At 37.5% G+C, this 72089-nt stretch overlaps 2 protein-coding genes across 13 annotated transcripts in view; one reads left to right on the plus strand and one right to left on the minus strand.

Moving 5' to 3' along the window:
• The first annotated feature begins 36209 nt into the window (after positions 1–36209).
• slc6a6b (solute carrier family 6 member 6b) lies at positions 36210–58445 on the plus strand. 2 transcript variants are annotated; one of them, XM_057325458.1, is made up of 14 exons: positions 36210–36428; positions 44269–44498; positions 44880–45014; positions 46446–46680; positions 46967–47099; positions 47931–48065; positions 48386–48489; positions 48600–48724; positions 50142–50254; positions 51340–51477; positions 52189–52291; positions 54077–54177; positions 54862–55032; positions 56097–58445. In XM_057325458.1, the coding sequence occupies exons 2-14, from the start codon at positions 44270–44272 to the stop codon at positions 56250–56252; spliced, it is 1878 nt and encodes a 625-aa protein (XP_057181441.1). In that variant the 5' UTR covers positions 36210–36428; position 44269; the 3' UTR covers positions 56253–58445. The 2 variants fall into 2 exon arrangements, with proteins under 2 accessions (XP_057181441.1, XP_057181440.1); XM_057325457.1 differs by lacking the exon at positions 36210–36428 and adding an exon at positions 40614–40724.
• Positions 58446–61765: 3320 nt separating this feature from the next.
• The window catches only part of grip2b (glutamate receptor interacting protein 2b), a 169873-nt gene continuing 159549 nt past the window's right edge, over positions 61766–72089 (minus strand). For all 11 annotated transcript variants that reach the window (XM_057325494.1, XM_057325496.1, XM_057325492.1 and 8 more), the window contains 8 exons: positions 71962–72089; positions 71535–71674; positions 70710–70892; positions 70248–70401; positions 69664–69781; positions 68448–68675; positions 66621–66767; positions 61766–66363 (listed from right to left, as the gene is read on the minus strand). The exon at positions 71962–72089 is cut by the window's right edge and continues 17 nt beyond it. In XM_057325494.1, coding sequence (XP_057181477.1) covers positions 66166–66363; positions 66621–66767; positions 68448–68675; positions 69664–69781; positions 70248–70401; positions 70710–70892; positions 71535–71674; positions 71962–72089 — 1296 coding nt within the window. In that variant the 3' untranslated portion in view covers positions 61766–66165. The remainder of the gene's footprint in view (positions 66364–66620; positions 66768–68447; positions 68676–69663; positions 69782–70247; positions 70402–70709; positions 70893–71534; positions 71675–71961) is intronic.

Raw genomic sequence — 72089 nt, forward strand, 5'->3', positions numbered from 1 at the left:
AAACTTCTTTAAAATCATCTTTTCTGCCAGGCAAGACAAACATTCGTAATGATTACTTCGATGGATGAACTGCAACCCTAAATAAGATGTATTAGTTGTAGAAATAGAATTACTTGACATCAACCGACTTGCTTTGGTTTCCACGTGAATTGTGCTGTTTTCATACTAATTCATACTCGTAAATCGTATTATTTACTTTAACATTGTACAAATTTAGTTTGCATGGAGTACTGTAATTGACACACAATACGTTCTGTCAAGTTAATATAAAACGTCCCCGCTCGGGTCAGTTAATACCTGTAGTAGCGTCCAGGATTTCTGTGGTTAAAAAGTTCACCAGAAGCTTTTTTTCCGACCCTCAAATGGGCGAATTTGCGCTAAAGTAAAGAATTTACAATAAGTCTTTGAAAACAGCTTCTTTCCACAACTTCATTACACAAGCTGCCAGAAGAGTCTGGACAGACTCGATATTCCACTTTTGATGACTTTCCTAGACATGCTACAGACAGTTTCTGGTTCACCAGTGTCATTTGGAGGCTACGCTCTGGGTAATTTACATCGCTCTGAGAATTTTTTTTGGTTTCCGTTGACTTTGAATGAGTGATTTTGTAAGTGTACTGCTTACATGCGAAACCATAAAGCCACAACAAGTAAAACGGTTTGTTTTTCTGCTGTACGTTTGTTTTTTACTTGCTGGTTTTATTCTGGAGAATTAGGACCATGAATAACGTTGAAGTCAAACATAATTTCCTGTGTTTGTCGCAGGTGGCATCTTACTTCAAAGCCCATTACAAATACATGTGACGTACTGTCACGCTGTCCTGATCTGTCAGAAAGGTTTATAGAGCGATTGTCTGTATAGTAATGAAATGATATCACATATGAGACCGGGTCCACGGAGTTTGATATATAGGTGCCTGTGAATTCTCACTTGACTCTGGACAGCTGCGTTACCCTTTAAGCGTCACAATGACGGGTTGGAGAAGCTATGCCAGGGAAAAAATAAATGCCTCTGGTAACCTTGAGCAGAGGCGTGCGTCAGAGATTCAACCCGACATATCACTTGGCCACAGTGCGGCATGACCAGTGTTGGGTGTACCTAGTTACTAAGTAATTAGTTACTGTAATTTAATTACTTTCCCCTTGAAAAAGTAAAGTAAGGGATTACTCTTGTTTTTACTGTAATTTAATTACAGTTACTTCTGATGTAATTAAACTAAATACTGTGTAATATATTCAATAGTGGAAATGACATCAAAATTATAAGTCTAACTTTAAAATGTATGCTGTAATGTATCCTACTCACTTTTGTATACTTTGGTCGGGTAATAAGAATAATTTATGTAGTTACTTATAATTTATTTGAATGATTTAAATAAGCCGTTTCACGTCTATCCTTGAACCAATTCTAATCAAGGTTGATGTAGGATGTAGAAAGTAATTAGTAATAAGTAATTAAATACTTTTGGAGAGAGTAATTTGTACAGTAATCTAATTACACTATTGAACATGGAATTAGTAACTAGTAATTAATTCCTTTTTCAGAGTAACTTACCCAACACTGGGCATGACTGTTTGTATTTCGTGTTAGAATATGAATCATAATGATTTTAATAAACCTGCTTTCAATTGTGATTCCACTTAACAATTCTAAACTTTTAGGCCCGGTTTCACAGACACGGTTTAGTTTAAGCCAGGATTATGCCTTAGTTTAATTAAGATATTTATGTCGCTTTTATAAAAATACCTTAGAAGAATACATTACCGGTGTGCATCTTGAGACAAAACAATGGCACTTATATATTTTTAGATATTTCTGGCCAAGTTATATTCAGTTAAGACAGGTCACACATTCATTTTAGTCTGGGACTAGCCTTAAGCCTTGTCTGTGAAACCGGGCCTTAGTGTTTAATAAATTCATGGGATCCAATCTTTCTCATCACAGTCAATTCATACTGAAAACACATATTTTACTTTACAGAAATAACTTCTACTGTGAGATGTTAGCGGACATTGGAGTTGTGAAAATCTGAACTGAAAATAATAAAAAAAACAAAAATTCTTTGTTTTCAATTCTCAACCCAACCAACATTGTAAAAAGCGGTTATTTTAGAGATTTCTACTGTTTTATTTGACAACATTTTCACGTTTCTTGAGAGTGCATGTCAAATTACAGAAATGTACTACAATGTATATGTTTAGAGTAAAATAACTTGAAAAACGTGATTTTACTTTACAAAAATGTTATTTTAAGTTTTTTTCTTTCTGCCGGAATATTACCGTTTTTTTACGGTATTTTTTGTGGCACAGACAAAAAGTGTATAGCCGTGCCAAACAGAATGTTGTTTACTCATTTAACGCTATTCACTCATGTGCATTTGCGATACTAAGTATATACTGTACATTATTGATGTAGAAATGAAAAGGTCATGGGTTTGAGGAACCGATTCCAATACAAAAAGTACACGTTGAATGCGACAGAAAAAAGCACCTGCTGAATGCATCAGTGCTGGCCGTAGTCCACGCTGTCTCACATACCCTCAGCGCACCTGACGCTTGTATCCGCATGTTTGTTAACGAGTCTATTGTGCCACCGATGCAGGTCATGTCTCCTTTCACAGAACAACGCTGGACTGATTCCCTGAATGTATTTCTGGTGCTTTTGTCTGAATCATTAGAATCTGAATAGCAACATTTGTGCTGTTGTTTGTATATTAATTGTTCCCTGTGGGATATTTTTGGCATTTGACAGTGGACCCATATTGTTTTTCTTAACAATGGGTAAATATTCATGGTACCGTATTAGTGTTGTGCAGGGTGGACTTTTGAACCTGTGTCACTGTGGGGCAGAGGGAGTAGATTTCAGGCCTAGGACAACAAATTGCTTTCTGTTAAACAAACTTCACAATAATTTGTTATTTTTAATTCATTTAATCTGATTTATATGGCTAATTAAATGAAAAGTTGTCACAAAAATGCAATAGACGTATATATGTTGTCACTTTGCCGCTTCAATTAAACATATTTAGGCGGTTGGTTTGTTATTGCCGTCATTGATGGTTAAATTCCGATTATAATCCTTGTAAATAAATACTTTGGATAACCTTTGGGGTGAAGAAATGCAGTGTTTCTAGTTGACAACAACTCTATTAAACACAGCTCAATTGCTCATGCGACAGTAAAGAGAGTTCGACCACAGAACTTGTGTGTTACTGGCAACAAAAACCAATAAAATTGTAATCTGGGTTGTGTTTTTGTACAGACTTTTATAATGCTATTTAGCGTTGTTAATTTCGTCCAAGGTCAACCTCATTCCTTTAATATTATTGTGCTTATTAAACCACATTACACCCATTAGCCGCTTGGTAATATTGTCTAATAAAACAAAATGTTTAATATATTTTGACATGTCCAGGAAATGTTACAAGCAACTTTAAATAGCTTTCAGTCATGTTTGTGTTGGACAAGGTAATTGGACGCTAGCTGTTATGTGTTATGCCCGAGAACCGAGTACTTTATTTTAACTTAAACCTTCAGTTTTTGTCACTTACACAATCATAGTGATTTGTCACGTAATGTTTATGGTTTAGGTAACTTGCTAAAAATGTTAAAATGAGTTTGTGAGGAAAAATAGCAGCTAGCATGTGTCGCTAATGATTCAAGTGCATAAAATACAAATACAAAAGTGTACAAATAAATACAATTAAGTAGTATATTTATTTATTTAATAGTAATAATTTTTTTTATTTTAAAGTGACATTTATTGGATGCATTGAGATTGCTGCAAAGTATTCAGGGTTTGCTTTCTCCAAAAGGACGTTATACTCTCTTAGGATTCAACCAAAGAGGGTTTTGCCACCTTCATTGAGTGCGCACGTCTGTTATAATATGTAGATAATATGTACCCTGCATAAAATACTCCCACTATCTGACAACTTGGAGGTGGCTCTCAACCATTGATTTGAGTAGGGGGTGGACATGTCTGTCCAAATCATGTCAGACAAGGGTTGAGTTCAGAGCTGCTCATTCAATGGTTGGAGGTTCAGGTCAATATGAGTTTGCCATGGACTACTGTCATCATTGTGTTTTTGAGAACTGAGCCTCAGGGGACTGTCTCTATGATTTGGATGAAGTGCATCTGTTAAATGCCAAATAGCCAACACAAACTTCATGAGAATGAGAAAGTTTCCAAATTTAGATCAGATTTAGGATCCTGAGGGGATACATTAATTTACATTCTTATGAACCCAGGGACTCAAGCGCATGACTCATGTTCAAGTTTAATGGATACAGTATAAATAATAAAAAATGATAAAATAAAATAAAATGGTAACACTTAACAATAAGGTGCTATTTGTTAACAGTTAGTTTATGCATTAGCTAACATGAACTGACAGTGAACAATACTTCTACAGCATTTAATAATCTTTGTTCATGTTAATTTCAGCATTTACTTACACATTTTTCAAATCAAACGTGTCTGTTAAAATGAGTTAATGCACCATATAACATCAGTAGCTGTACTGACATGAAGTAACTTTAACAAAGAATAATAAACGTTTGTTCATTGTTAGTTCATGTTAGTCATTGCATTAACTACTGTTAACAAATAGCACCTTATGGTAAAGTGTCACCAATAATATAAATAATAAACAATAAAATAAAAATAACAGAATAAAAAAAGAGGAATAATACAATCATTGAAATATGATTTAGTTTACCAAAAAACAAGTTTTAATATTTCATGGTATTTTGAAAATCACTGAGCCTTTTCTCAGTTGCCCTGACTGTCAAAATTTGCACATTTCAGCAAATATAACACATTGACATGAAAACTGCCAAGTGCAAAAAATGAAATCATGCATTCATGAATCCTCACACAAAGCTATGGCAAACTTTCAAAGGAATTGGAATACATACAGTAATACATCGATAGCGTTTCATTGTTGGACTCATTGTTGCTCAACTAGAGAATAGTGGTATCAACAGAAAGGTTATGGGTTTAATTCCCAGAGAATTCACGTATGGATACTGTATAAAAAGTGTCTGAATGGGAATTGAATTCACTGTGGATAAAAATATAATTCCAGCTGGTATTATTATCATTATTTTATTATTATCAGTATCGGTACCCTTGGAAACACTGATGAAATATCCCTCATGGAAATGTTTGACATCATCAGGGTGTGGATATTGTTCTGACGTCTTATGCAACACCCACATGTTACTTCTATCGTTATTCCTTAAAACAATCCTGTTAAGAATAAGGTGAATCCAAACATAGTGTTGAGACAGAAATAATGGAAAAACTAAGTCAATCTGTTCCTACATGTGTTTTTAGTAAGACATTAATCAAACTTGAATGGGACGAAAAACACAACAGTACACAAAAAAGCAGTGGGACAGTCTGCTGTAAGGTTCCCAAGCATATCAAATTGAATCTTTTCCAAAAGGACATCAGAGGTTTGTCAGGCTGGGTTCATGGATTATGGACCTTTCATGCTGTGAGTTAGTGTGCACCTGCATGTGTGCTAAAAAATTGATTTTTTTCTACTTGGTACCAAAACACGAAACTGATCACTACAATAGGAGTGGAAATATTGAGCAAAATAAAATGTAATTTTATTGAATTAAATAATAATAATATAGAGTTTTTTTTTTTCAAAATAAAGGCTTTAAAGCCAGAAAACCATACAGCACAGTGTCATATTGTGTCATGAACTGGGGATTTTTTTCCACCTCAGTAATGTTTTCCCACCTCAAGCTGGTACCAGGGTGTAGCCAATGTAAAAATGTATACATATTACTGATAAAGACTAAGAGACCTACATCTGTTTCAACAACATGATGATATATTATAGGTACAAATCCTGAACATATAAGTCTAGAATATTTCTAAGTCTGAGCATCTTGAGACGTTTAAGACTGTTTTCAAATATATGCAAGTGTTAACACATTGAAGGAGCAATCTAATAATCGTAACCAGAATGTGGACTTGAGGTCAGTTAAAGCAGAAATTCAGATTCAAAGATCCTCGACAAAAGCGATAACAACTGACAAAACAAAGTGAACTGAAAATCTCCCTTGAATTTGTAAATTCAGCACAATGAACAAGAATGCACCTGTCACACAATACTGCAGGTGTCCTAATAGACCCATGTGCTTTCTCGAGATACAGCAACTCTCTAAAGATGTCTCACAATAAGCTGGGAACAAGATGACTGGGGCGATTTCAGTAAGCAAGGTGGGAAATGCAAACAATGATGGCTATGCTGTCTCACATATGGGACAAAGGAGCATTGAGTGGTTTTGCTGGATTAAAAGCCTCACTTGACTCAGAGTGTTGAAAGCGGAGTACGACTCTGAAGCATGAGCCATTCATAACAGTGTTAAGTAGGGAATTATTATTAATCACCCAGGTCATGACCCTCACAGATGATTATACTGCAGAGAGATAATTAGATAGACACACTCATAAAAATAAAAGTGCTTTAAAGGTTCTTCGCAGCAAAGCTATAGGAGAACCATTTTTGGTTCCACAAAGAACCGTTCAGGCAAAGGTTTTTTAAAAGAACCATCTCTTTCTTACTTTATTATAATCTAAAGAACATTTTTTCACCACAAAGAACCTTTTGTGAAACAGAAATGTTCTTCGGATGTGAAAGGTTCTTTATGGAACCAAAAGGTTCCTCCATGGCATCGAAGAACCCCCTGAAGCACCTTTTTTTAAGAGTGTAGATAGACCACTTGTAATGTAGTTTTAAACTTGTGTTCTTAAAGGTCCAATATGTAATTTTTTTGGAGGATCTATTGACAGAAATGCAATATAATATACCTAACTATGTCTTCAGAGGTGTAAAAAGACCTAATGAAGTGTTATGTTTTTATTATCTTAGAAGGAGTTATTTCTATCTCGGTCCCCTTGCATGGAATTCGCAATGTTGTTTCTATAGTAGCCCTAAATGGACCAACTGTTCTATAGAGCGTGTTTTGTAAATACGTTATCTCCTTTGGCAGAGAAGCAAAAACGTGACGACATATTTGTCCTGTGTCAGCCACTGTAGTGCTTCGAAATGAAGGGGGGGTTGAGCCGTTGGTTGCAATTCGAAACCTCATAGCTAGATGCTGCTAAATTTCATACACTGGACCTTTAAAAACATTTATGGGAAGTTGATAAAAACTAGACTGAAGGAATACTTATTTAATTTAAAAGAAGTATACTAATAGCACGCTTGAATAAACTTCTTAGCCAAATGTTTTCCTCAGATACGTTGTTTCAGAAAATGTGAATAAAGTCTGTCAAATTCCTTTGGGGAAGTTCATGAGATCGTCACTGGGCACCTTACCCTGAGAAAGGTAATGTAATATTCATCTATGTGAAGTATAGGTCGTACTTCAGGACACTGTGTGAGCCCGGTGTGTGACGCTAGACTGGTCACTGGTGAATTCCTCAAATGTGGCCTTGAAACCACGGACCATAATCATTTAACGTGCAAATCCCTAGTTCAAAACAACCCAAGGCAGAAGTTAAATGCTAAGCTTTCGTAAATCACGAAAACTCAGGGCCACGCTAACCGTCTGCGGTCTCTTGTGTTTTACATGCAAACTGTCCCACTTGTAAACAAACGCATGCATCGGCCGACACCCAGTGATATCCCTGGACGAAGCTGTTTTCAGTACACTGGGATAAATTCCAGTCAAGATAAAGGCTTACCAGTAGGTGAGAGATTTATTCAAATATTAACTCACTATTTGGCAAACTGTCCCTGTGAGCGAGTTTGCACAGTGTCTGTTTAGGGACAAAGGCAAATAAAGGACTTTCATGCTGGTGATTTGTCACAGACTTGGTAAATATCTAAAACTGTGGCCTATATGTGCCTTTGTTCTATTAAATGTAACTTATAAAAGACATTCACCACCATACAATCAAAATAATAGTCTAAAATAAACTATTGGAATTTGGTCTGTACTCAACGCTACATTCGGCATCAGAGCATTTCAGCCAGGTATAAGACACACGTGTGACATGGCCATGCTGTGCGAAACAAACATTGAGTGCTCATGCTGACAACAAGCAGTTCAGATTTTCAACATTGCATCACAGGCGATATTAAAAGAGGCTCATTGTTGCTTTCAGTCATGTGCAGCAAAGCAAACATGAGTCATTCAATTGAGTTTCTTTATTTAAGCTCCAGTGAGATATTGACTGTTTTCAGCCTGATCTCTTGGGAATTCGTAAATATTTTTGGAATATTTTACGAGTTGTACAGAGACATATGATTATTAAAAAAAACAATAATGAAGCCCCATTTCTAACCCTGCGCTTAAACCTAAATGAAACTGGCTTTAAAGCAGATAGTAATGAAATTGTACAAATTACTATGAATTTGACAGTCTGGTCAATGATGAAGAAATGAATCAGATGCTTAAACACAGTTAAAGGTGCTGTGTGTAATATTTAAGAGATTCTATTGACAGAAATGCAATATAATATATGTCTTCAGAGGTTTATAAAGACCTTTCATAACGAAGCGTTATGTTTTTATTATCGTAGAATGAGCTATTTCTATCTGTCCCCTTGCATGGAATTCGTCATGTTGTTTCTACAGTACCCCGAAACGGACAAACTGCTCTACAGAGCGTGTTTCGTAAATATGTTATCTCCTTCGGCATAGAGCGAAAGCATGACGACATCTTTGTCCTGAGAGAGCCGCCATAGTGCTTCGAAATGAAGGGGTAAGGGGTGGAGTGAGCCGCTGGTTGCAATTCGCCACTTCTCCCCTAGATGCCGCTAAATCCCGCATTGCTCCTTTAAATGTTTTATGAATAATGCCAAAAATTCTGAACATGGATGAAAATCCATCAAAATATGTCCCTGTTATATTTTACCTGACAAGCTAGAAGAAAAACATTGATATTGCTTAAGTAAAAGAGTGTGTTCTTTATCGTGAATAAACCACGGCTGATTTATGCAACCCTTTAAGCTGTGGTTTATTTACAATAAAGCACTAGTCTTGAGTACCTTTTTTAAAATGGTTACCGAACAATATAAGTATTAGGCAGCGGTCATAGATGTGCTTTATGGTAAATAAAACACAGCTATTAACCAGTCAGAATCAAGTATTGGAAGGAATTTTATAAAGGAATTGAAGCCTGTTTTGGCGACCATGAAGCTAAGGTAGGAAGTTTTGAAGTGACTAGCATTAGCAAGCTATCCCTCCCTTCACTTCCCTTCCAAAGCCACATCTTTTCTGAAACGTCACAGTCTGCAAACGCAACACTTTTAAATGACCTCATATCTCATTCACCCATGAGACAACATTACAGAACAAAGCACATAACATTACAACAATAATGAACGTGAACATTGAACACGCTGATGACTTATACTGCCTTTTGTGTTTTTGTATGGATTTGTATTGAATTTTAGTCTGTAAACTTTATTACAGTAATGACAGTCGCCATCGACAACAATGGAAATGACAAAAACATTCACCAATATTGTATAATTGATTTACATAATGTAATATAACATCAAATTAAACGTCTGGCGTGGGAACACATTTCAGACTCAGTGGATTTTAACGAATATAAAATATTAATCTAGCCTGATTGTATCAAAACATTGAAAACAATGCAAGGAGATTACCAAGCATGTTGGTGCCAATTTTCCTTTGGAAAGGCTTTGAGCTGGACATTTTGAGCTAAACACCATTCTCATTCCTCACAGCTCTTAAAAACGTTTAAGCTTTTCTGGAGCTTAAGCTATTTGAAATTCAGCTTCTATGTGTGTTATGTTCTTAGCTGTGGTTCTCACAATAACCCGAAACAGGTTACTAAGGATGCAAACTGAGCCACCCAAATTTCCCTCCCTTAGAAACTCATCTGGCCCGTACCCAAAACCAATAAATCTGAGCTTAGTAAAAGAGAGCCAACAGAGAACAATATAGCTGCTTTAACCAGCTATGGATAAGGAGGACGTCAACAAGCTCTCTTGTATTGAATTAGGGCCCTGAGGAAGAAAATTAAGTCCGTCCAGGAGTCCCACATGCAGGGACAGGAAGTACTTTCAATTCAGGTCAACAACAACCGGACGAGACCTCCACATGGATTCAGGACTTGCTCGTCTGGCCTGCTGGCGTGCCTGTGGAAAAACACGTCTCGGAAGAGCACGGTATGCGATAGGCCATTGCTTTAAGCCAGTAAGGGCAATCCCATAAATATGTTAGCAAGTACGGGAAGCGACAGTTGCGAGAACACAGACCTCTCTGAAGGCCTTCACGAGATGAGTTCCAGATCGCTGTGGCGGTTTTATGCCGACCAAATTGCAGTTTGCGTTCGGGGCATTGTGTCGTCCCATCATCTGGGCTGAAGAGTTAGCATGCCGCGGCAGTGGGCGTGTTACGCGTTTGTTGATGGCGGTTTGTGGTTTAACTTAAACAGCTGCTCGTGAACAGGCCTTGTTATTGTTTTTATGGTTACTGTAAAAGGCCCAGGCACTTACAGCAGAAAAACAGGATGAGAATGAACAATGATTGAATAGTTATTACAAGTGTCTGCATAATAGCACGAAAATGCCAAAACAAATGATTATAAACAGTTTCAAACTGGCATTCTGCAGAAATCACATAAATGCCATTTACTGAACCCTGAGTCTGAGTTTATTGTAGATCTGATTATGCTATGTGGCTTTTACCAGAGCTGTACCATATAAAGTGCATTTTTGCAGATAAAACCCCAAATGCAAATAATAAATCCAAAACATTGCTAGACCTAAAGCTCTACTGGGGCACAGGCCCCCATTTCTTTTTCGATCACTTGCGACACAATGTACTATACAAACTTCCCTTGGTTAAGCCACTATTCCTACACTTTACAATAGCCAACTAGGGAAGGTAAACATTTATGTATTTAAAGATATTTAAGTGTCTTCAACATCCTTAACAAACTTTATTAACATGTTTGCATGCACTGTATGGAAAACAATGCACATCTGCATTCATTATACAATGATAACAATGAATAATTACATCTTTTCAAGAATTTACAATTACAATATTTCAAGAAACCAGTCGTTTTATGGCTCCAACTAATATAAAGAACATACAGTATATTATCGTTAAAAAATACATGTTTTCTGGTTTCACAGCCAAGTCCAAACAAAGCTGGTTCTTTTTTCTAACCAACTGTACTGCATTAAACTTTACTGCCTATTACAGCACATAGTTATCTCAGCCATAGTTACTGCCAACTTTGATGTAATGTCCTAAACTAGAGCTAGTAAATTAAATATTAATTTCATTTCTGAAAGTACATAACACAAATGTTATGACAAAGGATTTCATGAGACATTTTCCTCTAATGTCAGAGACCTGACTGGCTGGGGGTGTACAGTAGTTTGTTAACCTCCATCAAATTCATCATCTTCTTTCTGCTTTCATTTCCCTGCTTTGCGCAAACAAATTCTGATGTCCATCTACAGGACCTATTAATTAACGAGTCAAAATAAGATTATAGATATTATTTAGAAACTAACTTTAGTTTCGTCATGTTTTCATAGTCTACTTCAGTCGCGTGTCGTCACCCTTGCGCATCTGCGTGCGCACTGCGCAGCTGCATGAATTAGGTTACTACGTTGCATATATAAATGATTACACTGACAAATAAAGTAAATTGTTAAGACTTAAACTTGAAATTTATACTGGGGCACACCAGATTTATAATGGGGCACGTGCCCCTGTAAAAGGGATCTGGCTACGCCCCTGCCATTATCATACTATGGAATACCATAGTTTAATATACAACCCATCTGTTTCAAAACCTTTACTTAAAGTCATATCAGTCCTTTCCTAATACTATTAGTGTGGCTACTGTAAAAGAGGAGGCTGGATTGTCTTTGTGAGGTGATTTCGACATTTCAACACATAATTACATGAACTGCAAAGTGAGATAGGATTGCGACATGCTTGCCAAAAGAAGCTATCAAATGTGCTGTTGTGTTGTTGACTTATTAACACACTTCAAGTCCAGGTTTGGTTTAGGGTTGCAGTATATCAGTGGCCTCTGGAATGCACACAGACAGATCTTTATTACTGTCCTCCGGTAATAAATTCATCATGTCATTTAAATTCATGTCCTGAGACATGCTGATACACCTGTCTCACGTTTATCACTTTCACTGTCCTCATTTCAACCAAGCTTTTTTTTTTACATTGGAAGTCTGAAGGAAAGGACCAGGATGTAATGCTTGTATTTTTGTCAAACCTCTTTTATTTTTACACAAATATGCCATCTGGGCTACGAAGTTAGGGTTACTTTTGAAAGCAAATGAACCTGCTGGACTATTATGTATTCTGGTTAAGCAACAATTTCTCCATAATATACTTAGTTCATTTTTCTGTGATCAATTTGACAGATCGTTATTTAATAGACAATACATAAAATATATTTTTAATGTTTAACATTTTTTTAACTGTTGGCTAGGCATTTTTGCAAGGGCCCAAGGAAAATATAATATGGGGGGCATTGCTCAGCCCCCCCTCCAGTTTTTCCTGTGGGCTGTTTTTGCTGTGGAAAACGTTTTTGTCAAATGTGTAACATTTATCAATTCCTCTGCATGTAATTTCTTAAATTGCATTTAATTTTCTAATAATTGATCTCATCAAAGTAACTTTAATATGACACTCACAAACAAAAACATATTTAGAAACTGTTAACATTTCTTGCAGTTTCTTGTGTAAATGTGTTACTGTGCTTTTTTTGCATGTCATTGCTAGCTTATAGGTTTGCTGAGGTAGGCCTTGGGCTTCCAAGTGACGCTAACCAGCTGCACCTATCAGCTTTCCATGAAATGTTTAGTACAGGGTGAACCAACAGTACCTTCTGAACATCAGAGAACAGCAGTGCGTCAGAAACACGTTAGTATTTTTTGAACGTAGAATTAAATTGCAACATCAAATTTAAGTCTCTCTTGACTTGTTTAACAGCTGAGCTTGCTTTTAGATGTGAATAAATAAATCAGGAAATATTGTCAACTTAATTCCAGAGCCATTGAGAGAGAGAGAGAGAGAGAGTTGAGAGAACTCCGTTGACTCCAATGGAACAGATTTTCACAATGGCGGATCATGGAGGCTCTCAATAGTTCCCGGAAGTTACTAGTAACGCATGGAGCTGGGGCTAAACAGACCAACTGAGGTAAACTTTTAACCCATTTTAAGACGTAAGTCATGTAATGGAAAAAATGAAGGAAATAAAGCATTTAAAGAGAAAACACAACTTCCTGCAACTATATTTGTGTGATTACATGACACGCAAAATTTGTGAACTTCCGTTTGCGCAACTCTGACTCTCAATGGCTCTGCTTCATTCATACTCCTACTGCCCGAATAAGCACCAAGCAAATGGGTGCAGTACTTAGTATGTAAGACTTTAAAAGCGATTTTCCGATGAAACTTCTCATAAGGACGAGCTTTTATTTGACTCTTAAAATCTATTTTCAAACAGTTTCCAAGTGGGAAACTTTGTCGTGCACCTATTTATGTGTCTGAAGTGAACCTATAATATTTCTTTAAGCAGGCTTTGCACAACCCTGTGACTTTCCAAATGCTTTGAGATGAACGTTTAATCCTGCAGTTCAGATCGGAGCAGAAACCTCTAAATAGCATTAACTACAGCTACAGTTGTGACCCTTGACCACAAAACCAGCCATCAGGGTCAATTTTTTAAAAAGCTGACTAAATAGGTTTTCCATTGATGTATGGTTTGTTAGGTTAGGACAATATTTGGACGAGATGAAACTAGTTGCAAATTTGGAATCTGAGGACAGAAAAAATCTTTTTTGATACAAAAAATCTAAATATTGAGAAAATTGTCTTTAAAGTTGTCCATCAGAACGCAGTAGCAAGCCGTTGCTAAGAAGAAACAGGTTTGTTTTAACGCTCTCTATTGGCTTACCACTGTAATGACGTTGTGGAGAGTAGATGAAGCCGAAAGCTGAAATTCTAAGCTTTAAATAGATACTAAACTTGAGTGGGTAATTTCCAAAGAGCGGGCAGCAGCGAGTGAAGCTTGGAGGCGTGTTTCCCGCCATTTTTGTTAGCGATTTTGCTGCATCTACTCACAAAAATTCAAGTTTTAATATATTTACACATTAGGAAATTGACAAAATATCTTTCATGGAACATGATCTTTACTTAATATCCCAATGATTTTTGGCATAGAATAAAAATGATAATTTTGACCCATACAATGTATTGTTGGCTATTTCTACAAATAAACCCATGCTACTTATGACTGGTTTTGTGGTCCAGGGTCACAATTTAACAACCCGTGTGTACATAATAATGAGGATAAATTCTGTGTCACACACATTTTCCAGCTGTGAATTACTACAATCAGCAAATATGAGGTGCTGTTCTGAAGCATGTGTGATATTACACCTGATTACATATTGTAAACACATCAAACTACAAAGCCTAAAGGAGAAGAGACAGAAAATGTATATATCAAATATGTTGGAGGTGATGTTGGAGGTGATGTTTCCTCAACGTTTGCTATCACCCATAAAAGGTTAAATCTTTCACGGGGCCGTATAAGATCATTGGTCTATTGTATAGTGTACGTGTGTAAGTTTGTGATGCTGAGGCAAGATAACACTTTTTGTCAACAACATCAAGCAATATACCCGTGTTAAAACAAGTTTACATGGAAACATGTATTCGTTCCTAGAATTTTATTGAGCTTGAGGCTGTTTGCGGGTAGCTGATCATAACGTGCTATTGAGTGAAAGGTGTGTCATTTTTAGGAGGCTCTAGAAATGCAATAAAATATACATAACTATGTGTTCAGAGGTGTATAAAGACCTTACATTATGAAGTGTTATGTTTTTATTACATTAGAATGAGCTATTTCTATCTACACACACCGCAGGTCCCCTTACGTGGAATTCTCCATGTTGTTTCTACAGTAGCCCTAAACGGACAAACTGCTCTACAGAGCGCATTTCAAAAATATGTTATCTCCTTCGGCATAGCACCTTTAGCAACCTTAAGACTAAACATTAATGTTTGAGTTTGGTTCTTTAGCTGAGGACTCTTCTGGTCCTGTGGAATTTACAACTTGACACACCTTCACTAGTTTCAACTGTCCACTGGTAATGTCCAACGGTGGCACAGTGACAATAAGTATTTGGACACTTTCTGGTTGTCAAATGTTAATGAAACATGTCCATAGGTAATGTGATTGACTGCTCCTGTCACTAGTTTGCAAATTGATCTCCAAGCTGCTACATAAGGCATGCGTGAAGATAATTCTGTTTCCTTATGCATCTCAATAAGCAATTTCTCACTTTCAAGCTTCTTTTGTTTCTGTAGCTCAACTGGTGGAGCATTATGGTGCTAATTCCCAGGGAATGTAGGCCTATGTGACAAAATGTAAACTTAAATGTTTTTGAAGTTGGAAATCGTGTTTGCCAAATGCATACACATGCAGACATAGAGTCATCAAACAACATTTGTCGCCATTTGTAGGTTACATTACACCAGTGCATCTCAACGTTTTTACTTCCGAGGACCCCCCCAATGTCCACAACAATAGTCCCAAACCAAGGTTATTTTACTCTAATCAACAAAGACAGAGACAAATAGGGTTTATTATTAGTGAAGCCATACTCAACATAGAGCATGAAGTCATGTTTCAAAGGTCATAGATGTTTTTCAAAGAACTTGTTCATCTCTATTAGACACATGAAAAAGAGTGCCGTGGGTGTGTGTGTGTACACACATGTGTCTCCACGCGTGTGTCTCAGTTAGAGTGAGAGATTGACCCTACGTTCCACTCCGAAATGATCATCCCTATGCTCTATTCCCTTCGAAGAGTAAAGCTCTTGATGTGTAAACTCTAGAGGGAAAAACGCAATTGTATCTCTTAATGTGTCCGTTTCAAAATCACTTAGCAAAATAAGCAATAAAATGAATGTCATTTTCTCTTTATTTGGAGCGACGTTTTGGTGGTTGTGATGCCGCCTTCCCAAAGGGCCCTTCGGAGGGTGATATATCCCATTTGGAACGCACCGTGAAAGTGAGTTACGCGCACGTGACACAAGTAGACCATTGTCCTCCATTAACCGGCCTACATGCTGTAGCCACCCATTATCTATAGCTGTGGGTGAGTCTATTACTTGCGGAGTTGTCCATCTGTCTCCGCTGCAAACTATCTGGTGTTGTCTGCCTTTGGCGAGGGGGCGGAGAGCTTTCTGCATCAATTGTAGGCTGTATGCTTCGCCATCAGTAATCACGTGTTAATAAAAAAGTGCCATTTAAAGGAATTTGCGTTATTAACGCGTTAATTTTGACAGCCCTATAGTTTCTGTTTTTTTTATTAAAATAAAATATTGGCCTAAAAATTATTTGAAAAACTTAAAGTAAACAAAAAATAGAAATGTTGCCTCAGAAATAAACTGAAATGAGTTAAAGGCACTAAAAATATTATAAACTCAGCATTACTAAATATACATATTTTTATCAAAATTAACCAGACTCTATGGACTATCTTGAATATTGTTGTAGTTTAGCCAATTTGAATGCTTGTTTTGTCTTATTTTCAATTATTTTAAGTCATTTTGGAAGTTTGTTAAAGCCTTGTAGCGTCCCCAGCCACCTAGCTGAGAAACAATGAATTACATAACACATGCCAACACTAATTTATCATGGCAATTCATAAATTTAACATTTTATCAAATTGGTGGCTATTTTTTATGAACTCATTTCATGGGAACTTGATTTGTTTTCTCACAATCTGCTTTCGCAAGGGCAGGGTCGTGTTCAGGTGGTGTATCTTCATGCTTGCTTTTATTCTTATAATCCTACATTTTTGTATGATTCAAATCCACATTCTTATGAAATTTCAACCTTTTAAAAAAGTTACATTTTCCCTTGAGGTCAAGCTGCGAACATAAACGGCCCTCTCTGCGTTCACTCCAAACAGACAAAACTGGTATTACAGAAACATACGTAAACCACACACTCCCTTATTGTCATGAAAGAATAAATCATCATTTTCTCCTGGAAAGACATCCGTCATTTACCCATCATGCTCCAGTTTGTTTTGACACGCATCAGAAATGAAGCTAGCTACTTGCCGATGTTTGTTTTCAAACATGCACGCTGAGGGTAAATTTCCAGAGCTGATAAGACTTGTAGCACGTGTTGACTTCGTTCCTGCCGGGTGTCGTGTCGCTGAAGCGACCTTGTTTTACCTAATGAGGAAATCCTCTCAGGGAGATTATAGGACGCTAGACGTGATTCACCAGTCCTGTCACCACCAATATCAACATTCACCTGTTAAAACAGGCTTACTTAGAGCCAAACGGCATTGCGTGACTATGCAATGTGAAGCAAACTCCAGAAAGCGTCGAGTGGGGTCTGGTTGCCTTTCAGTGCAATGAAATTATGAAGTCAGATTTATTTTTTTTTTTTAAGCTCGGATATTTTTTGTTTTTGAAAAGTTTTGTCTTCTTATCGTTATCCTTCACTAGCTATTCTTGACCTGTTTGTGAATTGGTGCATGCTATAGACTTTGACCATTTATCCTGATATTGGCCTACTGACACACAAGTGTCATCTTAGCAGATATGATGATAATCCATTAGGAGTCTTTAAACCTTATGAATGACAGGTCTTCAGACAGATATAGGGTGGAGGTTGGGTAATGATTAAGGCTCTGTTAACACAAAGGTTACAGGTTCAATCCCGTGTAAATAAGACCCAGGAACTGTTAATCCTGCTCCAGTACCCATGTAGCCGTAAGATTTCTTCAAACCCCAAAATCCTTCACTATATTTAATGTGTACTGTATGTGATAAAAAATCTGCTTAAATGGCAACTGCAAAAAATGTTTCGGTGTAACTTATTACTTACTAAAAAGTGTGTGATGCTTTTGCTTAAAACAATGCTTTTGCTGGTGGGGCATGAACTAGTACTCTAAAATTATTACAATCCAATTCAAAAGAATGTTTTTATATTTGTTCTCAATATAATACAAAACCATTTGAAAGCATACATGACAGTAATTGGGACTAATAAAATGAGAATATTTTGTCCTCTGGATTCAAGGGCAGACAGTGTTTGTGTCCAACACCCAATCCTGGAATCCAAGACAGACATTCTTTCCTGTTTTGGCCATGCCAACTGGCTCAACTGTTTTTATTCTATTAGGGAGTTTGACTTTAGGCCCAGAGCTTGCTTGGTTGCTCTTGCCCAATACAAAACCAAAACTCTGGCTGCCAAAACCAATAGCTCACATCCCACTGATAAGACAATTAGTGCTTCTCTCCCTGAAGACTCCCTGTAGTTTTTCTAGGAAACCTGAAGGAGGTATTGAAAATCTCTCATGCTTAAATGCTTTGGCCTGGGCATGGCCCCTTGCACATTTATTGCTCATGGCTTAAATTCACTCAATTTGAATTACGGGGACCATGTCTTGGATGTTTGGTGCCTCCGATTATTATTGTGATTATTTTCATTTGCTTTAATTATAGCCTTGTTTATCAAGCGAAGGTGGCGGGTCCATGGAAACCTCAGGGATTTAATGACTGTTTTCACGATTTTAAGGGATTCAGAGATGACTGGCCCTAACATTTCATATGGCTGGTGTTTTCAAACACAAAAATGAAAACTTACAAATATTTGCCATATTGTGTATGTGTATGATGATATACATACAGAAACGGAAGTCAAACACAAAGCTTCCATTAAACGCATGGGCAGAATATACAGTGCCATGAGCCTGGCAACTTGCAGAACTATTCAATGAGAAACAAAGTTTCTAAAGTTTTGCAAACTTTAGCCAAAGGTATGTTTTACTTTTTACACGTATGTGAGACTCATCAGAATTACGTCATTACATCATCAGAGTAGTATATATATTGCACATATTGTACACGTATGTTGCGCAAGCACATTCATGTTTTTTTGCAGTACTTAGTGCATCCAAAGAGTGCCAACATGTGTCTGTGTCATTTATCACACCTTATGACCTGCTTAACTGTTTCTTACAGACCCCTGTAGGCCAGGAGAGGTACAGGTTATAAATGAAGTATAATTTGCAAGGCTGTGTGATCGACTGTGTGTGTGTACGCTCATGTACATGTAAAAAAAGGAACTATACTTGCCACCTGCTGAGAGTTTGTTGTAAACTTTGGGCATCTCTGGGGCCGGGACACTTACTGTAGTAGGACCTTTTAAGTTTTATCTCTACACTGTTAGAAAAAAAATGTCAAAATATACCCTTTTGTCACTGGGGCAGTGCACTTTGAAAAAGGACCTAATATATACCTTTGAGGTACTAATACGCACTTTTTAGGTGCAAAGGTGTACGTTTTGAAAGTGTACTGACCCAGTGACAAAAAAAGTTGTAGTAGTTCAAAGATTTAGTGACACCTTGCTGAATTTTTAAATTTAGTTTATTTTTGAGAATATAAAAGGCTAAAGGGACGGCCTTATGTGCATCACACAAGACTGGACCCTGAATGTCCATTGACCCTAGTATTGTCCCGCTCATTTGACCCACTGTCATTATACTTTTATGGTGCTGTTATGGTGAACGCCTTTGTTGCTTTTGTAACCGGACAGACGTGGTCACTTTTTATTCTTTAGAGGTTTCTACTTTTGTGCTCCACAGAAACAAAATAACAACACGCAGGTTTAAAACGACACGAGAGTGAGTAAACAATGACTGAATTTTCATTTTTTGCATAAACTGTGCCTTTAATTTGTCCTAGGAGAAGCTATAGGGGCAAATGTGTCCTATTTACCATAATCATGTACATAATACAATAGTTTAGTGTTGTTTCATGTAAAACATTAAAAAAACAAAGCCAGGAAAAAAATTACATTAAATACCAATAAAAAATGTTTAATGTAGAAATAATTGTTATTGTATTTATTCATGTTGAAGTCATAAGGCAGCTGTCATATAAATATATCAAATTTATTTATCTACAAAAATAACTGCTGACCTTCCAACAAATTATGAAAAAGTCAATTTTTAAAACCAGCTGATGAGTGCGGGACTGTTTTCATGGTATCCATCTAAACTGACCACAAATAATAAAAACCAGGAGCAGCAGCACAAAGCCACAGGCAAATGATTTTGTTTTTAAATGTTTTGGTTACATCTTGTGTAACAACACTGTAAAGTTGCGGGCAAAATGTCTTGTTTTGACAAGCTCTGGTCTACATTGTGATCATTTTTCCTGTCTCTGGTGTTGTCCATTTTTTGATAGCTCATCATCCTTTCTTTTGAATCTTCAGAATTTGGGGTGAAAATGTAGATGCTACAGAAGCTATTTACATGTGGTGGATGGAGGACTGTGTTATTAAATCAGAATGGAAAGTTCATCTGGGAACCAAAAACGAAATGGTGACTCCCAACATCTGATAATCCAAAAAATATTATTTCATGCCAAATCTCCTCAAGCTTTTAAATCTGCTCTTAGTCTTTCTTTAAAGTATTTTTAAATCCCACTGCCGTTTTGTGGAGTATTTCTGTTCTTCACAATATGACCAGTATTTTTTTCTGGTAAACTGGTCATGTGACAACCTTTGTTCTTCCACTTCCACTCGAGGACAAAAAGATGCGTATGTTGTGTGATTCAATATGGTTGAGATTTTCAACATGTGCGTTTGCTTACAATAACTCTCCTGAGAAATCAGAAGCCAATGTGGTCGAGGAGTGTCCATGTGCACAAGACATTATGTAAGAGGGCTTGATACAAAAACTGTGTGCTGTTATTGTGCCATTGTGATGAATTAAAAGTCATGACCATTTTTTTAAAAGGGAGAGAAAGAACATTGTTTTTATCAAGCTTTTTATTTTTTCCTACCTCATTCCCTCAGAGTTTTGCTGAGATGAATATTAATCAGCATTGTGTGAGAATGATGACTAAAATGTTATCATGACACAGAGGTGGGGAAGGAAAGGGAGTGTGAAACAAATATCATAAAAATTGCTGATAAAAGGATTTTACTTGAGAAAGAGAAATTATATCAAAAAGAGAAGTGATATATCAGCACAAACAATAATAATGTGGCTGAATCTCTCTGAGATTTCAGCTAATGTGCAAGAAAACCACCAAAGGGATTTTCCACAACATGCTTATGTTTGGAGAGTGTTTTTAAAGTCCCTAAATGCTTCAAAATCCCCCTTGAAATTATTGCATGGGAATTCATACCTGTTTTTTTACGGGGTGACTAATTCGTATGAATTTGTACATCTTGAATCGGACAAAAACATATGATTACTAGAAGAAAAGCAATACTGATCCCCTGACCCAACCCCTAAATCTATAACGTCACTGGCACAAAAGCAAATCGTACGAACGAGATCGAACGTATTCATACAAATTAGCCAAAATTAGCCAACTCGAAACACAGTTACGTTTTTGCCGTGAGAGATTGTGTTGGTATTTCAGTAAATGATCTTATGGATAACTTCAGGCAGTGACCTGATTGGACAAGAATCTGTGCAGTGCAGGATGAGTCATTAATACTTTTGATAGATTTTTTCAGCAAAACAAAGATGATATTGAAAATACACAAGTTCAAAGTACATTTGGTCAGTGCTTACAGCATAGTATAAGTATAGTACACTAGCACACATGGATAAGAAACTCTCAAAAAAATCTGCAGAAACTCTAAATATTATTCATTTCATTTCCCTTCTCATCTGCCATGGAACGCTTACTATCCACCAGAACAGCTCGGTAACAGCAAGCCATCACGCGATGTCACCTTAAAAGGGACCTACGGCATGGCACACACAAAAACTCTTCAACCAGAGATCTATGTCCACCGTGTGAAGAGGTCACACAATGACGGCCACCAACTTTACAGATGAACACTGTAAAAGGCAATGGAACACACGAGCAGATACGAACGCTTAACTCTACAAGGGCACTTATCTGAAGGAAGTGTGAAGAAAATAGGCCACAAAGATAATGGCTAAATAAATGTGGAAAAGCATGTGCAGAATCTATAAACAAAGTGATCCACGTTTGTGCAGAGGGGGATTTCAGTTTTGTGAAAAACCTAATGCTTTTTTTTTTTTAAATTAAATATCAAGCAAAAGGTCTCCAGTCAAACAATGATTACAGTACAAGACAGCAGGTCAGATTGTGCCTATACATGTAGATCAATAGTACATACTAGAACACACGATCAAGTATCTAGTGCACTCAATAATCCACAAGTAAAATAGAGGTAGGTTAATAATGGCTGTCCCAATTCTCAAATTTCATCTTTGGTAACCCGCAGTCTTGAATATTTGGTATATGGATATGATTATGTCATTTTTGACTGACCAAGCTTGGTTGTGTGCATGGTTGACATGCTGAGCTTTGTAGAAAACCTTACGTCAGGTCTAGGAGATGCTTTGCATTATGAGGTACACAGACTTTCAGTACCTGCCTTTGAGCTTTCTTGCATCGCTTGGTTGAATACTGTTTGAATATTATCCTCGCTCCTATTTGTTCATGCAAACTATGAATGTGGAGAATCTTGTTGACAAGGACGCAAGTGAAACTACATGTACTGTTGGACCCCGGGTCTGAGGGACCCCTGGTGATAGTTCTTCTGTCTTCATTCATGTTTTCAATGTTTTATTACATTCATTATATTTTAAGCATTTAATATCTGCATTTCGTGACTTCATGCATTGCCTTGGAATCGAATAAATGATTCGATGCTAGCACATTGCTAGCACATCTTCTATAATGAGAGCATATATGCCAACTAGCATAAACAATTTGATTAAAAAAACCTGATGATCCGTGCTATCCCTGCATTGTCTGAAAATCATCCAAAGATAATGTGTGTGCTTCAATGGAAGCAAGAAATCTGACCCTGTGCACAAATAAGTTAATATGATCAATACCACAAATTTGCGTAGATTTAATTCGTGACCTAGCACCAATGCAGTTGGTTGCAAATTTTATTTTATTTATTTATTTTTTAATTTTGATATTATTTTCAAAATTCTCAACCTTTCTGTTTCTATATAGATTTGAATAAAAAAGAAAGACTCTGGACTTCAGGGTACATTCAGAGAAGATAGTTAAGCCGAACAAAGAATCATTCACTCCACAGAAATGTATGAAGGCCAACGATTGTCCTTACAAAAACAGGCCTGCAAAACCTCTGTTGTGTAGAACAAGAGTGTGTTTTATATTTCAAATATCCCTCCCACAGGGAACAAGAATCAGGGCCAAGTAATAATTTCAGTTTATGGTAGGCATCCATGCAAAGTTTAATTTCACGCTGTGGAGAAATAAAAGGAGCAGGCTATTTTCGGCCCTCAATATATTCCGCCCTAAAATATGACCCGTCTGCGAGGTAGTTTTACCGGGAAGAACTTGTAAATTTAGCATCAAAGGAAAATCTAGAATCTGAAAATTCCATTCGGCTATCAACAGGTTCTGAATGCGAGGCAGTCTGCCAGCGGAGCTGGACTATGGTAGGAGGCTATGGAGCCAGCGTCTGTCAACAGAAGTATTAGCCTGCTCCAGTTTGTCCACAATAACGTGTGGAATGTAGTGTGCGAAAACCGTCGTAGCTGCCATACCCAAAAACAAGCGTTTGATTGTATGAATGTTGACTCAAGGCAACAGTCCATCCGGAATAATAGAGATTTCAGTGGGAATTCATTTAAATTCTTGGGATTTTTGTATGGAATAATAGGCCCTTAGGTCCTGTTTAGTTTTCTATTATGCCAAAAACCAGAGTATGACAGAACACAGAGCAGGCTGTCAGAATTGTATTCCTCAAAGATCCCTACAATGTTATTGCACAAGCTATTCACACTTACTAAAAATAGTGAGCTGTATTTTATATGTAGTGTCAAATGAACCCGTGGAACTGTTACACGAGAACAACTGCGAGCATGGGAATGCAGAGATTTGTGGAACAACCATTTACATTTACATGTTGAGCATGATGTTAGTGTGTTTGTAGGTAAGAGAAAACTTTAAGAGAGAACTTTATCGATATGTCAAGGGTACAATATATTGAACAAAAATGTCAGTATCTGCCATGCTCAAAGGCACCTCAGTCGTTACACGCCGGCCCTGAGAATCCAACCGGCAACCTTCTGGTCACGAGTCCGACTCTCTAACCATTTGGCCATGACCTTAACCTTGATGAAAACTCCTTTATAAAAAATAATAATAGATAACAAGGCTATATTGACAATTACTGTAATACTATTATGGCGTTTTTGCTTATTTGTGATTATTATTATTAACACTATAGCAATCATTATTAGTATTAATAATAATAAGAAGAGTAATCATAATAATAATTTGTATTGTTATTATTATTATTATTATTTTGATAATAATTATATTTTGTTATTATTATTATTATATTGATAATAATATATTTTATTATTATTATTCATTAAGAAATGTAATATAAAAATGTAAATGTAAAATAATAATAATAATAATAATATCATTGTAATAATAATAATACTTGTTGTTTTTTATTATTATTACTGATTTTTTACTCATTTATTATTATTATTATTATTTGCTGCTGCTGCTGTTGTTGTTGAAATGAAAAATTCCTAAAAACTGCTCACATTTTAGATGACGTTTTAGATGTTACCCAACATCTTACCTATAAACATGTCCATGCTAATAAATTGTACAGGAAAAACATCATTTTAATGAGCAGTCGGGACACTTAAGCTTTCCAATGACCTGTTTAGGACTAATTTGAGCAGATCTAGCATAATTGCCACATTGGACAGACAGCTAGGAACAATGCCCGGTACCTAATTTGATGGGCCCAGAATGTTCCGGAAGAAGAGGTTGTTTAAAGTCCTGTGAGAACACAGCGAGAGGAATTTTGGTTCATTAAAGTGATTAGGTTATGTACTTGTACCTTGTAAAAGACATTTGTAACATTTTTCATATTGGATTTGCTCTTTGTTTGCATTACAGGTCCCTTCAATTGAAAATTCAGTGATATTATGCATTGCAAAATTAATAGTTATTTTTAAGAGACAGTTCACCAAAAATAAAAATGTTTTCATTATTTATACACACCCTCATGTCATTTCAAACCTGTATGACTTTCTTTCTTCTGCAGAACACAAAATAAGATATTTTGAAGAATGTTGGTAAACAACACTGGCCACCATTGACTTCCATTGTACGGACACAAAACCACTTCCGTCTACTTTTTTGTGTTGCACAGACGTAAGAGTCATACTCAGGTTTTAAACAGAAGTACAAATGGCATCATTATAGTTGTTGCTGCATATTAAGTTAGAATAGGAAAACAACCTTCTCATCATTTCTCTTGTATTTTTAGTGCAATAATTCAGTACGATCAAACTGATAAACCAAGAGCTCACACTACAGCACATTTTGCATACATTTGCATGAAGAGCTGCAGATTCACAAACTGATTTGCAAACCCAGAGACATCGAGGACAAAGATACACACAGCAAAGATGCTCATGCAGTATTTGCCTCCTAATGGAAAAATTTACAGTATTAGTACCTGCCCACGTTTGACCTGTGAAGTGAATCTTTTCATACAGATTGTGCTGCACAGAAATCCCATGATATTTCATGATACAAAGGCAGAGCTTGAGAATCTGTTCATGCATGTTCAGAAGTGAATCATCTGCTGCAGGGTGTCCTGTGAGCTGTGGGTCGCTGAATTACATAAGTGGTTATCCAAGGGCACATGGGATGCTGTCAAACGGCTCTCTACCCCCTCTGTTAAACCATTTTCTCCCTAAACAAAAATCCCAGCTTTTCTATCAGTCTGCTGAATCATAATCTAGTTTTAAGCCAGAGAGTCTGAAAATAAATAAAATATTACACTAAAGTGAATTTGATAGCAGGGAGGATTATCGTTTGACGATGGCCTGGCACATTGGCGCTGCTGTTAAATAGGAGATATATGCAAACGAAAGAAAGAATAAAACACAGATTGGTTGGTAATACATTTAATATAGTAAATATACAGTATGCGACTGTGTAAATTCATGTTAAAATGGACGTGGCATGCACACACATTCCAAACGTTATTTACAGCTCGCATGTAACAAGTATGTCAGTTATGTCACCCTAAATGACGTCTGGATATCCCATCGTCTGTCAAACTCTCCCCCAGCAAATATTTGTGCGTACGTCAAGTTATGCCAACAGGCATACGTGACTGACAGTCTGCACGGTTACCATTTTTTAATGGCCACAATTAGAGCTTGGTCACTAATTTCAGGTTAAAGACAACCTCTTTAAATTAATCTTGACTGAATACTATTGCTTTAGTATTTTAGTATGATGATACATCCACACCACTAGGTGTCAGTGTGAGTCTGAAATGACCGCTAAACCATTCAGCACAATGTAAACAAAATTAATACATTTTGTTCACTTTTAATAAACTCTTTTATGAAATCTTGCTCAATTTAAGTACATTTATAAATATACTTTGCTCTGCTGAAAAACATTCAATTGACCAGATATCACTTTTTGTAAGTGCCGCTATAGACCGTTTCATCGGACGCGCGCGCGCCTGACCCCAGTTAACTTCTGAGTTGTTCAGCTAGTGTCTAATATATAACTATTTATATTTTATTTCATTTTTGTTTATATTAATTTCTATTATTTTACTGTATAATAATTGTATTAAATAAACGATTTGTTGAATTGGTCCTGTAGTTCTGTCGTGTTTTAACAAGCCATATGGTATATTTGAAATCTAGAGGTTGAACTTGGTATTGCAGTCTAAATTCAAAATATTGGAGAGACAAGTTTAGCCAAGTAACGGTTCTTCTCGGTTTCTTTTGATCGTCATCAGAAATAATCTACAGGCACTCTATTGTTTGTGAATGTGTACCGGAAGTTCAGTTGGGGTCACAAAAGTGTGCATGCGCAGTAACGTTTGTTTATGTTGTTAAGATGAAACCGTCTATAGAACAGGACTTTACTGCTTATGAAGATATTTGGGAACTAATTGAAAGTTTTTTGCATATTGACCTGGAAATAAATTTAAAGTTTAGTCTAATGATTTTTTCTAAAAAAATATATACAGAATATTAAGAAGAAAATGTGATTAGTGACCTATAGAATAACTGCAGAATGTTCTATAGTTCACTCATCAAATGTAAACAAATTAGTTACACGTTAACTCCTTTTTTACAAGATCACATTTCCTTGTGTCTTTTTCAATAAACATAAGGTGTTCTTTGGCACATTCTCAAATCTGGCTTGTTAAAAACGGATCAGGTTTTACAATTGCAATTGCTGTGCATTACAAATGCTAAAAAAATCATGGTTTCAGATGTTGCATCCCATTTTCTAAACATTTAACTATAGGCTGAATAATTCCAGAGATTACATCCTAATTTACAAATTAAAATCCACCCTATGAATTTATATGAAAGGATTTTTAATTTATCGCAGTCAAAATATTAATCAAATACTAAAAACATTTTATTACTGTCAGAAATTGCAATTCATACTGTATTATGTGTAATTTGCTTAATTTGGAAGTATATCAGCGAGTGCCAATACAGTGAGCTATAGAGTCACATCTAGACAACTTCATAGTTCATAGTTTATCTTTGTTTTCATATACACATTCTTTTGTTTTCAAGTTAACAAAGTAATTGAACACTGTGTTTTTATCTAGATTAGACGATTGCTTTCTATTTACACATCAGAATATTGCATAGACCTGGATTACAGATGACATTATGCATGCAGCACTGCTAAATAGGCCAAAACAAAGACCAGGTTCTCAGCAAACTATCTGTCCGTGATACAAATTCATTTAGCAGCAATCCATACAAAGACAACCTGTGGTATAACATTTTCATATTGGTTGCAATTCAATCGTGAATGCAAATGACATTGTCCCTGTACAGACTGCTTTATATTGGATTAAATCTGTGCCATAATAACATAAAGTAACATATTAGGAGACAGACCATGACATTTACTGTAGTTTCATTTAAAAATCTTAACATCGCTATGACTCAAGTTCACTTAATATTGCATTTATTGCATTTGTAACTTTTTTAAGGGATTTACATAGGCTCATAGTTTTGCGCAGGTAAACACCACAAATATTTTTATTTTTATTGATTATTATTACGCTGCTGCCTGGCAGATTATTACTGAAATAGTAAATAATAATAATAACAATTATTATTATTAATGTTACTATTATTAACAATAATAAATGATGTAGGCCTTTGAAGTAAAACCTTTGTAAGTAGCACTTATGTAGGCATTATTGGTTAGTAACAGTGGTAATAGGATACTGAGGGGTAATAGCTTATCTCTTGGAATTTTAAGCAGTTCAAAGCTAAATTGTTTGGATCCGTGTCAAAAATGCCAGTCATTTCCTGAATGCTGGGTGACGGACATCAACATGCGGTAATGACAAAACCATTTTCCTTTCCGTAAATAGAAATTACTTTAATAGGGGTCCTGAGACGTACCTAGTTAGTGTACGTGTAATTAATCAGATCATAACAGTACAGTACACTCATTATAAAGACTTATGGGTTCTCAAAGTGACATGCTTTGATCAAAGGTATGATGGGATTGGAGCAAGACTGCAAGTTCAATGACTTGCTCATTAGGGTTTGAATGGTGATCAAGCATATGATTGGCTTTGCTGACACATTGGGCCAAACTTTACAACCCTGTTGTCTTCCAAGGAAATGGGAACACAGCCTTGTGTATTTGTAATTTTGCACATCCAATCTACCATGAAACACATCTGAAAATCTATACATCACTTTGGTGTTGGAATGGTTGAGGAATGTGAAGTTGTTGAAAGGTGTTGGTTTCCTTTAAGAACGACTAAATTTTGCTCGCTGTGAGATCACTGCAGTGATACAGTAACGTGATTGTCTGTGTACAGTAGCGGAAAGCGAGAAATCCTTAAGTGGATTTATCAGCCAAATATAGCACTCTCCCAGACAACGACTCAGTCTGTGAACTTTGAACTTTTAGTTATTTTCAAAGCACTAGCAGGGAGATAAAAATCAGCTGGTTTCCGGTACAATGTCAAACATCACAGTGCCACGTGAATGGAAGATTTTAAATGCCAGTTTAACGTTAAGTTGGAGTCAATAATTAATAGAGTATACTATCATGTGAATTGTGTATTATGTATGTGATTTGATTTCTTGTGTCGAACCCATCAAACCAAAACAATAGATTATTAACGGTTATTATATTTTAAGAAATCTTTCTAATAATTCATTGCAGAAACACTTTGTTGATTAAATTAAACAAAACGGTCATATTAAACATGGTGCATTCAAGTCATGTTGAATAGATTGTATTTGCAAGTCGAACGCACATGAATGTCACATAGTTGTAATGACAAATCTTTAAACCCAGAGTTTACGAGTTGGAGGCGCGTCAGCAATTCAAAAAAGTCCAAATTCACTGTTTTTCCGGAAATGGAGAAATTTTACTTTTTAAATGATTAAATACTGTGTTGTCAAAGTTGACAAGCACTTTTAAATACTTTTTATTGGTTAGATATTTGCAAAACCCAGTGACAAACATAAAGGGTGACTAATAATAATGATTCATGGCAAAGAATAAAAATCACGAAATATGGTTTTAGAAGGTTTTAGAGATACAAGGTTTTAGAAGGAGAGCTGTGATATGTAATCAGTTTACGTTGGCTTCATAAATGAATTAAAAACATTAAAAGGCAAAACACACATGATGCACATTCTTTATTGTTCATTTTTTATACGCAGTAGACAAACTTTGCTGTATTTTTGCATAATTCATTAAAATAAGCTAAACTGCTGTTTTGCATTGTCTAAAATTACCTAAACGCACCTGATGCCGTAAACATGACTTACCACCTGGTAATTACAACCTTATTTTCTGATCTACAGTGTTAGCAGTGCAATGTTAGCAGCTAGCAACACATTTTTGGGTGGACTTTATTTGGTGGACTTTTGCTGGAAGTTGGTGGACCTTGTTGGAGACCTCTGGCCCATAGAAAGAGCCAAAATCCTTACGAACATCTTTCAAAGACTTTGGTTTAGCATTGATAGTGTTGTTTTTCGGTTAAACAAATGGCTTGGCTTGGGCTGATAATGACGCGACCATCATGATCCACAACAGAATGCGACAACATGAGTAATGTCTCCAGTAGCCTGAGGCAATCCTTCAAAAACAACTGCGTGCAAAATACATGGAAAGAAATGGTGGCTAAACAACTCCTTCAAGATATTCCCTTACTCCAAGGTCAGCTAATACCACCATAAAGACACAAGACAGGGAAATGACTTTGGTGCTACACATTCTAAAATATAAACAAAGATACAGCCCTAGATGCACCACAAAAACACCTTGACAGAGGAAGCTAGCATGCGTGCTAAGTCACATGCCTTATTTGACTGCTAAATAATGTTCTCTGACCTGAGTAAGACACTTGTTTATTATTTGCTTGATCTTTTTTGACCCTAGTTTGGTGTGCTCGATTTAATCATACTGGAAAAATACTGTCATATGAGAAAATTATTCCTAAAGCAACAATAACAATGGTCACACAAATTGTATAACCTGCCATAAAACATGGTTACCACATTTCGTACTATAAAAACTGTATTCTTATGATATTTATTCATATTTTAAGAGTTAATGTTTGGATCGAGGACAAGGTTTTATAAGTACCAAAATCTGATGATTAAGATGATTAATTCACAGCATGTTCTGATGATTCAGACGTGCCCTAATTGAACTACCTTCCACTGAGACCAACCAGAGCAGAGAACAGATAGTCTGATACTGTTTGCATGTGAGCAGCAAAGAGGATTACATCCAAAAGCTTCAGAGCCCGGGCTTGCTGTACACTACGGCCCAGGGTCAACGACTCTGTCAACTTATTCATTTGCATGTGGACTGGAAACACTGTATGTTGCACTGCTCTGTATTATCTAGAAACCAGGTGTATGTGACTACTGTATATCAAAGCACTCCTCTATGATCATGTATAAACAGTTATCTGTTTTACCCATGACAGTAGCTACAGGGACAATTCAACCTAAAATAACTCCTCTTGTTAGTCTGAACCTTTCGACTTTCTTTCCTTCGTAGAAAAAGAAAACAGCATGTTAAAGTTGAGCTCCAAAAATGACAAAAAGATGATGTAAATGTATTATCATATGTCTTCTAAAGCCATACAATACAGATTTTGCCCTCTGCCAAGTTCGTATAATCAGTATATTTAAATATGACACATTAAAACACATTGTGATCATTTGGTTCTTCTATGTATCGCAACTGACTGTGACATCCCAATTTCAAATATGTTGAAATGCTTGCTAAGCTAGCACGGGGAAAATTAATCAAATGAATTTCAGTCAATAACAAGCTAAGTTTCTATCGCTTCCTTGCTATCAGGTTTACAATCTAGCACAATGAGGACAGGATGACAAATTATTCTTGAGTGAACTATTACAGGTGTACAGACCAAGGGTCAGCAAACTGCACTCTTAAAAATGAAGGTGCTTAAAGGTTCTTCACAGTGATGCCATTTCGGGCTTTCAAACCACAGGAACATTTTCATGGTTCTGGAATGACTTGACAGAAGTACCCACTTTTTGTTGTGTCCCAACAGAATTTTAGTTCGGGAGAACCTCTTTGGAGGAACAATTTAGCTCCTTCTCTGAGGCAGGGTCTAAACCAGCAGGATAGGAACGACCCGTGACGTAAGCAAACTGATTGGCCGAACTTCTGTTGTTTGGTGGTTTGTCGTTGTTCGATGGACGCACTTAAATGATGTTGCTGTCAGACAGGACAAAATAATAACCGGATTGGGATGGGACAATAAAAATAACAAACATGGGAGGGGGGGAGGGGCCAAACAAGGGCTCATGGGGGCAGTCCATGAGGGTAGGGGAAAGGGGGAACAGTCTTGGTCCGGGGTGGCGCTTGAAAGCGCGAAGCCCCAGGGGGCTTGACGGGTGAAGTCCTGGGGGGCATGTTAAATTATTTACCAAAACATTATTTACCATGTTTTGCCTGGAGGTGCTCATTAAAGGGGGGGGGGGGCTTCTGTCATGGCTCTGCCTCACTTAGTCATGTTTTTCTTGGTCCTGCGGCAGAGCCATGACAAAGCCTTAGGTTTTATGTGAGAAAGCCATGATATGTTTATGTGTTTTACTTCTCATGTGTTTTCTCGTGTCTCGTCATTGGCCCCGCCCCTCTCTTTTCGTTTATTGCCTCCCTGTCGTGTCTAATGTTTCCCACCTGCCCTGTGTCATTATCCCTCGTTTGAGTTCCCTTTAAAATGCCTCATGTTTCATTGTCCTGTGCGCTTCATTGTGTTTGGTGTGTTTGTGTGACCCCGTGTTTATGCGTCTAAGTCTTGCCATGTCCATGCATTTGTTTTCTAAAAGTAAGTCTATTTAGTTTTGCCTTGGTTTCTGTTTTGCCCCATTGTGGGAAGTTTTTCTTTGTCTTTTTAAGAAGCATTTTGTTTTGGTTATTGTGTTTGTCCCCCATCGTGGGTTTTCATTTTGTTAGTAAAGTCTGTTTTGTTTACCCCCTCCTTCTGTCTGCGCCTGGGTTCTGTCCGCCACCGATCGTGACATTATCGCTAGAATAGTGATTCAATTTACATAATACAAGGATGTCATAAGCCTGCATTGTGGACATTCACTCAAGTCAAGCATTTCTCTGGTAAATAAAGGATTTGTCAGATGGACGCCGGGTCAAGGATGTGGCAGTGATATGAGTCACATACACTAAATGGCACACAGTCTTTAAAAAACAGAACGCTCTGTCATGTGCCTTAAACAAAACGCAGTTATAATATAGATCTGAGCCAACATCCGTATTTCTAGTGTGATTTCAGGTCACGTAGACTTCCTCTTTTGGGTTTCGCTTTTAACCGATGACATCCATCTGTCAGTAAAGCCATTTAAAAATGGGCCCGGCTATCCTGTTTCTATGCTGACGGTATGTTTATTTAAGAGTCCACCTAATCATTCTTTGCCTTTGAAACTGCGTTGATTTACTAAATAATTAAGTAATTCTTCAAATCGATCTTATGCAAATCGTTGCATTGAACCATTTGTAAAACTGCAGTATTCTTACGTAAATATTCATTTTCACGTAAAAAATTTGACTAAAACATGTTGCACAGAAATCCGTTCTGCTCAAGATTTGTGATCTTTCAACATTACCATCTAAGGCCAAGTAAGACACCCCGAGACTTGCACAGACGGTGTAAAGGACTCTTCGTTGTCACAATGTTTGTTGCTGTATGCAAAATTATAGTTTTCTGTTGCTACTGTATATAGATAGCATAACTATTATCAGTCACAATAATGTGGTTAGACTTTAAACAATACAACACTGAGTTGGAGACATATTAGTATCTCAAAGTCAAGTCTAGTAGCGTTTGAAACAGAGAAATGACTTGTGTTGCAGACAGCAGCTGTTGAGAACGTACAAGGGAACAAGTGGGTGCAACTGTTTTTCTTCTATCACATGATGATTCAATCTTAATACAACGCAACTGGAAAGGAAATGAAACTTTTTTTGGAAAAGGAAATGTTCACTTTGTTTTTGCTGCTTTTCTTTTCTTTCTGTTCAAATAAATAGGAGACATCTTGTTAATTTGGCTTGAAAGAATATAAACGTTCAAAAGATTCCTGATATCAAAAATGTCCGAAAGCCCCTCAGAAAAACTGCAAAATGACTTGTAAACAAGTCTGATGGCAGGCTTTGACTTCCCCTTTTTAACTTCCTCTCTAGCTGCAAGTGGAAAAGTACTGACGGTTTAGTCATATTGACAAGCGTCGAACTGTTTGAGACACCTTCACGCTCTCTGTGGAGATCCTCCTTCCGCATTTCGACTTGTTTGCTGTTTTATTGTTCTTGAATGAGATTCTTGAATTAGGATTTATTCACACACGAAATGTAATTTTATAAGCTGTATCTGACTCAGATATGTTTAGTTTGTCTCAGATCACATGCAATCTGATGTTTGCAAACTTTATGCAAACCACATTTCGATTTTTTGTCCTCAGAGCGGATATTTAAATAGTTTCTTCACCATTGTGGATGCGGTCGCTTGTGTAACATTATACAACGCTGGTAATATTTCATTGGCGGTGTCCAATATTATACAATCAGATTTAAAAACTGGATTTGTGTGCAATGTATCAACCATGATTTGTCTGGTTTCAATATAATTGCCTGACTAATATACTCATAGAAATCTGTTTATCTACTGCACTGTGGTAAAAATCATAAGAATACATCATTGCAACATGAATGAATGTGATTGACAGCCGATGTACAATATGCTTTTGGTCAACAGTCAGAACAATAATGCAGTTGTGGCAGGGTTGTAAAAAAGTGATCTTGTGATCAGATGGGAGAAGTAACAAACAGCTCACAACAAGTGGAAAATTACAGAATCTTTACACAGGCCAAAAGCTGTTTTGATATGCGGCCAATACAATACAATGCGTTGCTGCTGCGTGCATAGCGGATTTAAATAGAAACTGCAGAGGACATTGACACACTTGTTGACTTCATCGGGTTCTAATGAATGAATGGGGCGGGGGGCATCTTAATTCAGTCAAGCTGATGTAAATAAGGGCCATAACCACAAAACCACAGCTGAAATTGTACACGTTTTAGATGCACTGAATATAATGCGCCTTGATGTGACAAAGCACACAGTTGTTTACAGTCAACATGGGTTTCTTGAATGGCATTTCCCCCTGAAAATCTGTTTTGAGAACAGTATTAAAATCTGCCCACGACTGAGCATTTTAGTGCTCGCCTTGTGCATTTATGCCTTTTTAATGATTTGTAATATATAACACAATATATACAATTCCAAAGTTTAAGCGTTTGTTAAGTTATACCTTGATTTGTTCTTCAGCTTGATAAAAAAGAATATGCACAAATTGGTATTTCAGGTAAGTATGGTTTGGTATGGTGATGTATGGTGATGCATTTGCATGCATAATTTACATGAAACATAATGCATGCTTATGTGCTGTTTGCTCATAATATCAACATTACTCAATGGACCTCAGTGTTTTTGTTTGTGCTGTGTGTTTTGGGTAAAGTAAATTGTGTGTACTAAATGTCTCCAGTGATATGAACCCCATGAATATGCTGCATGGAAAATGATATTTTGAATAACAGTTATTGTTTCATCACTCAAATAAGGGGCAGTTTCCCGGACAGGGATTATATTTCAATTGCACTGATATATTTTATAACAGCCCCTAAAAGTTTTACTTTCACTTTCATTACTGAAATGTTGCATATAAGGTACCGCATCAAACCTATTAGTATTGCCTCTAACTACACAAATGAGCATATCTATCATGTCTGTGTAGTGGGAGAATGAAACTACTTTTTACATTTGAACATGTACCGGTAAATATGTCTGCGTGTGAATATTTCATTGATAACTATGGGGCATCTTGCCACACCTATCATATAGTATTCTACTATAGACATTGCTACATTTTTAACAGTTACACAATCATGAAAACAAGTCACAACACATTAAAAGTAATGAAATATGGGCATAATTATCATTTCAGTGTTGGGAAGATTTAGGTCATGTAGGTTAATTTCTGTAAAAAAACATATCTTGCAGTCTTGAATATAAAAATCTGTTGAATGTTCATACTGTATTTGCCTAGTGTATTTAGACTTTGACAAGGGGCATTTTGTCACACCTATTATAAAATAGATTACATTAAAACAGAAAAAATCTGAAAACATAATTCACAACGAACTAAAAAAACACAATGTGATAACCTACACAGACTGAAATGTATGAACAACTTCGTCCTGAGAACAGTTAAACCACTGCATAGTTTACTCTTGCCCAAATATATGCCAGCATGTTTAATGGTGTTTATTTACCTAAGAGCTAGACTATATTTGAAATTCTCTTTTTAAAGAACTGAAGTTTAAAAGCCCCTGTAATGACTTTTGTTGACACATCAAACTTTCTCGTGTGACAACTAGCCTCGTCCTCCTTTATACTGTGCGCTCGCTGTCTGCTGGTGTCCATGCATTTGTTGTCCTGTGGCGGCGCTGTTGTGCACGGACGCACGGCACCATTGATGCGATCTACAGGCGCGCTTTCTGAATGCAGGAAGCTGGCGCTTTAAGAAGACGCACTGCTGCCGCGGACGGGATGGGCAGGCCGGTGTTTTTCCACTAGTGATGTCTAATGGTCACCCATGCTGAGAGACAAAGGTCAGAAAAAAAGCTCATAAACTAAATTTACCGCCGCCTCTGTTATTCAGCACTCGGGCGCCGCACAATACAGAAGGGAAAAGAGCTTTTCAAAGGAATTAAAGGAAGTAACCCGTAAAAGGTAACAAATGTTTTCTTCTATTTACCCTTTAATATTCAATTTAATGCAATGATGCCAGAGCACTGAAAACATTATAGCCTACTTCATTTTCTAAACATTTTAAGAATTTTCCTCGATTTTTACTAATCACGCATTATTTGAATCAGCTGTCTTGGTTACCTTAGGTGTTTGACAAGAAAACCAGGAAATAGTTTAAAAGTTTGTTTTAGAGATTTTATCTCATGTTATGAAAATATCATATGTAGAAGTCTACATTAATATATAGTATAACAACAGTAGACGCATTTGTTACTGTCAGTCTTACATATGCGCGTGTTTTCCGTTTTTTCTATTTTAAGATTCATGATCTGACACAGCCTTTTTTATTCATCATCACACCATCAGAACTTGTGATTTATATAAACAGCTTCTTCTTCATAGTCTGGATAAATGCATTTCTCTCGATGCTGCCGTTGAGTTTCCATTCACTCTCAAGGCATATATAACTGACAGATGCTGACTGCAAAGAGTTAAGAATAGACATGCGCTTCGATGCAAACAGCTTTTAGAATCGACGGGTTACATTTTTTTAAGTATTCAGCCTTAAACGTCGCACCTATTGCAACATTTTTGCCATCACGATATAACCGGTGACTTATATACCACTAACATTTACCGCATGCAAAGCATTATGAGTCTATGCAACTTTGTCATAGTATTGGTATAGCCTAACCATAACGATGCAACATCAACCTGTTGGATGCAGGACGCATTTGCGTTGCATTGACACAGCTCGAACGCACTAGGTTGAGTATCGGAAAATAACAGCAAAACATCGCAAGCGTGAGATGAACGCGCATTTTGTTGAAACGGATGTTGGTACGCGTGCTTCAAGCGCACATCACGAGGACGCGCTGGTTAAAAACAGCAAAAGTGAAACTAAACAAGAACTTGCGAAGAAGTTGACGCGCTGCTGAAAAGCACTGAAACGCCTGAACCATGTGTATATGGAAACACAAAGAACGGATTAAAAGCGCATGCAGACGCGTCTTCTGTCAACAGACGCGCCATGTCCATCTTAAACGTTCGCAATTTTACTTCATCCCGTTACTTTAAATCAGCCTGAGAATCTATACGTCCGCGTTCGTGCCAGCTATGCGCTTTATGCAGTATATACTGTACATCCAGTTGTGCCTTATTGCAGTAAAATCCCAATGCCTTACAATCCAGAAACGCACGAAAATGATCTAATAACCCCATTGCTGCATGTTCGTCCCGTGCGTACAGATGTGTCTTTATATTGGTGTCAATTCAGGCAAAGCAAGTGCAATTCATCTAGTGATAAAGGTTGCGCGGAAGTCAGTCAGCTCGCTGGCAATTCATCTGTAGTGTAGAGCCCTACTCAAACAAACCCAATCCAGGATACAGAGTTTAGGTTTCTGCGCACTTGCCATAGCACACTGACGATAAGGGTAACAACCAATATGCTTTTGGGACCGATGCCATTTTCTTAGTGAAGAGGAAAAATAAGGAAACAGTAACTCAGTGTGGTATCTATATGTTGGCCATAAAAGGGTGAGCTTATCAGCTTTCAGTGTTTGAACTTTCTTTAATTGATGTAATTAAAATAAGTCAGACATGATTTAACAAAGGCAGTACTGTTTAGTGTTTACCGCTGCCAAGACTGCCCAGAATTTAGGTTCACACCATAGACTTTGAACTTTGAGCATTCTAGCAAGTTTATTTTATAGCCCCGTTCAATAAAAAATGTTGAATTGTGCATCAATATAAAGAAAGCAAGTATGTAAACAAGTTTAGCCCTCATTTACCACCACCACCACCACCACACAATATACAATAAATCTACATTCTCCAGCTTCCTTTTCTGAGCATATATTTGGAAAAAGAACAGGCAAGTGAATTTAAGAAGTGTTTTGATTTGGTTATTCTACTTGAACAAACATGACATTTGTAAGGTTTTAAGTACGCAAGGGTAAAAGTTCTTGGTGGACACTTCCACAGAGAGTTACAGTATGTGAGAAATCTGATCTCTGATGTTTGAGACGCTGTTAGAATACACCTACAGTAGAACTTGTGCTGATTGATGTCATTTATAGCATTAACCTCTCAAGCCTCGTTTCCAGGATGAACAAAATGAACAGTTACAAGAGTTTTTTGATAACGTCAATCTGTAATTTTGTTTGTCTATGGCGATTTTGCTGTGTGAGAGTGCTGAGAATGAGGAGCAAAGAGGCTTTAATTATTAAACACAATCTTATGTTGTTCACATAGAATGGTGCTCAACTAAATGATCCAGAAGTTGACACCATTACCTACGTTGTCCATTTTTAAAATATTTTACAACTATGCAACCTCCAAGTATGTAACCCTAAATCCACTGCACTGGATTTCAAGCCAAAAATTTGCAGCAGGGTGTATTATTAACCAGCGTTCAAGCCTAGTTTTCTTTAGGACCTGTGGCTTTTGTAACATCATTTAGATGCGTTCCGCTTTGGGAAATTATTTGTGGATAAAGGTTGGCTTTCGAGAGACCATGCTATTCATCTGATCCTCAAGCCCAGACCCAACAGGTTCGATACAATAAGACTACTACTATGCATGGCACAAAGTTCCTGGTTGCACCTAAGATAAATGCAAGTGTCTTGATATCCAATGATATCAAGAAGTAGGTTTGGTCATTTGCATTATTTACAATTCCATTATCGCACAGATAAGTGCTGCAAACTTTACACAGGTATTGCAAAGACAAGGCAGAGCATTAATGCTATATAAAAGCATTAATGCTCTAAAGTTTACCCTTACCCTTAATGCACCATGCCATACATCATGCACATTGCTGTCAACAACTGACATTAACGTTCATGACTTCATTTCCGTGCATCATTGCAAAGTTTTGCTATTCCCTCATCGTACTATATGTAGCCCTGATGCTAATGCTAATTCTGATAGCTGGTTATGTAGTGCAATGAGTATGGAAATTCAAGGAAATCGACATGGTTTTAAAATAAGGACATTACGTAATGGGCTGAGTACCACGTGCAGACTCGATGCCTAAAATCTCACTGGATAATCAGGACTTGGCATTCCTGAGATGACACAGTTGACAGTTCATGTGGGTGTGGAGGTCGCAAGAACAAATCACTTCTTATTAGGAAATTTTTGGAGGCTTCTTGGAATATAGGATGCTCTGCGGGTCCACTACACATTTCGGCCTGAAGGGGGAGCTAGTACTTCTGAACAAAACTTCAAGTCTATTGTTGCCACTTGGGTATAAAACAGACATAGTCAATGACATGATGATGTCACTATTTTTGCTAAAAGTCCTCAAAATGCCAAACAGATTCTTTGTTCCGGATTCTGAACCAAAAGCCTGCTCCAAAATGCATAGAAATGGTCCTGCAGGCACAAGTCGGCATTGTTCCTTATCAAGCCTCTGCTGCCTATTTCAAAAGGCTGAGGAAAACAAGTTGGTCCCTGACTTACAATGCGCTTTTGTCACTTGTCACATTTAGTCCTATGCAAATTCATTTGGCCTTGCCTTCGCTACGCTGCTCACCATTTGTCAGTCAGTCAGTCAAATATCGTACTCTGTGTACAAACAAGCATAGAAAAAGTACACATCTGCGGGCTGCTTCCTGCAACCCCAACACACATCAACATTTCAAACATTCTGATGTTTGTTGTTGGATGTAAAGTTAAAACTTTGTAAGCTGAGATCTTTACACACTACCAACTACCCAAACCCATCCAACCAAACCCAAACATTGGAATTCGCTGGTTGTTGGCACTGGCTTTAGAAAGTTAAATACTAAGCAGATATTCACTGAACATTCCATGTTCGTGGTGAATAAAATTATATTTCCAAAAGTCCTATGACTGAGCATTCCATGTCAATGTGTGAAATCAAAAGCTATTAATGGCAGAAAGCATGACAACAGCCGGCAAGCCATCAGCTGTTCAAGAGAAACGCAACAGAGGTTTGGACTGCCGTCTGCATGTTCTCGTTTGTCGCGTCCGGGGCTCGGGTTGCCAAAAGAGGACGCCGTGCATGCAAAGAAAAATAGTTTCAGATAGATCTCAGACGCTTCTGAAGAGTGGAAATTTACCATCGCTGGGGTTATCCTTTGCTTCAGAGCCGTGACCAATCTGATGATTGCATTTAATTGTCTTAGCCTGGGGGCGGGTCTTGGTGTCACCTCGGCTTACACTGAGCCTCGGAGAGATTAGGGCAGTGCAGAGGTATGGTGTCCGCTGAGGGAGCAACACAGACCAATCGGATTCAGCCATGAAGGAAATGTAAGTGAAAGTCAGGGCATGAATGAACTTTGTTGCTATGTAATAGAGCCTGTATCCCTTATATCGATTTTGTAAATTTGTTCTCGTATAAGGTGTTTGTGTGTATTTAAAAAAGTGTGCAAACGGGGTTTTAACGTTGTAAAGACGTAACTTTGTCAGTGTATTTAGTTATCACTTAATGATTCTTTGTGTCTACTTGACGAAGCTGTCAAAAAACGTTATTGATATTGCATTTGTGTTGCACTATAAATTCTGTTGGCAAATTACTTCACCCGTGGTCAAAAACATTGTGTGCAATTTGAATCAGTTAAACAGGTTCGTTGCGAGATGGGTCGAGTTTTAAATAGCTCACTTGCTTGCTTTGACTTCGTGCCAGGACAGTTTGTGTCACCGCTGTGTTTTGAATGGATAGGAAAGTGAAGGTCTGGATGTTGCTCTAGTTATGTAACATTGTGTTTGAATTGTGGCAGCTTCCTAAGCTCCTAAAATATACAGATTTAACCTATCTCAAGGGGATGAGTGAAATTTGTCGACCTCTTTAGACCTTTAAGTTGGGCTCTTTAAACTATTGTGTAACAGTCTGGGGTGAATCACCAGTTAATATTTTTCTGGGGGTTGAGCTCATGTTTTGATTCACATTGCCAGGTTGGATGCTAAAGAAGCTTTTTACTGTTATATTAGCTGTCAACACATCTCACTTTAAATGTTTCTGATAAAAAATTGCCATACAAAACATTACAATTATTAACTAAAGACAAACAAAGAAAGCGTTCCAATGTCGTACAACTGTTATCTGGAGAACAGCTATAAATTATAGTTTCAGCCCGGGCATGCATCCACACTCATAAATTAATGTTTTAAAGTCGTGTTTGGTATTAATGAATTACCCTTAAAGTGACGGAAAAGGGAAAATACGCATATTTATAAAGTGTCAAATGCACTAGGAATTTTTTTCCCTCTTCTTCCGTCTCCTTGAGAGCAGGGAAAAAAGCAGACTTGTTTTTAAGAAAGCAGCCTCACAGTGTGGCTATAGTTTGTTCAAACGTTGCCAAGCAGTTTAAGAGTCGGGAGCGCGGAGGGATGTTGGAACCGACTTTGGTATCTTACTCTCTGGGATTTCATCTCGGGGGCTCCATGGCGAGTTTGGCTCGTGCTTTGAAACAGAAGACGCCAGGCCTGACATAATTACTCCATCCTTGAACAGATCCCTGACAGCGTAAACACTGTTAGTTAAAGGGACATGGGCTGGGGTGTTTATACATGGACGATTCAGGATGCTCAAAGCTCCAGATGAATTAATCAAGGTGTCGTTTTTTATCAAATGCCTTGTAATTCATGTACTTTGATTAAATTTGAATTTGCTTACGATTTAAAATCAGCATGTAATAGTCATCTCTATGGCAGGTGGTTGGAGGGGAGGGGTTGAAATGAAATAAGATTAATGACTTCCAGAGCCGATTCTTCCTATAGGCAAACTACGCAAGTTGCGTAGGGCCCCTGCACCACCAGGGGGCCTCCTCGAGTACCGAATCAAAAACACTATAATGTAAACAAGACGCGGATTCAACTTTCTGCCTTCGGAGTGTTCTGTTACAAACTTTACAGGAATCATTTGGAAATTTCCTTTTTAATACTTAATTTATTTCATTACTGTGACATACTCGGACATCATGCAGTGCGCGCAGGTGATGACATTGTAACGGCCACTTAGAGCAGTTACGGCAGAGAGGAAACTGCGCATGCGCGTGACGGCATGTACTGGATGGAACAGTTTGGGAAGAGAACCGCTCTGCCGACTTCTGTCCTTTCTCTTTACTTTTTTTGCTTTTGTTTACCAATGTGGGGATGTCTTATGTTTTGTCGCTCAGCCCATATGTATGCTGACGAGTTGACGACGTGAGAACTTATTAAACCCGTGGAAAGTAAATCAACCTTGTTTCTCGTTCATTATTTTCCCTGGCAACGTTAACTTTTCTTCTCTCGTTGCACAAGGCACCCTTATGTTGCGTTACAACATGCGCATAATGTGATGATGCGTCTTACATATGGCTTCAAAACGTCTTGACCACTGACGAATAGAATTAAACATATCGTAAAATATCCCCATCTCTCTACAATGTGCATTGTAACAGTTTTGCATCGCGAGATATCGTAATACAAAGTATCGTTACACCCCTACATTCATATTCTAACTTCAATAGCATTTACAGGGAATGACTTCATCACAAAACCAGCTGTATAATGTTCATATGAGTCTCAGCTATAATGCACACCACTGTATTTCATTTGCCCATGATAATATGTAATTTTTGCATCATCACATTTAGAGAATAATTGATATGTTTTGTTGTCGAATGCTTAGCTTTCTTGAGTAAACTATATTTTATGTTTTATTTTTGTTAATCACTCGTTTGATTAGTAAAAAACTAGATGGTTCCAGAGCCATGTGTTAATTTAGGTAAAGGATTATTTACATGTGAATCAAAATGTGAATTTAATTTATACTTAATTGTTCTTACTGTCAGTTTAAGGTTTTTTTGTCTTTCAATTTTAATTTGTTTAAGTGTGTTAATTGATTTATCATTTTTATATCTTATAGTTTACAGTTATGCTCATCTAATTTGAACTATTACGACAAGGGCCCCTCACAAAGGTTTGCATAGGGCCCCCAGACATCTAGGATCGGCACTGATGACTTCAGTCAGAAACCATAGTTGTTTCAGAAGCGGAGGAAGTTCTCACATGATCATTAATGAAAGTTAAACTTTTTTCTTTGAAATAACTTTGTATTAATCGTTCAGAATAAGGCCAGCAACATGTCCTTAGAAAACCCCTTTTATTTTAAGTAAACTTTGAAGTTGAAATGAAATCAAAATTGGCCCAATTTACTCCTTTACACACTTTGTTAGTGCAACTTACTAGTTTTGTCTTCCAAAATAAAACGACACTAAACAAGTCTTAATCTTAAATCAATTTTAGTCCCTCCAACTCTGTCTGTTGCCAGTTCCATTTCTTAATAAAACGCTAGATCGGCTTGATCCAATCAATATGGAATGGAAAAACAAGCCACACCCTCTTTTTCTCATTCGATATTACGTTTCATCTTGGAAATACTTCACAATACGCAATTCACAATTTTGTGACTTCCAGTTCACAGAGACTTTAAGCTAGCTGATGTCTAATGCTGCTTATATATGTATATGTATATGTATATACTGTATATATTATGCTGTTAACGGTATGAAGTATCACAATACGATCTTAAAGTCTCTTGCAGTAGAGTCACCGTGTGCATGTTGTTGCTCATGCTTTCCTGTTTTAAAACCACACACAGTAACTTTAACTGCCGTAGACATTAGGTTAACTTCCGGTTTGAACATTTCTCATGTCTGGAAAGCTGCCGTTCCAAATTAACGACTTATTTTTGTTATTAATGTTTTAGATGTTTAAAACGTAATACAATCTTTTTGTCCTCTGCACTTTCAAGGCCTTTGGGCTTCAATGAAAATTTCAGTTTTGCCTGTTTTGTCCCCTTCTACTTTAGCATGGCCCAAAAAGAGAAACTCCAGTGTCTGAAGGATTTCCACAAAGACATTCTGAAACCATCCCCCGGAAAGAGCCCAGGCACAAGGCCGGAGGACGAAGCGGAGGGAAAACACCCCCAAAGGGAAAAATGGGCGAGCAAGCTTGACTTTCTTTTGTCAGTCGCCGGGGGCTTCGTAGGTTTAGGCAACGTTTGGCGTTTCCCATACCTCTGCTACAAGAATGGCGGAGGCAAGTATATTTCTTGATAAGATTAAACCTTTAGTTAAATGCTGTTAGTTTCAGGGCCATGGGGTCTCTTTTTGGGGAGTGGGCGTGAGTTGGTTATTAAAATAAATGGCTATACATGGTCAACCATTTCAGAAAGGCCAGATATCCACCATAGTTGGTATGGCCTTAAAAGGAACCGTTAGATTTTGGCTTACATTTTCACCTATGCATAACTGTCATCCCACTTACTCGCCCACTTCACAATGTCAGGAAGTATAAAAAAAGTATGCAAGCAAGTATAAGTTAACTCCCACGAGGTTTAAGAGTCAAACACTAATCCAGCAGTTAGTAAAATCTAATTATTGATGGAATTAAGAGAATCTTCTCTGTATCTTCAACTAGGTGCATTTCTCATCCCGTACTTCATCTTTCTGTTCGGTGGAGGTTTGCCTGTGTTTTTCCTGGAGGTGGCGCTGGGCCAGTACACTTCTCAGGGAGGAATCACCTGCTGGGAGAAACTGTGTCCCATCTTCACAGGTAAGTTTCATGCAGATAGAACAGAACTGTAAGCAGTTTAATCCTTGAACTGACAGATCGAGAGTAAATATATAACAGATGAATATTAATATGTGGTAAGGACGTAGATTTAGAGGCGTGTCATATGCTACCAGCTGGATCTGAAGATAGGCTGTTAGAAAGTTTTGAAATATGGGGCATTAGATAAGCGATGCGTATATCCATTAATGTCTGTTTTGTTTATAAAAGTCTGTTTTGTTTATCAGTTTATAAAATTAGCAGTCAGGGTTATGTTAGGTGAGAGGTTAAGACATTTTTATATGGTGTTTCAGAGGTTGGGACGCATACACATCACCTATCAAAGGCAAAACATTTATTTTTTAATGTTGCTCTAAGCTTAATCGCAGGCTACTGCTAGCATAGATATGCATATGTAGATACAGTCGACGGCTTCAGACACATCAACCCGTCCACCATCTTGGAACGGTCAACATCTCAGTTGCTGTCATTACTTTAATTACTTACATTAATGCTGTCATTACTTTAAATGAGTAAACAATATCTGCAGTTGCAGACACACAGTCAACTAGCTCTCGAGTCATCAAAGACTGTTCCGGTATGGCGGATGATGTACATATGGTGACCCATAGAAACAGCTGCTAATGAGGCATCTCAGCACATATATAATACTTATTGGCACCAGACCTTTGGCAGCTGTGAATTAGTTTGTTGGCTATAAAAAGGAGTTCCTTACAAAGTAGCTTGCACAATTGGACATGTCTTCTTTGACAAATGGTACGGTGTAGTCTCTAAATTTGAAGGCTAGTAAATGAAAGGTTACTGTCTCAGGGACTGCCAAGAGCAAGTCATGAGCTATTATCATTGTGTGGTGCACAATCTCTAGCTCGCTCTGAAAAACAAATGTTAAATAACTCCTGACGTGCTTTAAAAGGTTTAGATTCCCCCCAAAGTATCTCTTTAATTCCCTTCCACAATAAAAACAAAATCAAACCTCACAAAAATATATCATGACCACATATGTATTACTTATTTGAACAAGAATCTAGCAGAGTGCAAACTGCTGAATTACGCTTATCCTTGTGCTAGCGAATTAGATGACAACATAATCTGTTTTGCTTTCCAGTTAACGTGGCCAGCATTGATTTACACAGTTTAGACACTAATGCCAATTTCTTACATCATTTTCCTTCAGCTTCAGACAAGTTTTTTCCATGATTAAGCTGCAAGGATGAGAAGATTATGAAGTGTCTCTGAGAAGTTTATCATTTGTTTAGCTGCTGTCACGGGACACTGGAGTCCACTGAATCATTGAGCGGAGATGTCATTGCAATACTTAGTAAAATCACAATACAACCATGTCGGGACTCAAGTATTGTGATAATATCGTATTGTGGGGCCTCTGGTGATTCTCAATCCCTTCCCTTTGTGCAGGTATCGGCTACGCATCCATAGTGATCGTTTCTCTGCTGAACGTCTACTACATTGTGATCCTGGCCTGGGGCTTGTACTACCTGTTCCAGTGCTTTCAACCAGAGCTCCCCTGGGCAAGCTGCAACAACAAATGGAACACGGACAACTGCGTGGAGGACACCCTCCGCAAGAACAAGACACTCTGGGCGACTGCAAATGCCACTAACTTCACCTCTCCCGTCACTGAGTTCTGGGAGTAAGTACATCATGGATATTTGTTGGGTACGCAGTTGGCTTGTAAAGGGCTTGAAAAGGCCAGCATGCTCCTGGAGTACCACTGTCCTGCAAAGATGCAACCCTAATAAAACAAAAATTTGGCATTAGCTGCTTGAAGCTGGTCTTGGACAGTGGGTATAGATAAAAGATGCCCTCCATTTAAATTCATAGCAGAATCTGTTTAATATCTAAAGTCTATGTTTATGGTAGCTTGTACCACCTCAAAGTGTTAAGTTCCTCACCAAAAAACATTACCTCCACCACAGGCGAAATGTTCTCAGCATCTCTGATGGTATCGAGGAGATAGGTCACGTAAAATGGGACCTGGCTCTTTGTCTTCTCGCTATGTGGGTCATCTGCTTCTTCTGTATTTGGAAAGGTGTGAAGTCCACTGGGAAGGTGAGCTTACAGTACATTCACATGAGTCAATTAACTGAAGAACTATTAATATTGTTCTGTAAGTCTTTACTGGGTCATCTGAGTCACTGTGTAACTAGCTAGGGGGATTTGAAGACAACCTTACCTAGCGTTTTATCTTAGCGATAGATGGCTAAACTTCTTTCACGATAAAGACGGAAAAGTCAATCAGTAAACGCACTCTCTTGACCCAATTACACATTTCCCTTGAGCATGCACTTGTAAATCTTATCACTGCTCCTGCCAAGACACTGTCACATCGGATTTAATTATAGTAATTTGAGCATTGCTTATTTTAAGCCTTTCCCCTTGGCTTGCAGCCATTTTAATTTGTGTGAAATATTGTCTTTAACCTGCCTATTTTGGGTTATGTCAATTGAAGATCTTTGAGATCGCAATTCGTTAATCTGGCATTAGCCTTGGGACTCTGCATATTTGTCGTGCCACAATGCAGTTAGAAAGCTATTTACAGATAATAGATGTTTTGACGTACTTTTCCACATCATGGTCAATATAGAATTTATGACTAAACTAAAAGTTAAAAGATGGAAGGAAAATAGAAAAAAATCAATTACTGACCACATAGCATGCCCACTAAATCCAATATCAAACCATAAGTGCAGTTAAACTTTAAATGGCCTGTTAGCCTTGGAAACTGTTTTGACGGAATGTTGTTAAGGAATGTTTGTGTCAACTAAGTCTATTAAAGACCAAGTGAAACACCCCTGCGTAAATTGTCATATCACTTACATTGCTTACAGTATGTATTTTCACACAACTTTTGAATTTGAGCATTCCCTCCTTTCTTTATAGGTTGTGTATGTCACTGCAACATTCCCATTTGTAATGTTAATCGTCTTACTGGTACGGGGTGTAACTCTTCCTGGGGCAGCCGAGGGCATCAAATTTTATCTGTACCCGAATGTCACTCGCCTTGCAGATCCAGAGGTAAGATCTTGTGGATACGGGCATATCTCTAACTTGAACTTTAGATGTACACGATGTAAAACCCGAGATGTATACAACAGTTGACATAAATAACACTCTTGATGGTCTCTTGATGGAATGCTACACAAATCTAAACATGACATCCAGTAGTCGTAACAATTTATATTAGTTCTTGATGGTATATACAGCTCTGGAGGACCTGCAAGAGGTGGAACGCACATAAATATTTGAGTTTGTCTCGGCAGATAATCAACAAAACAACTAGCTAGCATTTCCGATCATGCTGTCAGTCAACAAACGGTTTGGCGTCTTGTCTCTAGGTTTGGATTGATGCGGGGACGCAGATTTTCTTCTCCTATGCCATCTGTCTTGGGGCCATGACGTCGCTGGGAAGCTACAACAAGTACAAATACAACTGCTACAGGTGGGTTTCGACGTCCCGGGGTGGGAGGGGGTTTTAGTCCAGTGCAGGCAATGGGACCATAGGGTTCCTTTTTGTTAATTAACAAACTCCATGACATATGTGTGACATAGGGACTGTTTGCTGCTTGGAGGCCTGAACAGCGCTACCAGCTTTGTGTCTGGCTTCGCAATATTTTCCGTCCTGGGCTTCATGGCACAAGAGCAAGGGGTGGACATAGCCGATGTGGCAGAGTCAGGTACGAGGGTCAAGCAGCAGTGATGGTGGGCACTGCTGCTGCAAATAACATCAAAATCCTGTAGGTGAAAACAACCGCAAGCATCGGCAATAGTAAACAATTGGAAACCAACTAAAACGATTTACGTCCAGGACTTAAATTTGTTTTAGAAACCTTTTGGAGCGGTCAGTAGATTGGTATGGATTCGTCAGACAAACTGACGTTTTTGGAGCCACTGGGGAAATTCTACTTAATCTACTAATGCAAGAAGTCAACTGTGGATTGCGACAATTTAGCGTTTAGAATTGAGGGCTGTTGAAGCTGGATTCTACAGGTGACATGAGTGAGCCAAATCAAGAAGCCTCTTGTGCCAACATCATGATAAAGGCCTTTTGCAGATTTTGGGTTTAATTCCTCAACAGCTCTTAACACAATTTGGCTGAGGTTGCTAAATCGGTTCCCACTGGTTCCTTCTTCTACCCTGTAAACTACGTCGGACAGTTCTCAAGATGTCTCTTCAGACTTTAATCCTTAGAATTGTTTCATTTTCTCCTGTGGTACACTCTAGCTTTTTATGAAGAGTGTGCTGACATTATGGCTGACTTGATTTTCAGATGTGTGGTCTTTAATACTGCTCATGCTTTGGCCCTCCTCAATGGAGACTCTGGTCTAAGTTTGTCTTGGTGCTCAGGTGCACAAATCACATCTTCACACAAACCCAAACTGTACTTGAACTGCCTTGCATTGATTCCTTAACAGGGATTATTTCTGTATGATTTGGTTGGATTCATTTTTTAATGAAAGCAATGCCAAGACGCATTAAGTAGCTTGTTGGAAAGTAGCTGGAGTTGAACAATGTGGTTGTGGATGCAGCAAACGGACTCTGTAGAAAATGTGTTTCATTGTCATCGAACATTGATGCTGTTACCTCAGGCAACGGTTTGGATTGTTTGAATTGGTTTTATTATAAATGTGCAGTTTTCGTCCATTGTGTTTTTAACATCTGGTACAGGTTATCTCCACAATGTCAAAATGTCGCAGTTATGGTAGCAAGGCAAGGTGTTTGTATGTTGCCTCCGAATATCTAAAGTTGTTATCTGTAGTGTTGCATTTGTAACCTGTTGTGTAATTCAAGGGAATTAGCATTCACTCTCATGACACTTGCAGTGTCATTTTCTAGATTCGGAAGTAGCCAAAGCTACAGTAACATCATGAGGGTAATTTCCCAAGAAATGTGATGAAACAGTCTTTGGATGAACCATTGGCAGACATTTTGCCTGGCTTGTTCGCTTTGTCGTGTAGACACTCGCTCCATTTTTCTTTCATGTCTCCTTTTGGTCTGTGCCAACGACGGAAGCACACCACAGCGGCATAGATCAAAGTGTGTAAATGGCTATCATTGCTAATTGTGCGCTCTCCACTGTTCTCTATCCAACAGGTCCTGGCTTAGCCTTCATTGCCTACCCTAAAGCTGTGACTATGATGCCACTGCCTACGTTTTGGGCCGTTCTTTTCTTCATTATGCTTCTGCTGTTGGGCCTCGACAGTCAGGTGAGTATCCATTGAAAAACTGGTATGCTAAACCCTCAGAGTACCGATAAATTGGTTGCTCACACCTCCAAAACATTACTTGATAGATTTAACTACTTATTAATTGAAACATGCAATTTATAACATTTAGGGCATTTTCACACCTGACTTGTTTGGACTGTCCTTTGTCTGGTTTGTTTAGGCATCAATGAACAATGTCATCCCTGTTTTTGAACAAAGCAAACGATCTACAAGTCTGAGAAACAAGTTAACAAGTAGCAAGTTCAAGCTGTAGTCCACATAGTAACAGTAACACAGAAACGGAAAGAAAAAAACTTTGGCATCTGAAGTCCTGTACTATCACATTTCTCGGCTCCAGTGAAATGAAACACTCTGTTGAATCAGTTACCACCCACATCAAGAGAGTTCACTGTACCAGGGCATGGTGTTTTGTGGTAAAATAAGTTAAGCTACATTGAGATTCGCTCTGCTGTGCTGAATCACAAGGGGCTCCTATGTACAGTTCTGCTTACTGTACTCGGATAATGAACTTATTTCACCACAGCATGTCACTCTTTGGAGCTCTCTCACACTGAGGATGAATTGTTTTTTTCGGGGTTGACAATAGTTTTTTAGTTAAAGGAACAGTACACCTGTCTTCATGAATGTTGGTAACCAAACAACCAAGTCAATTGAACCACATTGACTTCCATTGTATGGACAAAAACCTCTGAGAAGTCAATGGGTGCCAACGTTTTTTGGTTACCAACATTCTTACAGCTCAACAATTTTTATGACATCATACTGCACCTTTTCGCTATTTGCTGTCTTTCTGAAACCTTGGATATCCAAATTTGATAAGCACTTTTAATATATATTTGCAAAACCCAGTGACAAACATCAAGGGTGACCAATAATAATGATTTATGGAAAAAATAAAATCCCCAAAAATGGAGGTACAAGGTTTATGCTGGACAGCAGCCATGTGCTCCATCCTAAATTCCAGTCTCTGTGGAATTTACATAAACGGATGACATTCATATTTTTTCTTTTTCTTTCCTGACTCTTTTTTTTAATCAAACTGACAATGTTTTTTCTTTCCCCAGTTTGTCGAAGTGGAAGGGCAGATCACATCCTTAGTGGATCTGTATCCATCCTTCCTACGGAAGGGTTATCGGCGTGAAATCTTCATAGCTATAGTCTGTTTTGTGAGCTTCCTGTTGGGACTAACCATGGTCACCCAGGTAAGTACGATAGTCAAACACTTTAACCAAGATGAAAATTTTTACATTTTATTAAAAACCACACTAATTCAAGACTTTACCACATATGACCCACCTACTGGACTAGTTTCTGTCTAAATGAGGAGAGTATCAAATACAGCTTAGTTAAATGCTGGCACCATATGTTTTCCTTTTAGGATTTTGGCAACATTGTCATTTGATATTGTGTGGCGCTCAACCAAACTCTCAGTTCCTGTAATGAAGCAGTGTGCCACACTCATGCCAAATCTAGGGCCTGAGCGCTCCCCCATAAGCAAAAGCTTTCCACTCTCTGTGCCTTATCTTTTCAACTTCCATGTCTTTTTATGGGCGTCCTGACCTGCTTAGAACAGTGACAAATCCACAGAGGAATCCCATAGCTATACTAGGAGATCCGTCCCGGTATGACAATGCAAGATTTCTCTGGCCCCGTCCATTGCTAAGCCCCGGAACAGCGATAAACCGGGAATGCTATTTTGTGGCACAGCGTGCCATTTTTTCTGTGACCTAATGTCTTATGATGCCCCTGAATGCATTGTGCAACAAATAATTTTGGCACCAAAGTAAAAGCAGTTAACTGTTTAGGCAGGCTCTGATCATATCCGTCCCATTGTCCCCTTAGTGTTTTTTCAGTAGTTATGTCTATTGAAAATACAGAACTGACTTTTTTACTTGTGTGTGTTTTCTTTTCAGGGTGGCATGTATGTGTTTCAACTCTTTGACTACTATGCAGCCAGTGGCGTGTGCCTTTTATGGGTTGCATTCTTTGAATGTATTGCTGTAGCCTGGGTTTACGGTAAGTCCATTGACAAGTGCACAGAAAATGTAACGTCTCTATATATCATTGCATACTTTCCATAACCAGGGTACAAATTGGGGTCCTGTTGTATGATTTACAGCAAAAAAATATAAATTGTTATGTTCTTTAGAGGAAAAGTATATGAAGTATATTAGTAACTTCAAAATTAGCATAGAATGAAAAGTAGCTTATTTTAATGTTCGCAAAGGCCGAAACATGCACAACAATGGTTACTGGTCATGGTCCTCCCAACAGCTTCCGACAATTAAAACTATGTAAAAATATCAATAAAAAATGTAATTGTTGTGACCTGAACTCATGAACTCATCCCTGTTATAGTAAAAAAAGTTAAAAAACGATTTATTATTTACTGTATATGAACATAATATTCCTCTTATTTATGATAAATGTACGATTATAGACAACTATAATACAAAGTTAAATTTACTTTAATTTAAGCTAGATCTGTAACACTGTAACTTTCAAACTCATTTTTATTTGAATTAGAATTTCATTAAAGTTTGTTTAATTGTGATGGTTAAAGATCCAGTGTATGACATTTAGCGACATCCAGTGGTGAGTTTGCGAATTGCAACCAACGGCTCACTCCCCCTCCCTTTTGAAGCACTACGGTGGCTGACACAGAACTAAGATGTCGTCACATTTTTGCTTCTTTGCTGAAGGAGATAACGTATTTACGAAACGCGCTCTGTAGAGCAGTTTGTCCTTTTAAGGCTACTGTTGAAAAAACATGGAGAATTCCATGCAGGGGGACCCGCGGTGTATGTAGATAGAAATAGCTCATTCTAAGGTCATAGAAACATCATTATGTAAGGTCTTTATACACCTCTGAAGACATAGTTATGTATATTGCATTGCATTTCTGTCAATAGAGTCTCCTAAAAATTACACAGTGTACCTTTAAGCACTTCCCTTCACTGATCTGTTTAAAAAACATTACATTTAATTTATGCTTTGAGCTACAACCTAGTTTAGAGAAAACATACAGAAGCTCATTGTTCCCTACTGTCATGACCTTGATTCAAAAATTGAAATGAGTCATGAATAGGTGTGTATAACCTGCATGCGGGTAGATTCAGTTTAAACAACATTCATCGTGATGGGGGATTATCCACACGATATAGAATTTCTAGTAGCGAAAACACATCATGAGAGAACAGATTTAGTCATTTTATCTCACCTTAACGTGCACACCCATTGATCATCCGATATTGCCCCAAAATCTTGTGAGCTTTCCCAAATCACAAGATCCTGTCCACAGAGTCATTTTTTAAGGCATCAGACTGTTACGATTTTCAATACTTTCAATACAATAGTCTTCAATACTTGAATTAAATGTATTATAATTTATTTGAATAAAAAAAATCAAATCTATCTTCATTTGAATTATTTAAGCAATAGCTAAATATTGTGATAATCCATTTAAGATTGATCCACTACTAAATGTTACAACAACAAAAACTGTGATTGGTCGTTTTAAATGTTCAAGCCTTTCCAAGTTGGGTGTTGTTGGCACAGTAAGCTACAATGTGAACCTTATTAGTAACCATAGGTCTGAATTGCCAACATTTACAATTACAAACAAAAAATACAAGTCAATATTCCATCCATCTCCAAACAAACACACTGTACTGACTTGTGAATTGAAACCAATGCACCAACAGTATATGAGTCCATGTGCAATGCATGGTGATGTAATATTGCCTTTACATTTCAGGCTTAATTTTTATTGTATATGTAACGTATGTGCTCTCTGTACAGGTGCGGATAATTTCTATGATGCGATTGAAGAGATGATTGGTTACAGACCAAATCCCTGGATGAAATGGAGTTGGACTGTGGTCACACCTTTTCTGTGTGTGGTAAGTCTTCTTATCAGAAGAGTCTTTGAAAAGAGGCTTAAAAGTTATAATTCCATTATTATTGGAGTTGCACTGTTTCCGTCCCAAGGCTATAGAACCTTGAAATTAAGAAATATCTGAATAAGTGTACACTACAATTACACATGCAGATCCTATACAGTAAAAGACTACAGTTCATTTTGAAAATCTGTAAATTACATCCCTTCCCTCAAAAGCTGCTTTTCCGCTTTGGATTTGCTGTAAAAATCCGAGTCACAGGTCGTCGTAACAGAGCCCCAGATGGGGCGACCATCTGCCCGGCTGACAGAATGAATGGAAGGAGCTGAGGATTAGGTCCCATTAGAATTTTTCTCCGAACACCATAGGACTATTCGAAAATAAGGAAATCATTTCCATGTTATGGTCATATAGCCTTTCTCGAGCTAGAAGAGTTTTTATCTTCCTCCAAGTTAAACAGCTTTTTTGTAACAGGTTATCCTATTATGTTGAAAACTTGGTGGACTCTTTGCAATCCATAGGTTTCCTTTTTTAAGAATCTAGATACATTAAGTTGTTAGGTACAATGACCACACAATTTCAATAAATGTGGATTGATGGTACTTTTGGGATTGCTTAAATGTTCTGTTGTTGAAGCACTTGGATTGAGTTTCACTCTGGTGACCTCTGGTCTGTCTTTTACCCCAGGGATGCTTTGTCTTCTCATTGGTCAAGTATGCACCTCTGAGGTACAACAAAGTCTATGAGTACCCGGAATGGTCCATTGCAGTGGGGTGGACCCTGGCGCTTGCGTCCATGATCTGCATACCAATGGTGGTTGTAATCAAAATCATTCAATCAGATGGGCCCCTTATTGAGGTAAGGGATTATTTGGAAATGGAGAAATGTCCATTTGTGAGTTGTTTGTGGTCTACATGGGTAGCTGCCTTCTAAGGTTGCGTCTTAGTGCATATTTACTTTTACATTTACGCATTTGGCAGACGCTTTTATCCAAAGCGACTTGCATTGCATTATACTGTACAGTACATTTGTATCAGCGTATGTGTAATCCCTGGGATCGAACCCATAACATTGGCGTTGCTAGCGCTATGATCTAACCACTGAGCTAAAGGAATATTGAACCTCATAATGATGATAAGGAATGCTTTGCATAGATATCAACACACTCTAAATAACTAAAAAACCTGATCTTAATAAGTGCTTTTAGATTTAAAGGTGCAATCCATAACTTTTTTGGGTTAAAAATAAACAAATCGGTTATTGAGCAAGTAGATACAAATCTGTGTTCAGATTGTGCATTTACCACGAATCACAATGATAAACTTATAATAATGATTCATAATCTGAGTTGTCGGTACGATTTTGTGGGAAATATAAGTTTGAAATTATTTAACTTCAACTGATGTAAAGACACTGTAAGTATGTACATTTACTTACAAATTTATGTTTTAAACAGAGATGAGGATAGAGAGGCAAAAGCTATGAATTGCAGCTTTAACTACAGTAATTTAGCGCTGCACAATTCATCGAAATGGTGTAAATGTGCATATCGGTGTCGGTAACATTTTCAGTTTTTAAATATATATTAGATTTAATTTATTCTTTCAGTTTTAGTTTCGTTTTAATTTATTTTCAGTTAATAATTTTAGTGCCTCGAGTTATTTCAGGTTATTGCTAACGCAACTTCTAATTTTTGTTTAGTTTATTTTTCAAACAATATTTCGGCAGATTTTTTTACTAAACAAATAAAACTATTACAACATTTAAGTATAAACCTTGGTTCAAATTGATTGATATGGTTTGTCACATTATTTTGTCATGCAGCCCTACAGTAATTTAAAGTTCTGCTAAACCATTTCACAGTCAACATTCTCCAGTCGTCAATGATCAAGCTAATACTTAAAATTTACGTTTCCCTCCAGAGGATCAAAGCTGTGGCGGCTCCCGTGAGGGGAGGGGCTAGTTCCTGCCCCAAAGAATACCAGCCCAAAAGCAACGAGCTGGCGCAGCCCCTGGACCCCAACTGGAACGGAGGGTCGACGAAGCCCACCCACACCATCGTAGAAACTATGATGTGAACGCTCTCTGTGAGAGGATTCAAATGATCTGCTTTTCCAGTATATATATATATATGTGTGTGTATATATATATATATATATATATAATCTGTAACTTTTGACATAGTCGTAGGACCAGGTTTACATTGCTACGCATCTGCACTAGGAGTCCTTTTTTTCTACAGAGGAAGTTACATTTTTTCTGTCTGTATTTTTTAATATTTTTACCGTAATACTATTATATTAAGATTATTGTCGCTGTTATTAGAGGGAGAACAGATCACGTACAGCAGTATCGTAAAAGTAGAACCATAACTGTTCTATTTTTGTCACTTTTATCTTGTACATATCGAAATTGAAGTGAGCAGTGCTTGTTTTTAGAGTTGAATTATGGGAAGAAAACAAAGGGCTCCGGAACAGAAGAAAAAAACGCAAGTAAACGTGACTAATAACATTGGTCTACCCAGGTAAAATATCTTTTTAGGGAGGTGTCTTTAAATGGTAGTGTTAGACCTTACACGTTACTATAGATCTTTAATGTTATAAAGCTAAGTGTGTCCCAACAAACTGTTTAGACTGGAGATGGTGACTGGTGCTGGCCAAAAGAATCAGGACTTTTAGCCCTGCTGATGCACTAATACAAAGGACACTACTTTCTCCACTTTGATGCACTTTTTAAGTACATTAAGTCTAACTAGTTTGGATGCGTTTGTTTCTGACGTCATAGGATTTGGATATCGCGAATGACCTCACAAGTGCATATCGCACTAATTCTAGGCAACGTCTCAGTCCCCATTTGACATGAGATGTTTAGAATAGCATTAGTAGATACCAGTAACAGAGACGCTAGCTTGCCTGCTATTATGACGTACCGTTCGGAAGATGCAAGACGGAGGGTTTGGCCCTGATTTACGTACATAAAAATGTTGTACTATAAACTGTAAAAAAATATGTCTCCACTTCAGTCCACTGCAGAAAAACAAAGCCAAAGTGTCCCACAACTGGCCACTGACATATTGCGCCATTTATTTTGTTTGAGTCTGTGCAGATTATCGGTGTGATAAAATCAATAATTCTGGAGAATTCCAGAATTCAATGCGTTAGATTGCACCAGAAAATGTGTACGCTATATTTGGGATCTTCGTTAATCAGGGCCTTAGCGTAGCAATTTTAAAATACATTTTCAATGGTCTCTTGGTCAGCACTCACTATTAGTCGACCTTGTTCAATAAAAATACAAAAGTACCAAATCATGAAATTTGCCGGCACCGAACGCGTTCTTATTTTGAGGATGTTGGAATGTAAAGCTGCCTGATTTTAAAGCCACATAGATTCAGGGCTAGTTTGTTTTGTTTTTATCAACTCTAAGCTGTTTGTATTTCCAATCACATTTGCCTTTTGTATTAGAAAGTCACTGTATTTGACTGCTATGTTTAACAATTACCAATAGATCTCATGTATAACTGTTAATCATCAAAAAAGCTTGCTATGAACTGTAATGTGCAATACTTTGTAGAACAACATGCATTGTTACTTTCTTCACCTGTCTTGCAAAAAGTTGGTACTCGGAAGTGTGGAATTCTGTATACATTTAAGGTTCATGGCAGAAACAGTGAACAGGGGCCAATATAAGCTACCATGTGTGGTATGCTAAACTAACACCAAAAAAAACCTCAATGCAGTTCTACTCACTGTGATTTATATAATTTTAACTTTAAATGACATAGTAAATGTTAAACATATGGTTTAGCATTGCTGCCAATATATGGTTTCAATTGATTGATTTCAATATTGTTTTCTTGGCCAAGTTAGAGATTGTACCTTATGGACGCGTCATTGAAGTGTTAAAGAAATTATTAAACTTCAATGTAAATGTTGAAAGAGGCACAATTTCTTAGCAATACATAAATTAATGTTCAGTCTCAGGGTGCGTTCCACTATGAACTCATCTTTTTTTTTAAGAGGCATGATTTCCCACTATTGTATGTGTCTTTAAACCCTTCCATTTTTGAAGAAGAGCTTCAAAAGTGTTTATCAATAAAGTGGCAGTGTTTATAAATAAAATATATAACCTTTATAAAGTAATGATTACAAATGTTTTATTTTTTTATTTCTGAGGATATGAAAGAAAGCAAGTGTATTAATAAGATTTTACAGTACCTGAAAAAGAAAAAAACGTTTTATCTCTTAATAAACATTTATCTTTTAAAAACCCTTCAGAGTTTGGTGAGCATTCATTATTTCTAGGCTAATTATTATCTTACAAGCAGGCTATTAGAGAATACAGGAGATGTGTGTTATTTTTACTACAAATACTTTTTAACAAGAGGCCAAGAGAGCAGCATTGGCTGGTGTGAGTTTGTTTTACTCAACCAATGGGAGATGAGGGAGGGTTTTGGGATGCCTGTTGAAAAACATCATTGTTTTTGTATAAAATACTTTAGAGTAGCTGTAATTCTGATGGTCTTGTGGTTAGTTGTGGGTGGGAGGGTAGGGTAATGCCTTTGGGAACACTGTATTTTTAAATGGCCTACATCCAAAAGTGCAAGTGATGGGTATTTATGGGTATAATATTTAAAGATCAAGCAATGATAAAATATTCAAGACTGTGACTACATGATTATTAATAAACACATGGTACATTTAATTCTCTACTTGTGCTTAGACTAAAGGATCTGAGATTTTCCCTTTCAAATCTTAGTATTGGAGGTAGTTCTCTGTGTTTTGTAACTTGTCAAAAATGTCAGGAAGTAGGCAAAAAACTGGCACTTCATTCGGAAACAAAATGCATTAGGATGATACAAACAATATCAAATCTCTGCAGATGCTTAGTAAAATAACTGATATATTAATTAACAAAACTAAGGATTAGGATTAGGAACCAAAGATAAGGATTATAAAATAAACTGCAGTTGCACTGCAAAAAGTGAATTTCTTACTAAGCATTTTTGTCTTGTTTTCTAGTATAAATATCTAAAAAAAATATATCTAAACCAAGATACACCCAGATAGCACAGGTACTGGAGATCCAGAAAACATCTGCTAAACGTCAAAGAAAGGGCAGTATTACATACATTCTAAATCATAAACAACGTACAGACATCTTCTAGATGTCTATATGACAGCATACGTCTCAAGAGACGTATTACAGATGAACAAACAATCAAAAACCGTCATGCAGATGTAAATGCGGACATCAAATAGATGTCTCCCAGATGTGTGTGTGCTGGGCATTTACTTGATAAGGAAAGTGATATAAGATATTTAGTCTTGGTTTATGAAAGAAGAGAAAAGAATTAAGAATACCCCATTGTCAGATTTTTTTGCAGTGTGGTTACTTTCTGATTAAATTGGCCGTACTTGGCCAGAATTAATTACAAAGACCAGACATTTTTTCCACAAGTTAAAAGTCTAAAAAACAAAACTAAACAAAAGTTGTAAATTTATTCACAACTCAGCATTTGTGCACCAGTCAATAATGATGACTTTTATATAAGAAGACCTTAGTAACCAGATATCAACACCCTAGCACATCCCTGTACATCCTTGCACCACAGTGGTGAGTTTTGCACAGGCAAGCTCTAAAAAATCTAGTCTTACCACTGTTATCGTTCAACTTTAGTCTTCAGGAAGTGCTGGACTTCAGTCTGATCACCCCCATGGCAAATTTAGAAGGACATAATGTTTAGCTTGGCAGTCTCACATTTGGAGTGTAAACAGTTAAAGTGTTGTTTTTCCCTGACCTAAGCATCCTTCACTACAGTAAATACTGCATTGCTGGCAGCTCCCCGTGACCTACAAAAAAAACCACATGAATGAAAAGAAATTTGAACATTGAGGAAAGAAACACACTCAGTTTGTTCTGTACAGAACATCACAAATTATCTCGAGACACAACAACAGACTCCTTTCGGTTTGTTTGGATGATATCATTTGAATTGCGTATTCATCTCATGACTCTAATCATCCCGCTGAAAATGCCTCTGTTTTATCTGTTTTACAGGATTACAGTAGGATCCTGTGGCGATCCTGTTAAAATGCAATAAAAAAGTCAGACACAACGATGAAAATGCTACGGAATGCAAGAAGCAAACATTCACCACAACCTCCACCACAGTCAGACACAAAGTATGTTGTTGTCCCGTTTTAGATTAATTTAATATACAAAACCTTTTACTCAAATGGTTGTAAAAGTACCAGACTGATCTCACAGAAATTCATAACAACTTTTTGAGAAGCCTATTTCTTATAAATAACAGTAACAATTTTGTAAAAAGCTATAATGTAGCCCCGCCACTAAAGGTAACCATCAATTCCACAAAAGCAGATCCAAAACGTACAATTTATATGAAGAACGCACCTTTTAAAATAGTTATAAATTGCCATGACATTGTGTTTCAAATAATAACGTTTGTATTACATTAGATAAAAATCATTTCAACAGCAAACAAAATTGCAGAATTCAGAATGTCTGTGTGTGTACCTCTTGTTGAACAGACGCTCACAGATTCAGTCATGCTGGCCTGAACAGGTAACCATAGCAACATCCGCAGTGCTTTCAGTTGAGTCCTGTATCCGATAATGACAACAGAATTGAAACATTGTGTACTAGATATATGATGCGTTATAAACTCTGGAGGGACCAACTTTTTTCAAACACCTGCCTGTAAGTTTCTAGTGTGCCTAACAGGACCTTGATTAGATGATTGATGTGTGTTTAACTGGGCTTGGAGCCACCCTTGCATTACATACTGTACATTAAATAAATAACAATACATTCATAAAAAACAATCACAAAAACATTTTCATTTGTTTTTCCAAACGACGTATTTTAAGATGTAAATTGATCCAAAACAATAATTTATGTTGTGAACATTTTATATAAATAATATATAAAAAAAGAATGGAATTATGGGTCAAAGGTCATTGATTATTAAGGTTTGGGTGTAACCTCAGAGGTCAAAGGTTTAAAAACAGGTCTGTGCTTTTTGTATCATACAGGTGTTGAAGCACCGTTAGAGAACCTACTCTAAAAAAATGCAACGCAACGGTTGGGTTTGGTTCTTTTTGACCCAACGCTGTGTTGAAAATAACCCAGCATTTTTATAGATTCAGTATAAACCTAAAGTGAAGAGTGCTTGGCAACATGCCTGCAAAATACTGTTAAGATAAAATCATCCACAGTAACTGTGAACCCACGCAAAACTGAGAGCCTGTTGTTCAACCAGACTCTACAGAACAAGACACAGTGTATTAATGTAAGTTACCTCTGTAGTACTTGAACATGATACAAGAAGACTGCAATGTACAATGTGACGTCCCCATTATATGACAAGTGGAAATTTGGTTTCTAAGTTGGGATATGCATTGTTTTTAGTCACGTTTTATTTTCTAACTAGAGATGCCCCCATAAGCAAAATGAGGTTAGATGCTTTGTAAGAACACGGTGTTGATCAAACAGATGTTTTCTCAGGTCCCCAACTTTGCTTCTAGGAAGTTCATAGGAAAACAGTGATCACACAACATTCAATGGCTCACGTTTTAACCTCTTTTATTCCGATGTTTTTAGAAAAATTGTATCATCAGCACATTCCCCTGTTGATAAGGAATGGGTTTCAACACCAAACCGGTCTTGCCAAACCAGAATAGACTTACTCAGTTCATTTTCAAAAGTCCTGTCTTCGTCATTGTGCTTCAAATATGCTGCGGAAACAGCAGGTTTAGAGTTCATACAAAAATACTGTACAGAGAATTGAACTTTCATATTACACATTCAAAAATACACGTTAATATCAATGCATACATTAATCAGGAATTCAAAATGCATAGGGATGAACACGTTTGGAACTTTATAGAGCTTCTATGTAAAATCCTTTAAAATCCTGTCTGTGGCCTCAATATTGCACATGTAAAAGAAACTCTGTCATCTTTCCTCCTGGAATAGTGTGTGCGACATTTTAAAACACCAACACTGAACAATATCATGGTTAAATCACTCTGAAACAAAAGGAAAAGAAGACAATTGCTGCTCTTTGAGAGTAGAAACAAAGTATAGGGGAACCAAAACAAGACTTCAGTGGCGTTTGGCCTGCAGTTGCGGAAACTTTAAGACAAAACGTGCGTACAATGCGGACTCAAATAAATAACAACCTTATTTTGTTCCGTGGACAGCTTTGGTAGAGTTATATAACACAGAGAGAAAGGTAGTGGTGTTAGGTTAAAAGAAAACTTGTATGGGCCTAGTAGTGAGCATTGGGTAGACTCCTAATGCCATGGGCCTGAACAGAGGCTCTGATTGTTCGACTCAGAATTAAACAGCATCATCTAGAACAATGAGTGCTTTCTGCTTTACTGCAAATAGATTTGACTTGTGCTTTCCAAAGGTAAAGACAGCAGAGTGAGGAAAAAAATCAACTTATCCACGGATAATTGTAGCATTTGTGTGGATGACGTTTCATAAAGGAAGACAAATAAAATCTATTGCTGATCACTAATAGTTATTCGGTGCGCCAAGTTATAGTTTCTTAAATTTGGAATGTCTAAAAACGCAAAAAGAGAGCTCATCAGCGGAGCTTCTTGTGGATCGCTTGGTCGCGAATCAAAATACAATTCTCATTGTCCTTATGTAGAATAAAATAAGTACTGTGTGGATAATCTATTATGACTAGGGATTTTAATACGACCGTCCATCTGCTGCAAAAAATGAGGACATTTACATAATGAATTGAAGTCTTGTTAACATTTTAAGTATTAAAAAAAATATTCCCGACCAGTCACAGCTGTGCTTAAATGTCCGTTGATTAAAAAAACGTCAAACACATCCGATCTCATGCGTATCAAGACCACAATTAAAACATTAAAAACATACACACACAACATCAGACACACAAGTTTACTTTAACAACTACAGATTAATTGGTTTTTGGACATGGACTGAATATCCCAAAAATCTAGACGTCCTCAGTTTTCCTTATTAATTGTGTCAAGGTTTTGCGAAACACTAATGTAAATGTTTAGTGGAGGTTAATAGACATCAGGGCCTTGTGTCTGCGGAGACGTGACATTTGTAACAGCTGGAGGTACCGCAGGTGCCAAACACGAGGTAACGATGTGATGGCTTTTAAAGGGATGGTGTGTCCAAAATAGCCCGTAGGGGAAACATTTGTAATATTTGGCCAACAGTGACCAATGACAGCTCGGCTATTGTGAAAGTACACGTCGTGGCCTTGAGGTGTGGAGATTTGTGAGGACTGGTGTGAACGCTCCATTGTGGCAGCAGTTAGGTGTTTAAAGATAAGTATGCGATGGAAGAATGTTGGGGTACGACAGTACTTAACCACAGTAAGCTTTCCATGAAGTCAACAGGACATATGTCACACCTAGAGTTTACTGTTGCACAATTATATGTGAGGACGTTTGAGGATGCAGGTAATAGAAGTGCGTATTTAAAGTTTGTATACACTGTAAAAAAGAAAAGTAAAATCTTTAATATTGTGGTAGCTGTGGGCACCAGAATTTTATTTTTTTGTAAAGTAAAATTACGTTTTCTTATTATTTTACAAACAACTACTAAATTTGCTGTTCTATTTCTGTAATTTAACATTTTTCAGGCATTTACAAAATCTGTGAAAATTTCTTTACAATAAAACAGCAAAAAATCCGCAAAATTGCAGTTTTTAAACAGTGATGTGAGAATTTAAAGTGTCAACAACATAAGCATCAGAACTTCTTGTTTCTCACAGATTCTAGGGGAAGTCACGGCTGTAAAAGATAGTGTCATGAGAAAATGCTTATGACACTGTCCACAAAGAACAAAACACAAGGGGCCGGTTGCACCAGGATGTAAAAAAGTTGGGTGTAAATCTTATGTCGGGCTTAACTACGTCCAGGTGCAGCTACGCTCAGCTTAGACGATGCGCGTCCCCACTGCCACAATCTACCGCATTGAGAGTGACATTCTTACTGTCTCCATTGATTAAAATCGTTAAAGAGGAACAATAATTAGATAAAAGAAATGAAAAATTACAGTTAAAACAAGAAAAATCGCTTAAGAAACTAGAAAAAAATGAAGTACATACAAATGCAATAACGAAATAAGGAAAAAAGGGTTGGATATTCAGTCAATGAAGCGGCGCTCCATTCCCATTTGTTTAATGTATAACTGTCTGCGGTAATAATTCATTGATTAATTCTAAAAATTCAGTGCTGCTAAAACGAAACCTTCATTTAAGTTATTTTTCATTGTTTCAAACCTTCCATTCTATTATTTTTCACCCTAAATAACGTCCCTTAAAATGATATCTTTGCGAAATGCAGTTAAGATCGCCTGGTGAAACCGGCCCAAGATGCTTGTGCTGTTTTAGTTTCGTTTCACTTTTTATGAGGGTTGTTAGCTGTTTTTTTATTTGTGACATGAATGATTCGGAAACCCTGACTGTAGGAATTGGTTATCTTCGAAAGCACATAAAAATGAAATGGGCAAAAATGTAATATTAAAAAATAAAAACAAACACTATTTCTATTAATAATAATACAAATAATAATAATTATTTGCCAGGATGGATAACATAGTTGCACCGATTGCAAATTTTGTTATCGCTAAACATATTGTTTCTATTAAAATAAATCGGTTAACAGAGTTGAATTTAGAATTGTGTTAAAATATATTTTTTAGGATTAATTGTGGTCCTTATAATACTGTCAAAAATGAAAAAAGAAATCATATTTCTAATGGGGAATCTTATGCTATAAAATCATAACAGTGGTTTAAAAATGTGTGAATGACCATTTATGTGTTCAAAATAAAACGCTGTTGCTGTTTATGGTGTCATTTTGTCTCTAATATATCTAATAGTCCTCACAACAAATGACCTCTAATGTTCTTAAAGGAGTCATGGGACACCCTTATGCGCTTATATAAAATAAGAAAGAGGAATTGTGTCGCATCACATGGTGTTGACAGGAGACGCTGTGAAGTTATTGTCGGTGATATCAAACGTTCTTTTTAGAGCAGCGGGCGGTCAACTTGTGCATTGTTGTTGTGGCCCTCGTGGCCTGAAGTGTTTATGTGTGACTAAGAAATCTGCATTTGTTTGTTTGTAGAGAGAGCATAGTGTATGCGTGTATGTGATACAAACAAAAGTGGTCATTTTTCTGTTTATAGTAGCGGTGTTTGTGTATGGGGGGGATGCAAAGAAAGCTTACTTTAAATTCAGAGTCTGTCATGCGAGTTCTCATTTTGTAAAAACGCTTAATTTTAAAAACACAACACAGAAAAATCGGTTTCCAAAAAACCCCTCCTGTGATGAGGATCCACTGAAAAAGCAGAGAGTCTTTTTCTCTTTTGTAAACATATGAGCACAATATGCATTTTGCTGCTAAAAAAGTGAAAATAAACTAAAATGACAAAAAATGAGGATATATAATAAAGCAAAAGCTAACAAAACAAAGGGGGTTGCCAGGTCCACAAGGTTCCCACAGAACTGGGCTACTTTTACTCATACGGTAAGATGAAGTTAGTCATGAAAACCAAAAACTTAAATGAAAGTGCTTATTACTTATATTTAATACATGACAGTGACTGCCAAATATGTATTTTAAGTATGGGAGTGACATATTTTGAGTCACAGCGCATTTGACAACCCTGCTACTCTAACAACAAGATGCCCTATCCTTGTAAACATTTAGACAATATGGTTTTGTCTTCTAAAAAGACGAGGCGAAGTTCTTGTACAGTATGCATTGTATTAGTCCAAGTCCTCTATTATGTTTTGCTTTTGTTTGTATGTTTTTGAAAAAACTGGCTCAGATCCTTTACAGCACTGTGCGTCAAAACGGCGGCTCTTTTTTTACAATTCCTTCACATAATCTTTTGAATTCTGGATATTTAGGCTCATTAGAATAGAAATGAAATCATTGATTTGTTTTATGGCTGTCACAGGTCCAGCGTGTTGGTCTGGTGCTCGCGGGAATGGCCTACAGGATTGAAGTGGGGATGGCAGTCATGGGGCTGGACGACACCCGGCTGTGCTAAAGGGTTTCGGCTGATCACCAGCTCGAGTTTGTCTCCGGCTTCTGTGATGAGAGGCACGGCCAAGCAGCAGTCGAAATCTCGTGTCCGGACGTGGTTTACCTGGCGGGAAAAATGTAATGGTAATATCAGATATTGAATCATTTTCTCACTCAACAGATGCATTTTCCAAGACGGGACAAATACAGTTGAATTATTTTTTAACTCGCCGTGTCAAAGGCAAAACGACGCTGTCATACCTCTCTCGCTCTCAGAGTAAGTTTATATTTAACCGAGCGGGGCAGATCGTGTAGCTGAGTGAGGGGTATCAGAGGCGTGGGGGGGTAGAAGGTTCGAGTGGCGATCTGAGAAGAGGGCACCTGTAAGATCCTGTCGTAGGGTCTGAGTCCAGCGCGGTCTGCCGGTCCATCAGGTCTGATCATGTTCACGTAAACACCCTTTTCCAAGAAACCGTCTGACACGCTGAATCCGAAGTCGTCGATCTCCGGGTCTTTCATCACGGTCACCTGATCAGTAGAAAATCATTTGAGCCATTTAACCAGAAGCTTGTTTCTTATGATTTAGCTCATGCTGATTTCTTTGGTTTATGTAGTCATTGTTATAGAGTACTGTAGTCAATCATTAAGTCTTAACGCTTTAAGACAGTAGTGTTATTAAAAAATAAAATAACAGTGTGTGGAATGACATGATGATGAAGAGACTAAATGTTTTTGGGTGAACTGTACTTTCAAAAAATCATTTACTTATTCTTCAAAACAAGTCCTGGCATATGTCAGTTTCCCAGGAAGTAGACCACAGATGCTGACTGGACAGATCTCTAAGTCACAACTTATCGGATTTGTCTTCGTGTAATACACGTGCATGTATTAATTCCAGGAACAAAAGAGTCTGACGTGAGCATCAGAAACAATAACACGTAAGACAGAAAACATGTCTCCCTGCCTTCCCCTCGGGGTCTTTATTGAGAAAGATGTTCTCATACCAGTTGCAATTTATATGATGATTAATTTATCATTCAATGATGTGTAGATCAGATCTAAAGCAGTAAAAAATAAAGACAATAATAAGTATGCTTAGTACTGTATTGCTGTAAAATAATTCCTGTTCATTGTTAATTACATTTTTTGTAAAATAAATAAATGCTATTATTTGTTTGTAATAAACTCAATTTTGAGTAACTAATGACAAAACACTATTCTATAACACACAATATTCTATGTTTGAATTTTTAACACATTATAGTGTCATGGGTTTGATTTAACTTAATTTAATGTCCCTGTGAGCCGAAAGCTGCAATCATTTTTACTTCCGTATTCTGGCGCATTTCCGAGTACAACGGAATGTCGACAGAGAATAATAGTGGGCGTGGCTTGTGTTTTCCACTGCGATTCGATTGGATGTATAAAAACAGGCGTTGCATTTTGAAATGAAGCTAGCAGCAGACTGACAGCTGAAGGGGAGGAGTTAACGTCAGACTGACGTCATCGGAGATGGATAGCCACTAGAGGGCGGAAGTGTATTTTCAGATTTTGATGAAAGATTATGAGGACACATGAATTTTAAAAAGTGAATGACCCACACTGATAAGCTGTTTATAACAAACTGTGCAATATTCCATGAAAAAATTGCAGTTGTTATTTTTAATTTCACAGGGGCTTTAAGACATGACAAAACAAGTCTTGTCTTCTAAATGTATTGTTTTAAAGGGACAATTCTGTTATCATTTATTCATTCTATTCACCCACTTAAAACTTGTATATGACTCTTTCATCTGTGGAACACAAAAGAAGATATTTTGAGAAATGTCTCTGTGGTTTTGTGTCAATACAGTGGAAGTCAATGGAGGTCAATGTTGTTTGATTACGCTCTTCAAAATATCTTCTTTCGTGTTCTGCAGAAGAAACAAAGTCATGCAGGTTTGAAATGAGTAAATTCTTCATTTGCTGGTGAACTATCTCTCAAAGAATGTTTTCCTGGAAAATAAAGACACCAGATACCAGAGATTTCTGTAGCATGATGTGAGCAACCCTAAAACTGTATGTTCAAATCCCAGTTTTGCTCTTGTGTGTTGAGACAGTGAGATGATCTTGATTCCCCAGACAAACACATACGCTGGAAAAAATGTACAGAATTTGTAATAGATACAATGTGTTGTGTTTTTGCTAATGTTTTGGATATCTGCCCACCTTGTGTAGCTCTAAAGGTGTGGGTGACAGGATGTCCTGAATCTCTTCTTTAATCCTCCGTGATTCCCAGGTCTTCTCCGACATGCGGAGGGTGCTCTTGTTTTTAGACTCATTGTGCAGGTGCGGAGTCTTACGTAGAGGGCTGAGGTGTGGCTGACCGACAGTTTCGGCGTGAGACTTTCCACCGTCCACGCCCAGACTCAGAGCACTACCAGTCATTATTGAAGCCTAGGGGTGGCAATGACAAGCAATAAATCCACCTCTGTTACCCCACCCCAAAATGGGCTATTCAGTTCATTTTAATGCAAGTCAATGGGAGAGATACCTACTGTATGTATTCTGACTAAATTGCTTTGATGCGGGCTATATTTGGAGGTTACTACATTACACTCAAACAAGTCAATAGCTGCTTTTTCATTTGTATTTAATGAAATAAAAATATCAACAGGATGTTTTTACCCTTCTTTGAGTCTATGTGTAATGCTGAAACAAAATGCATGTCATGTGAGAAAGTGTCGTTAGGTCACTATGTTCCTACAGCGAGCTCTGCGTAATACTCATTACTCTGCATGATACTTCAATCTGGTTTAGTGCCAAAGATCTGCTACCGGAAATTTCCGCTGTGTGCCCTTGGTGTTAATTGAGAGTTCACTGGAGGCATTTTTGTCTCTTCAATGCTATAATTCAATCGAATTTAACTCAAATCAAGACACGCAGGGTGAGCACAGATCTACAGTCATGAAATTACTCTCAAAATACTTAAAGGTGCAATGTGTACTTTTTTGGAGGATCTATTGACAGAAATGCAATATAATATACATAACTATCTGTCTTCAGAGGTTTATAAAGACCTTACATAATGAAGTGTTTTGTTCTTATTATCTTAGAATGAGCTATTTCTATCAGCATACACCGCGGGTCCGCTTACATGGAATTCACCCTGTTGTTTCTACAGTAGCCCTAAACGGACAAACTGCTCTACAGAGCGCGTTTCATAAATACGCTATCTCCTTCGGCAAAGAAGCAAAAAACGTGACGACATCTTAGTCCTGTGTCAGCCACCGCAGTGCTTCGAAAGGGAGGGTGGAGTGAGTCATTGATTGCAATTCGTAACCTCACCGCTAGATGGCGCTCAATTTCAAACACTGGACCTTTAATTGGCAGTCAGTTTATGAGAAATTGGAGATTAGTTAAAAAGCTTAGCCTTTTTTAGTACCTCAATCTCTCGCAGTAGCTCGGACTGCCCGCACGTTTCTAGGTCTTCTAGGGCCTGGCACCAAAAGCTGTCCTCCTGCTCCAACAGAAGACCATCGGCATGCGGCTGGCCGCCGTATCTGCGACACAAGCAGAGATAAGAGGCCAGAGGCACTTCAGCTGGCATAATATCCGGCACCAGCCTTGGCATGTTAAGAAGGCCCTCGAGGCATGGCAGTGAGGCGAAGAGTCTTCCGAACAGAACAGTAGGGCTAAACCCCTGTACTTAACAGATTACTTTGACCAAAAAAACTAAAATTATGTCATCATTCAAACTTTATTTCCGACACAAAAGAAGATATTTTGAGAACTGTCTCAGTGGTTTTGTGTTCATACAATGGAAGTCAATGGGGGTCAATGTTATTTGGTTACCAACGTTCTTCAAAATATCTTCTTTTGTGTACATGAGTGACAGAATTGTTATTTTGGGCTGAACAGTCGCTTTATAATGTAAAAATGTACTATACAAAGTTCTATATATGTTTTCACTCAATTGTTATACATTTGTTTACAAAAGGTGACAGACATCTTTGGTATTGGTCTTACTCGGCAGCTTTGTCCCAGTCATCTTCACTGAAGCCCCCGTCACTAAAGGGGTAGTTTTTGCGGCGGTTGGGAGAGGGGGTGCTGTTCCTCTGTTTGGTGCTACGCCACTCATGAGGGTGTAACGCAATGCCAGCGGCATGATGGATATAGCCACCTTTGAGGGGTTGGATGGGGTTAGATCATGTCAAGCGTAAACATTGGTTATAAGTACAGCCGTCAATAGATTTACATCATGGACTTTGGTCCTGATAGACGTATATTTAATTTGACGCTAATGAAATCTGTGAGGGGCTTGTTTGTTTGAATAACTACGAAAAATATGCTTTTCAAAAATGAAATTCCCTTCGCAAACTCACCTTAAGACGTTTTATACCAGTAAACAATTGTTTCCCTATTTTTAGACATTAGTCATCACGAAGACTGCGAATATATAAACATTAGTCAAAACCAAGTCAAGCCCACCTTGGCTGCTATAACCAGCGTCAATACCCGATCCATCCCATGATTCCATGGCCGAGTCCACGCTGGGGATGGTGGTGGAGTAAATCTCTGACAGTTTATTGGTCTTCTGCGAGTCGGTCATCTCGTCCTCATTATCACTGAGCTCATTCTCCAAGTCGCTGTCTTTCTTCTTATCATCGGGTGCTGAAATAAAATGACAGCCAGTGTTTTGTCATTCCAATATCAAGTGAAGTCACTAAATAGTGGTCACAATCGCATCAGATCTGATATAAAAAAAAAACGCAATGACTGTGATTATTGATAATGTGCAGCTAATATTATATTATAAATCATTTATAGTAGGTCGTAGTATTGCACCTGTTTACCATTTTGTCAGCATTTCCTGCCAATTGTCAAAATATTTGCAAGCAAATAAGATATAGATTGAAAAGCATAACATTGATTTCACATTTGGCCCCTTTGACAATAAATAACAAATCTTGATAAAACGAGAATAAAATAAACATGTAAATAAAAATGTCACTTTAGGACCATTTAGCTTTTTGTTCTCATGACAATGAGAACAAATTTCACCCCAAATTTCAATTTCACCCCAAATAATCAATATCACAATTAGTCTTTTTTTACTTTAATTCTCATTACTGTTATACATTTTTTATATAATAAAAATAAATACTGTATTTTCCTTATGAAAAATATAACTTCAGATCTCATTCAATTTTGGGATGAAATATGACCTGACCGGTATTGTAAAATTCTTCCATTAACCCCTATATAAACGCATGATGTTTTGGAAATAAACAATATTTTCTGCTTATGACTTACTGTCGGTCTGTTTCTTGATTTTGAGGGTGACGGTTTCTCCTGCCATCTGCAGCAGATGTATGGCTTCACTAAGAGGTTTACCCTTCAGGCTCACATTGTTGATGGCCAAAATTCGATCTCCAACATGAATGGCTCCAGTCCTGCAAGAATATAATCCCCCAATGACAAACGTATGAATGTTTCTTCAGCTATTGGCGATTTTGGTCATATGGACGTTTCAAAATGTAATTATGTTCAATCCTACAATTTTAACCAATCACATTTAACATTCATCTTTAGACCAGAAAGGAAATGAAATGCTACATGAGAAGACCACACACACAACCACAAAAAAAGATCTTAGAGAGAAAGGGCAGAATGTGCTTCGCTGGCTGCGGGGCAGCTGAAGGGGGTTCAAGAGTCGCCCTGTCTGACCTGGTGGGCTTACCTCTCAGCAAGACCCCTTTTGGTCAGGCCTGAGATGATGATGGGGTCAAAAGGCTCCTCCGTGCCGGAGATGGTAATGCCCAGCGGGCCGCCGTACCGTTTTAGCTCCACTGTGTAGATAATGGAGCC

Source organism: Triplophysa rosa, linkage group LG25, assembly GCF_024868665.1.
Source record: "Triplophysa rosa linkage group LG25, Trosa_1v2, whole genome shotgun sequence".
Taxonomy (NCBI): domain Eukaryota; kingdom Metazoa; phylum Chordata; class Actinopteri; order Cypriniformes; family Nemacheilidae; genus Triplophysa; species Triplophysa rosa.

Bases quoted from the DNA above. Each gene is read 5' to 3' on its own strand.
- slc6a6b (XM_057325457.1), top strand. The intron at 46,681-46,966 runs GTAAGTACATCA...CCTCCACCACAG, and splicing joins CCCGTCACTGAGTTCTGGGA to GCGAAATGTTCTCAGCATCT. The intron at 51,478-52,188 runs GTAAGTACGATA...TTTTCTTTTCAG, and splicing joins GACTAACCATGGTCACCCAG to GGTGGCATGTATGTGTTTCA.